The sequence below is a fragment of the Malaclemys terrapin genome, chromosome 12, assembly GCF_027887155.1.
Source record: "Malaclemys terrapin pileata isolate rMalTer1 chromosome 12, rMalTer1.hap1, whole genome shotgun sequence".
NCBI classification, from domain to species: Eukaryota; Metazoa; Chordata; order Testudines; family Emydidae; genus Malaclemys; species Malaclemys terrapin.
In genome coordinates, this window is record NC_071516.1 from 14,648,647 (window position 1) to 14,720,735 (window position 72,089).

The 72,089-nt window shown below is 39.1% G+C and overlaps 1 protein-coding gene and 1 long non-coding RNA gene across 6 annotated transcripts in view; both read left to right on the plus strand.

The window, feature by feature from the left end:
• The first annotated feature begins 11,224 nt into the window (after positions 1-11,224).
• ZNF217 (zinc finger protein 217) lies at positions 11,225-49,816 on the plus strand. Of its 4 annotated transcripts, none has more exons than XM_054045285.1 (6): positions 11,225-11,322; positions 29,778-31,570; positions 36,704-36,829; positions 37,771-39,369; positions 44,761-44,889; positions 46,710-49,816. In XM_054045285.1, exons 2-5 carry the CDS (start codon positions 30,160-30,162, stop codon positions 44,868-44,870), a joined length of 3,246 nt encoding a protein of 1,081 aa, XP_053901260.1. In that variant the 5' UTR covers positions 11,225-11,322; positions 29,778-30,159; the 3' UTR covers positions 44,871-44,889; positions 46,710-49,816. The 4 variants fall into 4 exon arrangements, with proteins under 4 accessions (XP_053901260.1, XP_053901261.1, XP_053901262.1 ...); XM_054045286.1 differs by lacking the exon at positions 11,225-11,322 and adding an exon at positions 11,720-11,827; XM_054045287.1 differs by lacking the exon at positions 11,225-11,322 and adding an exon at positions 12,012-12,068.
• Positions 49,817-69,576: 19,760 nt separating this feature from the next.
• LOC128846297 (uncharacterized) overlaps positions 69,577-72,089 on the plus strand; it is a 57,438-nt gene continuing 54,925 nt past the window's right edge. For both annotated transcript variants that reach the window (XR_008446755.1, XR_008446756.1), the window contains exon 1: positions 69,577-72,089. This exon is cut by the window's right edge and continues 649 nt beyond it. This is a non-coding gene — a long non-coding RNA (uncharacterized LOC128846297).

Consider the following 72,089-nt stretch of genomic DNA (forward strand, 5'->3'; position numbering starts at 1 on the left):
ATGGCGTGGCCTTGATTGCCCATCATGAATCTTCCCTGCAAAATCTCTTGGGTAGATTTTCTACATCATGCAAGAGATTCAGATTTACTATTACTTTCAAGAAGACTATGATCATGTACCAAGGAGTGGAAAAACCAGTGCCCGATGTCACTCTGGAGGGTAAATCTCTTGGTGTTGTTGACAGCTTTTGCTACTTGGGTTATACGATCAGCAGGAATCTTACCCTTCACACTGAACTGACTAATAGAATTGGAAAAGCAGCTAAGAATGTTAGGCTATTACAGAACCGGGCATGGAGTAACAGCAAACTATAGACAAAGGTTAAGATGTGAATCTACGAGACGTGTTCTGTCATCCCTGCTTTATGATTCAGAAACAATGACTACATATCATTGCCACATTAGCAGATTGAACAGCTTCTACATGAAATAGCTGTGTAAGATTCTGAAAATAAAGTGAGAAGACAAAATACCAAACACAGAGTGCTGGAGCGCACAAGACTGACACACTTAGAAACCACTATCAAGAAGAGGAGGTTGCGATGGCTCATTCATGTCAGGAGAATGGGAGGAGATGTCTATCCCCAAGAATATTTTGTACAGCGAGATTCAGGATGGCTCTAGAAAGCAGGGTTGCCCTTTATGGCAGTACTACGACATGTAAAAATGATATGAAGTCATTCAACATCAATATAGAAAGCTGTGAGGAGTGCACAGAATCCCATCCAATTTGGAGTGAATAAGTGGCACTGGGTGTAGCTCAACATGAAGTGGCTTTGTTCCAGAGGATGGAAGCAAAGTGAGAAAGAAGAAAGCAGTGTTCTGTAATCTTGGACTCTAACTCAGATAACACATGGAGCTGTGAAATTTGTAACACGCTTGTCACTCTTGAATTGTCAACCATAAGCAGATTCATCAGGCACCTGATTAGATCTCTTATGCATATACCGTGATCCAGTTTGGATTGATGGTGCCAATGACTATGATAGTGGAGGGATAAATTTGATATCAAAACCTCAAAGGAACATTTGTAGGCTAAAAAAAATCCCATTTAGAAACATTTAAAATCCCAAGGTAAGCTATGACTAACAATATTTTAGATGAATAAACTGAAATAGGTTTGCATTTTAAATGTATTTTTCTCCATATATACTGTATGCAGTGCTGTCCCTAGGATATTAAAGAGACAAGGTGGGTGCGGTGATATCTTTTATTGCACCAACTTCTGTTGGTGAGAGAGACAAGCTTACACAGAGCTCTTCAGACAAGAAGGTTCAGACAAGATCTTCATAAGTTGGTTCAATAAAATATATTATCTCACTCACCGTACATGCTGTTTATTTATTTATTTTCATTTATCACCAGTTAGACAGGAAAATGTGTCACCTTCATCTTTGTATATAGTCAAAAATATATAATCCCTAGGATAAATTTCAATTTTGTGGCTCTCATGTATTAGTGTAACACCTCAAGGTCTTGTTTGAAAACATTTCTTTCTTTTTCCTTCCTTTTTTTTTTTTTTTTTGAAATCATGGAACTATTTCCAATGTTGGTAGGTTTTCTCCAAAACTTATCTTAAGAAAAACCTAAATCTGGGACAATACTTGACATTGGGTGTCCATTTAACATATGTTCATTTAACAGAAAAGGCTAAATGAAGGCAAATTTTGCCCATGGATTGTTCTGAAAAACAGCCTAACACGAGTAGGCTGAGGGCAGCATGTAGTCCTATTCAATATACTTGCCATATTGGCAGCAAAACCCTATGGGCCCAATCCTGAAGCATTATTTACGTGAATGGAGATCACCCTTGTTGAACCATGCTAAGCCTCAGTCCCGGAATGAACTCCCCGGGGGAGGATCTCTGCAGTTGCGCGTAGTCCGGGGTCCATGCAATGGGAGTCTGCCCAACATTGCAGAATTGGGGCTCCTGACAACAGACACAGGTTTATGTTCACGAGAAAAAAAAAATCTCTCTAAGCATGCTAGAACCCTGAGTTAGACTCACAGCTGCTATAAATTAGTGTAGCTCCACTGAAGTCAATGGCACTGCGCTGATTTGCAAAAGCTGAAAATCTGGTCCATGCATATATGTATACAGCTTCTTGCTGGCACCACTGCAACCATGTTTACACTAACGTTTCCCTGCAAATTTCCCAGCCTTGTTCTCATGCTGACGCCACTGCTGATAGCAATAGTGAGAACAGATAAGTGTAGACAAGTTTCTGGTGGCCTCTAGAGTTTTAATGCCAGCAGCCAATCTACACTATTGTTCCTACTGTTTGTCTATACTAGAGCTCCTACTGTTGACACTACTGGTTGTCTTCTGCCAGTGGTAGTGTAAGGGTGAGAAGTTTGAAGACAAATACTAGCAAAGACCTAGCTATTGTGTAAACAGGACCTAGTATTATGCTACACTTACTGTAATTTGGCAAGATTTTCCTATGCTATCTTTCTCTCATAAGTATCTGCATATGAGCTGGGGTAATAGAAATCAGCTGGGACCATTGACAACATCTGTGCAGATTTTGCCTCAAATCTGTACAATTGTGTGGGAGATTTGGGCCCATATCAGTGAGATTTTGTCAGGGATTATGGCTAAAATCTGCAATTTCGGCCAAGAGACTGAACCTAATCTTTCATGTTGCTGAGAGCTTCCCGGAGCAGCTAAGTGAGGTCAGAGCCCAAATAAAGTAATTTGACCTAAATGGCATTGCCGATGCTCAGCACTACTCAAGGTCAGGATCTTTATTGAAGATCTCTGGCTGTACAGGATTGCACATGCATGCCAGAGCATTATTACTGCAACTACAGGGAAGGTGGGAAAAATCAAGTAAACACAACAAAAGTACAGGAAAAGGTTCAGGTCACTAGTCAATCACCAAAGAAAACAACCAAAAATGTTCTGAAGCAAAAGGTATATGAACATATGTACAATGTTTTCAAAATGTGAAATACATCCAATGTCTATGTGAAGAATATTTGAGGCAACTATCTCTGACTCTGATCAAGGAATACTTGTTCTCATTAACAAGCATTAGAAACCAGTGGGATCCAACAATATACCAAGGCTTTGTCAACTGTCATGCTAATGCCCCATTTTAAACAGTCACTCATCTCTTTATATCCTTTCAAATGCACATTTTTGTCATACCAACTGCAAGGCATTCAAAATGTTCAGAAGCACCAGGAATTTTGCTGCATTGGAGATCTGAGACAGAGGTGCTGATGAAGGGACAGCAGCGACTGTAAGAAGAAAAAAAATAATAATTAAAGATAGAGCCCAGGGAATTCTTTCTGCTATGAGACTACAGGGAGAAAGAATGTTGAGGGCTTATGAGAATTGTAATGCCTCTTCAGGATTGAGCAATACCATCTTACATTTATATAATACCTTTCATTTTGTGGGATCTCAGAGCAGTTTACAAATTAACACGATAGCCACTTCTAGTTTATGAAAGACAGATGATTAATTTTTTTATATTGTGAAAGTTATTATTATTTTGGGGTTTTTTTTGGTAAAAGTGCCTCTTGCATCCCATCCTCTTTGACCTAGAATCCTATCAATAAATACTGCAGTGGCATTTCAATTGAGCAAGAGGGCAGCTTCTAAGGTAAATATTTTTCTAGAGTAAAACTAAAAACCTCACCACATTGAGTCTAACTCTAGGGATTGCATCTCATATAGCCTTGTGTAATCTTACACCTAAAGAACCTTTACAAAATGAATACTTTCTTAACTCTAAATTAATATGCACACATAATCTTAAATCTCTCCCTTATTGCTATTTTAAAGTAGATATATATTTGTTGCTTGTTTTAATTGGTGTCCTTGGTCCAGTTCCTAAATATCTCAGCCCATATCACAAAAATACAATCAGAATTAGCACTAATTGTTGCTTTTTTTGGCATTTTCAGCCTTTGAATGTAGAATGAATGTACCATGAAATATAACTACAGCACTTTTTTTCCATTTTCAGAGGTGGTTCTTCCAGAACTGGGGAGTTTTGTGAAATTTTGTGTGACTATTTCCATCATTTCTTCTTTTATGTTGTACATATTCTTGTAGATGTAAATGAAATTTTGACCACAAAAAGAGTCTCTTTATGCAAACAAAGCAAATTTCCACATTTGCAGTGTAAGCCGTCAGTGCCCCAAAGAGAATCCAGTTTAACAAAAGTTTAACTCAACAGTTCTTTTTGATGGAAACAAATCCATTTTCCAGTACATAATAAGAGAGGAAAAAAGAACTGATTTTAAGTAGTTTTATATTTCACTTAGAGAATGATATGAGCTGCAAAATTCAGATGTGGATCCAGATGCAAACCTCCCCATTATTCAGGGTTGTTCAGATCTGGAATTTTGGTATGGACTTTTTCACTTCTACTTTTGTTATGAATGTTACACATATATTGGTGGGATGTCATGAAGAAATCTGCACTGTGCTTTCTCTGTTCTGCAGAAAAATAAAGAACTTCAATGTACAGGCCCATGAAACCAGTAACGTGTTAGGCCCTGATCCCATAACTACTTACACATGTGCTTACCTTTACACATGTGAGTAGTCCCATAGTTAAGCATGTGTTTTCAGAAATTGGGCCTTAATATTACATTTTTTTTTAAAGAAATGGAGGTATGTAATTGTAAACATGTTTATGTTCTTGCTTTTCTACAGACAAAAGAAAGATTTTATAAACAAAGAGGATTGTAAACCCCAAACTAATCAGACAAAAAGGAAGAGCCGGGATTAATAGTTTGTTCCCAGATCTGACTCTTGATATCCAGAGTAAAGGCCATGTGATACTAGAAAAGAAAAATTGGAATCTGACCAATAACAAAAGTTATCAGTGTCTCGGGTACTGATAGCTGAATGCATTCTGGGCAATAGCTGTGGTTTTATAATCTCCATTTAGCATATTTCCTCAGGCAGCCTTTTTTGCATAATTTACATTTTACCAATTTATTTGTATTAATTGCACAGGTACCCTGTGATGAATAAATAACAGACTCCTGGCCCCAAATATCTTACAGTTTAAAAACACAAATCAGCAGAAAACAGAACATATGCAGACACAGTGGAGTGCTGCCATTGCAGAAAGAAAGCTTTGGGGGATAGGTGGGTGGTCAAAAGCTTGAGTTTGCTAGAATAGCAAATATTTTAAGAAATATGATAGCTTGTAACCATCGCAAAGTAAACATGTTTAGCAAACCTTTGCTTGCATTTGCTATATCATAGGTCTTGTACATTGTGATAAGTAAACAAGGAAGTTAGAGGACACTGAATATTTCAAATCTGTTAAATTAAGTTCATGCTTAACCAGAAAAAAAAAATCAAAGACAAATGTAAAGCTTCAAATATACAGAAAAGGTATTATAAACATACCTGCCTATACTTGAAATTATGCATTTTCATTCACAGCATGTGTATTTCACTGAAAGAAACAAACTAACGTTTATTTTGCATGATAAAAATAAGATGATTCATGTTAAATTCACTACACAATGTAACTGAACCTACACATTCTGGACAAGTATTAAAATACCTACAAAGTGCATTTTGAACGACTGCAGTCCTTTTAGTCTACTAGAATGCAAAAAAAAAAAAAAAAAAAAAAAAAAAAAAAAAAGCTGCTGCTGATTATAGAGGGAGACTGGTAACTGAATATGCGTTGAAGAGATAGTTACTAATGCAGCAGGGAGGCACATTCTTGGTGGGGGAGGGGACGTGTAACCTCATGCATGGCTACCGATCAGTAAGGAGGTACAGCATAAAATCGCTTCTTGGATTAATTGATGTTGCAAAAACCTGATTGCTTGCAAGTCTCTCATCACTGTGTCATCTGTATCTTCACTTAGTAAACCTAATCATGTGAGCATGTTAGTCAAATCTGACACTACGTCTAGCTACAAAACTGTCTCTGTAGCAGGCATTTCCTGTAAACATACTACTGTGTGAGGCAAAAACATAAAAGTCAGCTGACACATGATTGGCTTTTCTTTTACTCCTTGCTGAAATAAAAAAGTAATTTATATAAGAGAGAGGTAAAAAAACAAGTACATAAAACATTGCAAAAGCCTTAATCACAAGAGTCTATGTATTTATAGAGTTCCAATCATCATAGTATCTATCTGAACACCTCACAAACATGAGTAAATTTCAATACCCCTGGGAGGTAAGGAAGTATTATTATCCAATTTTACAAATGGGAAACTGGTGCACAGAGATTAAGAGCAGTCTTGCCAACCCCAAGTGATCAAAAACATGAATCAGGCCCCTAAAATCATGAGATGTTTTTAAAAAATACATGTCTTATTTTTTATTTCCTTCAGATGTTTGAGCCTTTAAATTACATATTGGTCATGTCTTTAAGCTTTTCTCCACACCCATGAGAGCTAGAAACAATACGCTTTTTTAAAAAATGAAAGCTGAGATTCTCCCCACTTGCCTCCAAGAGCAGGGGCTTTAAGAAAACCACTAAATTGTGTGAGACTCACATTAACATTGTAAGAAATGGCAACACTAACAAGACATGTCCAATGTTATACAGGAAGTCTGTGGCAGCCAGGGCCAGCTCCAGCTTTTTTGCTGCCCGAAGCGGCGAAAAAAAAAAAAAAGAAAGAGAGAAAAGAGAAAAACCTGATCGAGCTGCTGCCAAAGTGCCGCCGAAGACTGAAGCGGAGCAAGATTGAGCTGCCGCCGAATTGCCACCGAAGACTGAGGCGGAGTGATTGAGTTGCCGCGGAAGTGCCGCCGAAGAGGAAGAGAGGGACTGAAGGCCCTCCCGCCGAAATGCCGCCGCAGACCCGGACGTGCCGCCCCAATAACGGACAGAGTGCTGCCCCTTTCTATTGGCCGCCCCAGGCACCTGCTTCCTTCACTGGTGCCTGCAGCCGGCCCTGGTGGCAGAGTTGGGACTAAACTCAGATCTCCTAAATCCATTCCACTTTCTCAGCCACAAGATGGTACAGCTGCCTAAATATGAATCTAAAGTAAGGGAGTTCCCATCCAAAAGAGTGATCAGGCAGGTTTCCTACTCTAAGATACAGACTGGATAATTTAATTAACCTGAGATGGACTTAAGTTTGGGTAAAGGCTTCCTGTTGCTCGAGAACCTCTGATGTCAAGTGTCTCTCGGACAGGGTTTTCCCTTTGATGCACACACCCAGCTCTTTACCAAAAGCTTTAAAAAGTGTTGCAATGCATTTTTTAAAATAAATATAAATAATTTTTATAGGGATGGGAAGTGGAAGGTTGAGGGAGGGAAAACAACATTATTTTATTTCTCTGTTGGTAGGAAGGGGATTATAACTCTTCTGGTTTGCTGCAGTTTTTCTAGTTTCTGACTAAACTGAATGTTGTGAGCCTATGTATCAACAAATAGCATGACACTACAAAGATCAGTCTTCCCTGTGCACTAGACTGAAGTTTTCACTTCATACATAACACATAAATGGTTGCAGTGATTGCAGAAAGACAGCAAATATCGTCAACATAAGGCAAAAGGAAGGGAAGAAAATAAGATATTCACAAGTAGCCCCTTGCCTCATATCAAACATTTCCAGCGCCACGAATAAAAATCACAGAGGCCATAGTGGCTAATCTGTAAAAACAAATAATATTTTCATTTCAGACTTCTAATGTAATATTATATGATACATTTAACAAAACAAGTGTTAACTTGTTCTGGGCTTCTTGATTTTCTTGAAACAATCTTTCTGTTTTCTTACTCATCACTATATGCTGATGACCTGATCTCTCTGACCTACATTTATTTCTATTTATAATATTGATTAGAATGCTACAGTTTAGCCAGTCTCAAAAAAAAACCAAACCAAAACAAACCAAATAAAAAACAGGCCAAGCTGTGCCAGAAGATACATGGACCCAAATCCACTGATTTGGCACTTATTTGTATTTACATTGACGTCATATCTCAAGGGCATAAATTGACCGTACATTTTCATTTTGTGGTGCTCTTCCACACATGTAGCAACATTTGTTTCTTCAGCCTCTGGTTCTTTTGACATCAACAGGAAGTGCATCTGCTTTACTGGACAGCTGAATATGGTCCATAGTGGTATTCAAAACGTTAGGCCCCAATCCTACAAACACATATATACAACTGCACAACTCATGTGAGTAGTAGTATTCATTTACAGACGACAACTCATATCAACAAGTTATGCATAGAGCCCAGGTCTGAAATTTATGTAGAAACAAACATTGCACGGCAATAACACAATCTTTTTCCCAATTATCACATATCATAATGAACACAAATATATGCAGCTTCTATATTTCTTCTTAAGTCATATTTACAGTCACTATACGTGAAATCCTGATCCCAGTGAAGTCAATGGCAACACCCCCCTTCACTTCAATAAGGCAAGATTTCATCCCAAAAGAGTTAAGGCTTAAAGAAAAAGAAAAAATCCAACACGTGTTCATATGCCTCTAGTGCAAGCAATGTTGCCAACTTTCGCAATTTTATTGTGTCTCATGATATATGGTGTTTTCCTGAAACTTGCAAATATTAATGCTAAAAGCTCTAAAACATTTGGAGTTGGCAGCACTGACATGTCACACACACAGCTTAAGGCTACAGTATGCCACTTAATGCTTTGCCATCCTACTGCCATTTTGAAGTACAAGCAACATGCTACAAAATTCTACAAAGATGCACAAACACCTACCTCAGGCACATCACAAAATAAATAACAGAGTTAAAAAAAACCCTAACGTGCTGATCCTGCAATTAAGTCTGTATGGGTCAACCACTGCACCCACACAGAACTTTCAGTGAGACTCCTCACAAAGTCAATATGAAGCCTAACGTTGCAAAAAAAAACACATAAACAAAACCCTGAATTAACAACCCAAAGGACCTAATCCTGTAAATAGATACACATGGGGATATTTTGACTTCAAGGGGCTCCATGTGGGCACATGGGGTCCACCTATCTGATCAGTTTACAGGGCCAGGCTATAGGAATATAAATAAACGTTTAAAGTTAGCCCTTGTTATCAAGTTATTGCCTTGGCTATACTAGAGGTCCCCCCCAGCTAGTGGCTAATGGAATATAGAACACAAGTAAGGAAAGTATGGTTAAGGACCATTCAGTTGTATAGCTCTCTGTTTGCCAGGGACCACCATTCCCTTTGCTCAGAGACACGTATGAGGTAAAAATCTGGGTAGGTGAGACAGCGTATACAACTTTGAAAAAGGGTTTTGCTTGAGCCTATGTCCGTTTAATTTGCACAATTGTCAACTTTCATTTCCAGTTGAATATTGGGGCCCAGTTTAGACTAGGAAAACAAATTGTGGTTTAAAAACTGTTAGCTAACACATCAGTTTAAGTGCCTCTACATTAGGGATTTCCTCTGTTTAAACCAGAATCATTTTAAAATTGATTTAATTTAAAATGATGCAGACAGGCCCTATTAGTATCATGGGTCTGATCCAAAGCCCACTAAAGTGTGGGACTGATTTCAATGAGCTGCAACTCAAGTCTCTTAAACTGTCTCCAGGAAAACAAGAAAAGCAACACAACTGGCAACTCACTCCTCCCTCACACCATTCACTTCAATAAGGTGTTAACTTCAGGGTCTAGCTGAGACAGCTAACTTCTTTGCTAACAGTATTATGCATTCTATTTAATTATAGCATCTAAACCACTTAGTTGGAGCTGAGATACTTAAAAATATTATTTTAACTCCCCATTACTTGCTACTTTGCTGAGTTCATTCCACTTTGGCATACATGCGAAAATCTTTTTAAAGAAACATAACAACCCACCAACTTCAGCAACTGAGCAAATATGTGAGCAACCATCACAACATGTTGCAAGAGTGTGGCATAAGCTCATGTTCTCCCTCCCTCTTTCTCTCTCTAAGTGTTACCATTTCTTTCCACTAAGTATGTTCCAAAATCCTCTTTCAGTAATTTTTCACTAATTTTCCTAAGTTGCTATGACTGGCAACACATTGTCTATCTGCTGCGTTTTTTATGTATGTGTGTTTCTCTATTGTGGAAAATGTGAATCTGTTCTAAACTTTTATTTATGTAAACTACTCTGCAGTAGCTAGTGGTCAACTGGAGTACTAGCAAGACAGAAAAAATAACTCTAGCTGTTTTCCCAGAATGATCACAACAGGAAACTAATGAAAAATACTCACATGTATGTTATTTACATTTGCTAACTTCCATTAAAATATACCATAGTAATAGTCCAAAACAATATGCCGTTATAATACTGCTATTGTGGACTATTAGTCTAGAATATTGTGTGTGCATAATATATATAAAGCCTTACAGTATTCTAGAATAATAGTTCCTTTATATGTTTTGTTATTCAGGAAGATAGCTATCTATCTTCCTGAATGACAAAACACATAAAAGAATGAAAACTAATTTGCCCTTGATTTCTTAGCTGTTTAAGAGAAATATAAAAGCAAGTAATCCCATCCTTACACAGCTCCTTCAAAATGGAGTTACTTGGTAGCACAAAGGAAACAACTCAAATGGTGTTAATGGTCCCCATTCATAGCAACATTAAAGACAATTGGTCTGATTTTTCAGAGGTGCTGAGCAGCACCCGTTGAAGTCAACAAGACCTGTAGCTCCTCAGCATCTCTGGGAATCTGGCCAAAAAGGAGCAATTAGATAATTCCTTAGCACTTTAATGGTCTCAGGTCTGTTTCCATTGCCCCCATCCCCAATTATTCAGTGTATTTAGAATTAAAAAAAACATTCCACTCTGCATCTGCTCCCCCCTGCTCTCCCCCTTCCCCTTCCTCCCTGTTCTGTGCCCCTGCATCCCTACTGCTCCCCCTTTTGCCCCCTCCATTTCCCCTGCTCCCTCCCCATTCTGCCCCTGCACCCCCTTCATCTCCCCTGCTCCCTCTTCTATACCCTCCATCTCCCCTACCCCTTCCCTCTTCTGCCCCCTACTTCTCCTTCTGCCCCCTCCTGCTCACTCCCTGTTCTCCCCCCATTCCATCACATAGTCCCTTGGTTTTGGCCCCGCCCACTTGTCCCGCACGTTTCCCTAGCTCCGCCCCTGTTCGAGCGCTGCAAGGCGGCTGAAGAAGGAATGGCAAGGGGAGGGTTCGGGGCCTCTGAAGGGCGTGGCTATCGGGAGGGGGCGTGGCTCGAGGGGGGGCACGGCACAACAGCTGCGGACGGAGGGGAGTAATTTATTACAAACAGTGGCCCGAGCGCGCTGGCGCAGCGGAGTCCGGGCTCCTTTCAGCAGCACCACAGCGGGGTGGCTAGACCCCCTCCCCCTCAGGATGCCGGCTGGGGAGGCGGCTCGCTCCCAGGTGAGGGCGGGAGTTCAGCTGAGGGCACCCCCAGAGGGGTCAGAGTTGCTCGGTTGCCTTGAGGAGACACAGTTCCCCCCCCCCCCGAGGACAAGGGGGGGGGGCGAGCGTTTTGGAGGGGGACTAACCGCCTCGTGAGACGGGGCCATAGCCCCCACCGTGAGAAGAGACAGGCGCGCGGGGGGGGGTGTTTTGCATCTTAAATCAGCAAGGTGGCCCATCACCGTGGTATCTTGGCGCCTTCTTACCCCTATCCCACCTCCATGGGAATTGGCCCCTCCCCAGGTGGGGGGGCAGGTATGTCGGGGGGGGACATTAACCCCCTCCCCCCGACATGACGCCTGAGCTGAGGCGTAAAGAGGGTCAGGTGTGTGGAAGTAAAGCACAACAGCCCCCAATCCTCCCTGCCTCCCTCCCCTTCTTTCTTTCCCAGTCAAGCCCCAACTCTTGTGTGTGTGTCCGTTTCATCCTCTGCCAGGCAATGGAAGAGAAGGAGCAGCAGCAGGTAAAGCAACCTCTTTCCCCCTTGCCCCTCCCAGTACCCTCTCCAGGGTCTGATCTTCATCCCAGAACCCCCTGGGAGGGAGGGAGGAAGAGGAGAAAAAAGAAAAGGCAGATGAAGAATGAACATATCTTCTCTTGTCTCTTCCCTCCCACCTATAAAGTTGTGGCTCTCTCTGATTTCCCTCTCTGCTGCCTGGGATCACCTCTTCCCCGCCCCCCGTTCTCCCTCTCCCTCTGTTTAAGTAGGTGCTTCAAACTTCCATTATATACCTAGGTATTTGTTTTAAATATTCAAAATGTCGACCTTTTTAATCGGGAGGAGGGGGGGGGGGGAGAGAACATTTCTTTGTGAGTCAGGGATGTTCCTGGAAGAAGGGTTTGGTTTGTAATGTGTGTGGCTTATCGGGGGGCGGAGGAGAAGAGATTTGGTAATGAAAAGTTTATTGATCAGTCTTGTCAGTTTCTTTTTGTTTCATCTTACTGCCTGATATGTGAAGTCTAAGAGCCTCCAGATCATTTATTTGGTATTGTTTCTTTTCTCTTTCTTTAAACTAGGGGAAATAGGAAGTTTTAAAAATAAATAAATAAACCCCAACTGGTTTCTACAACAACAAAAGACGTTACCAAACGAGGACAATACAATTCCTTAAGTATTTGGAGATTTGATTTCACTCCCGATTTTTAATATCTGTTGGGAGGTATTGGATTTTTTTAAAAAAAGATTATATACTGTTCTATTCCTGGGCATGTGTGGTTTTTGTTTGTTTGTTTCACATATAGAAATTCTAAAGCCAAAGCAAGCTCTTCTGTATGCGCTCTAGTGAGCCATCCCATAAAATATGGTGTGTGACTTCTTGTAAGTGTTTGAACTGAAGTGTAATAGTTTTGAAGTGGTAGCCAACAAAATCTCTATGTTGGGTTATTGATCTACTGATGAAAGGTGTTTGGATTTGAAAAGGCTTTAGTGTGTTTTGAAGTTTATTAATTATTATTATTATTTATTATTAATGTATCGGTAGTTTTTTTTTTTTTATTTCTAAAGTGACCTTGAAGGTTTTAAAGCTACATCAGTTTCTACTGGATGAGTTTGAGGGGAGGCAGCGCTTAGAAGGATCTAGTGCAAAGCGAAAATAGAAATAGGAACTAAAGTAGATGCAGAGAAATGTTTTCTCATAGAAGTATGTGAAAAGGGAAGTTTCTGTAAGACTGTATGAGAAAGAACGGGGAAATAACACAGTTTCAAATGCAATGAGAGAGGATATCATTCTTCACATTTTATTAGGCCTTGAATGCAGGACTGATATGATCTGGGAGACACTGAAATAAAACGCCTAACTACAAGTTGAATAGCAAGCATTGACTTGCTGACCAATGCTTACATTGTTGGGGGCTGGTTTTGTGTCTGCAAAGGTATCAGAGCATAGGGCTATGACAATAGCTTGCAAATGCTTTCACGCCATGTTTTATTACTCTTATGAGCTCTTTTATTAACTGTACTTTGATTCCCAAACCTAATACTCTAATTTGTGATCTATTTAAACATTTTATCTGATAATGTGAAGGGGCAGTTCCAAATAAGTAAGATAAACTGCATTCTTCAGCAAAGGGGGAGGGAAGGGTGAAGTGGTGTGTGGTTTTTTTATTTTTTCCCCCCTACTAGTTTTGTGAACTGATGAGTCAATATTTAATATCTGTGGTAGCAATGCTAGTTCGTGATGGATCATTAATGATTTAGTTAATCTAATATTAACGGTTCTTACTAGATCTCTGATTTAATGTTTGAAATTCATTAAATCTTTTGGCCTTTTCTTTAAATCACTGAAATTTCAGGTTGTGTTATAAGTTTTAATAGTTATAAGGAGGAATAGCAAATGACTTCAGAAACATGGCTATTACAGTAATTGACTTGATTTACAGCCAGGCAAACTTCTGCACATGTTGGAGTTGCTGATTTTTTTTTTATATATATATATTTATAATTTTTTTTGAGTGTGTGGAAGTTGGGTTGTTTAGAATCATTAAAATGTACATAACTTAAAATCAGATCTACTGTTTTTAAATAGCTAAGGTTGATTCAGTTATGTCTTCATCGCTTTGGAGTTGGTTGAATGACTTGATGTGAGATTAAGCACAACAAAAGAAAAGGGAGGGTAACAACAGCTGCCTTCCAGTCCTGGAGCACTAGTGTTCTTAGCAGGAAGGCATTTTACCTTTTAGTATTGTGTGGTGTCAAGTAAGTTTAAATGTTAATGTTTATATTTATGATGTATCATATGAACATTCTAACAATACATCTCATACTTAAGTCCTGTGTGTTCATGTTGATTTTTGTCTTTTTAAAAACACAATCTTTTAAGATCTGATATTAACTACTGGATCTATCTCATTAACTTTTCAGACAAAAAGTAGCAAACGTTCACCACTAGTTTGTACTTGCTTAGTTACTGTGTGGTAAGAACTTTAAGGTGTGTCCTTAATGGCAGCTGACGATTCTTGCAGAGAAGTCTTGTTTATTTTAGGTAGATGTTTTATACAGAATTTCCAGTGAGACAAATATTACTACATTGACTGGACTCATTCTTTCTGAAAATTGACTGTAAGGCCTAGAAGAATAATTTTACCATGCTGTAATCAGAGTTTATTTTTAAATAAGTCATTAAGGCTCCCTGCATATTTTGAGAGCTTTTTCACTTCCTTTATTAAACACATTCTCAGGTATTACATATCATATTTGCTTTTTTTAATGAATATAGACAGGGTTAATATAAATAAACATGTTCTTGACCTACATTCTTATTCGTCAAAATGAAAAGACATTTTTGTTCTAAATAAGTGGGTGTGAAATTGTTTTCTGGGTTTGTTTACATTAAGTGGTCTATATTTGTTTCTTGTAAACAAGGCTACTATAACAGGCTTTATAGAATAGCTTCTAGGTTTCAGAAGTTTGGGTCGGGAATACTTGTTTTAGATAGCTCTGGGGTTTTTGCTTTGTTTTGGTAGGGAAGAAGGGTGGGGGGAGGGAAGATGGGGGCAAGGACAAATAGAAAGAGGAAGCTAATAAACTTCAGCACCTTTATCAGACCATCTGACAAAAGGTTACTTCATTTTGGCTTCTAGATTCCTTTAAACCCCATAATTACCTTCTGAACACTTCTTACTAATCTTCAAAATATTTGACTAGAGTATCTTATTCATAATGTTGTGAATTTAGAGTTGCATTGATAGAACATTAATTGCTTGGTTTTTATTTTACATGAGCAAAATGAAGTGCTAAGTTATCACTGTTTTGCAGAGAAAGTGGTTTAAAAGAAAACTGTGAATTTCACTTGACTTTCAAAATGGTGATTACTGTAAACTTTGAGTTACAAGAATCTGAGGCTTTGTAATTAAGAAGCTCTGGGGGAATGTTAAGTAAGATTTAACTTTTTTTTTATGTTTCTAGTCTTTCCTGTCCTGATTTTTTGATGCAGTGAGTAATATCTTAGTACAAGACTTTCATAGAAGATATAGAACACTCGATACTTTAAAAAAAAAAAAAAATTAACCCTATTGCTAATGTGTGGGAAGAACAGCTTTTTCTCCCTACCCTTTAGAGGTAAAGTTCCTTTCTTTAGGGGAATCTGGAAGAGGAGTGACCTTTGAACTCACATGCACACTTGCACATTGCTTTTGGGATGATGAAATAACTAAGGATATTTGCCAGTGTCTTACACTTATCTTGTTTCATCTTTTTTAATACCTAACTGTTCAGTTGTTTTTAAATATAGTAAAAGTAGCACATTTCTGCCACAGCGGGGCTGCCATTAGCCGGGCTTACTACCCTGTTTTTATTTTTGAGACTCCGGATTATAACATGAGACGTCCAATAAGATACTTGTTTCTGCTTCTATAATTGCATTTGTTACTCCAAATTGTCTCAAACATGCTATTTACTTGTAATGAACCCCTCAGTATTTCTAAGGACTCTCTCACTTTGTCACTGAAGTTACCTTTAAAAAGTTCAAGAGTTCTTTATTTCTATTGCACTAGCAGGATTAGGGCCCCATTGTGCTTGGTACTGTACAAATACTTAGAAGGACATGGTTCGTGCCCCAAGAGCTTTACAACCTAAGATACAATGTAAGGAAGAAGATATAATCAAACTACTGTATGTATAAGTCTAAAATATAAAAAAAAATCACATCAACTATACTCAACTGCTTCTCATCCTGTTCTTAGTTGTGTAATTTCTTGTAGATGTCCTAGAAGGAAGTGACTCTTGACGGGTTTGGAATCAACAAAACAAACTGCTTTAATTTTATTTTTGAAGTGAAACAAAATATTTAAATGTTCATTGCTGATCAAAACACAGTCACATGCCAAGTTTGATACCCGTTAAATGGATAGCTGCAGTCTTTCTTGGAAAATTTTCATTGTGGTCATATGACTTGATTGAGGCCAAAGTTACTAATCTATTATGCATTCCTATCATCTTGTTTTATTCCTTGTTGGTATATTTGTTGGTGAGCCTAGGAGGTGACGTGAAGTACCTTTTTTGATTTGAAATTAAGCTGGTAGTAAGGTGTTTGCAGTGTATGTGTTGGGTGAGGAATCCAATAAGAATGAATACAGGTGAGAAACAGGCTAAAAAGATAATGTATTAACTCATTCTACTTAGTTAAATCCTTTAAGTGGGTATTTCAAGAGAAAGCATAAGAGGAAATATCACAATTAGATACAATATGTAGAATATTTGGGGAAAGCCTATTTTGATAGGTCATGCTTAGTGACTTGTGTGGATTTCTAAATATGAGGTGTAAGTGAATAAATGACTGGATAACTGTTTTCCTAATAGGTACTGTAGATTTTGTGCAACTAAAAGTATTAAAGTCTGATTTTTGTTTATGCACAATGGGCACTCAAACATTTTTCTGTGTAATAAAATGTTAAAATGCAATTTCATCACTTATCACACAATATATCACATCATATAAACTGCATATGGAAAACTGAAGACTCATCATTGTCCTTGTATCCCAACTTTATTTTATATATAGTCATATTATTTGCCTAAAACAGGTGTTGGGGAAATTCCTGATGTATGCCAAAGTCTTTTTGAGAGGTGTGGTGGTTGGTTGGGGGTGGGGAAGGAGAGAAGGGGATAAGAGTGTTGGCAAACTAGATGTACTAAAATCCACAATTTTTATTTTGAGTATGGTGCCGGGGTGTGTGCGTGTGGTGGTGGGGGAGAATAGTATAAGCTAGACCTGACGAATCCAGTTTTTAACTGGTGGTTGCGATATTCATGTGGTGTTCTCTCCCCACCCCCCCTTCCATTAAAATAGAACTTTAAATCTTAAGTTGTTTAATGTTTTTAAAGGTTGACGTTTTGGGGGCCTTTCTTTAAAATCCTGCTCTTGGAAAATAGTAGACAATGCAGTTTAGTTTTGTAAGTTTGACTTCACAATATAAAACTGAGAACTGCTACTATTCTTTTATTGCATATACACATCAATTTGATACTAGTAAATTGATGCCTCTGATATGAGGGGTAGTTCAGAATTGTCACATCGATATCTCTGTAGAGCAAGGACAATCCATGAGCTTCTGCTAGAAGATCTCCTTCCCGGGTAGAAAAAGAAGGCAACTAGATCCTTGGGTCTTCTCGCTATATTTCTAGTTTCTGTTTTTCTTAGCATCATCAGTCTCTCACCCTGTGGCTGATTTGTGTAGGAGAAAGTGTCTCTCTTAGAGACCATGCACTTTTTTTATGGTGTAGACAGAACACAATTTTGTATAAGCCTTGAAATCCATAGGTCCAAATTCAGGTGGTGAATGAAAAATGATGCCCACTTAAAGCTTCTTGCTTGAGTGCATATTCTACCTCTTCTGCTCAGATATCTGTTGAGGGAGGGATCTGAGTTTGTCAGATGGCAGCACTGGGAGGAGATTAGTGTCTGCCAACACTGTTTCCTCAAAGGAGCCCTTATTCCACAGGCAAAAAAGTTGCCTAGTTTCCCAAGGCAAAGAGTAACTTTGGATATTCCTATGACCTCTTTAGTTGTACAATCTAAAGGGATAGAAGTTTCCCCATACTAGGAGCTCTGGAGAAGCTCTTGGATACGCAGGAAAGCAGTTGTCTCTCAATAGAGTAATAAGGCTTTGAGCCCAACTCAGGGATCTGCAGCTTACCAACTTTATCCACTGAGCGAGATTAAGCAGGGCTAACATCTTATGGTTAAGAAGCAGAGAAGCCCAATCCTGTTACATCCTTGTAAAGAATATTTCTCCAATTGAATAAGGAAAACTAAATATAATACACCCTATGAAAGATCAGATTTAAATTCTCTTGCTTCACCAAGGCTGCCTTGTGTGGAGAGAACAATATAGCTATTTTGAAAGGTAAAGGCTTGGTGCTGGTTTAAATGCATGACATGTTGTGACTTAATGGAATTGTATCTCATGCCAGCAGTGAAATATATCATAGGACTTATAAACAGAGTGATCAGTATAGTGCTTTCTGATGATTCTTAGTACACGTGTTCGCCTTTTCATAATGCCTAAAGTATACTTTTGTTTCATGGACTATAAGAAATCCTGCCATCAGTCTGCCCAAATCTGAGAGAAGGAAAAGTTGGCAGTCAGAACAACACTTGTGAACTTTAAAAACAAATTCTTGTATAATTTTAGCCAAAATACCAAGAATTGGACACTGACATTCAGTATTGCTCAGTGGATACTTGGATGCAAAAGGGAAGTTTGTGCAAAATTGTGCAAGCCTGTCACTTCTCATCTTCAGCAAGGGAAAACTTCTGATCTTCCTGGTTAAGAGTCATTTCATCCACTGAGATGCAGAAGTTCTGATGTCTCTCAAAACATTAGAGAGACTGCACACAGATCTCTGTTGGGAATACCTTCAAAGATCAAATATTTGTTTCTATAGTATAGACCCCAAAATGGGTAGGGGAACTCATTCTCTGCTTGGAGGACATGGCTGCGTAGAGGAAAATGTCATTGACTTGCATTTATGCAGTCTGGTATACCCATGAACTTTATGTAAAACTATAGTATAAAAAAAAGTGGAGAAGTTCACTAACTGTATTCACCAGTATTAAGAGATGTTTGAATATTCTTCTTTATCCCCCCTCACCCTCAGGTGCATAGGGTATCCACCAGTTTCCACCATTTATTTCTGTCTTTGCTGGTGTTGTTCAGGCTTTTGAGTGTCGGTGAAAACTTGTGTGGATTGGTTTCTGCTGCCTCATATCCATATTAGGGCTTGTCTACACTGGCAATGCTAAAGCGCTGCCACAGCAGCGCTTTAATGTGGCTTATGTGGTCGTGGCGGAGCGCTGGGAGAGAGCTAGAAGGCCTAGTTGCCTTCTTTTTCTACCCAGGAAGGAGATCTTCTAGCAGAAGCTCATGGATTGTCCTTGCTCTACAGAGATATCGATGTGACAATTCTTAACTGCCCCTCATATCAGAGACATCAATTTACTAGTGTCAAAATGATGGGTATATGCAATAAAAGAATAGCAGCAGTTCTCAGTTTTATATTGTGAAGTCGAGCTCTCCCAGTGCTCTTAAAAAAACCTCTATGAGGGGCGTAGCTACCAGCGCTGGTGCACTGTCTACACTGGTGCTTTACAGCACTGAAACTTGCTGCGCTCAGGGTGGTGGTTTTTCATACCCCTGAGCGAGGAAGTTGCAGCGCTGTAAATTGCCAGTGTAGACAAACCCGTAGTATCATTGCAGCAACCCAATGGTGTCAGACTGGACAATCTAATCAGTTTATTTTCTAACAGTTCTTGCATATAAGAAAAAACTTGAACCATTCTTAAGGGGGTTAGTATAGTTAACAGGCTTTTAAATTTTGTTTCTAGCTAAACTTACACATGGAGGATTAATTGTAAAACCAATAAATGCAATTTCTCTTCAACTGTCCACGAAGCTTAATTGTATAGTTTATTAGGGTTATGTCTACACGACACAGCTTTTAGTGACATGGCTGCCATGCCGCTAAAAGTTGCATAGTGTAGCCACTGTTTGTCAGCTCTCCTGCCAACAAAAAACTTCTACCCCCAACGAGCGGCATTTGCATTGTTGGCAGGAGAGGGCTCCTGCCGACAACACGCTGTTCGAGCATTAAATTAGGGGTCATATGTTGTAACTTTTTTAGGTTGAAAAGAGAACCTCTTTTATTGTGCTGTCTTCTGCAGCTGACCCCACCCCCCATCCCCAAATACCCTCTTTCCTCTACAAGTGCTCATATTGTGCTTTATCATACAAACTGATTTGTAAAGAGCTTGTTATTTAAAAGGATGTTTGTGGAATTAAACACTTGGCATATTTGAAAATCACCTTATGTAGGTGAGAAGAATGTCAGAAATTAATGAATGAATTCATCACACAAAGATGGGGTTGGAGTGTGAGCAATACTGTTACCATGAAAAGAGAGCCTACATTTACATCAAGTATATATTTCTTTCATTCTGCAAAGTCAGTTTTTTAAATATACTGATCTCCTGAGTCTAACTTTTAAGCCATTTGCTTAAGTCATGCTGCTGGTGTCAAGTTGACTGTTTGTTGCATGGGTTATGACCTTTGTCCTTGATGCAATAAGTGTATGCCATTTTAGAGATTTGTACTGCTCCTGTTAATGCTTCCATGCATTTGGGATTGAATGTTATCCTTTCTTCATCTTGAAGTTTTTTTTTTTTTAATGTTTTGTGGCATGGGAGATGTTTGATTTCTGTTTATCTGGAGTTTTACTGTAGAAAGCAGGCTGTGGATTTGCCATCAGGATCCAAAGTGTGAAAAGACAAACTTGGAATTAAGTGCCAGATAGACATTTAGTTAATGTTCTGCTTGACAGTGTGATTACTTTCTAAATGTAGAATGCCAAAATCATCTGGCTAACTCCTTGGACTATAAATGAAATGCCTATGAGCATTCAATATGATATGCTTACAGTCCCTTGAACAATAGACTCTTGATAACTGATTGGGACCTCCTGGCACTACACAATACAGATAATATACCCTTTTTTTTCCCTCTTGCCCATTTTGAATTCTTTAAATATTAGTTTTGGCTAATATTTGGGGATATTTTCTAAACCTAATGATCCTTTCATAATAAAAATTAGTAGTACTGTGGCACAACTGGCTTTATAACAATCATGTACAAGTGGGGTAAACAATATGCTCTGAGGTACTCTAGAAATGTAGGATCAAACTGAGCCTTGTCCTAATCAGGTACAGTTCCATTGATGTCAGTGGAGTTGCATTTACTCATGTTTGGGCTGTATTTGGTCCATTTGTACCTGAATACCTATGTAGCACAAAGCAGAATTTAAGGGTGGCTAGTATTGAAGAGGAGACCACTTTTTTTTTTTTTTTTTTTTTTTTAAAGTATGTATGGAGAAAAGGTGGGTGAGGTAATATCTTGTATTGGACCAACATCTGTTGGTGAGAGAGACCAGCTTTCAAGCTTATGCAGAGCTCTTCAGGTCTGGGATACTTGCTCAGGCCAGATCTACTCTACAGACAAAGCCATATAACTATGCCTCTCAGAGGTGAGAGAAATCAATACCCTTGAGTGACATAATTATACCGACCTAATCATCCCGTTTAGCCAGCGCCATGTCAACAGGAGAGCTTAGACATTGCTACTGCCTCTAGAACAGTGGTCTCCAACCTTTTTACACCCAAGATCACTTTTTGAATTTAAGGTCAACCTAGGATCTACCCTGCCCATTTCCCAAAGCCCCGCCCTGCTCACTCCATGCACCCCTCTCTGTCGTTCGCTCTTCCCCACCCTCACTCACTTTCACCTGGTTGGGGTTCAGGAGGGGGTGCGGGCTCTGGGCTGGGGCCAAGGGGTTTGCAGTGTGGGAGGGGGCTCTGGGCTGAGCCTGGGGGAGGGGGTTGGAGTGCAGGAGGGGGCTCCAGGCTAGGGCGGAGTGTTGGGGTGCAGGAGGGGATACAGGGTGCTGGCTCTGGGAGGGGGCTCAGAGCTGGGTGTCGGGGTGCAGGAGGGAGCTCAGGGTGCTGGCTCCAGGAGGGGGCTCAAGGCTTGTGCTTACCTCTGGCAGGTCCCAGTTGGTGGTACAGCTTGGCTGCTGCTAAGGCAGGCTCCCTGCCTATTCCAGCTCCACGCAGCTCCTGGAATGGGCCAATGCACCCCGGCGGGGGACACATGGCTCTGCATGCTGCCCCTCTCTGTAAGCACTGCCCCTGCAGTTCCCATTGGCCACAGCAGTTCCCATTGGCCATAGCTCCCTGTTCCTGACCAATGGGAACTGTGGGGGGCGATGCTTGCAGACAGGAGCAGCCTGTGGAGGGAGACCCCTGCCCCCCCAGCCCTGGGGCTGCGGTGGCCGCTTCCGGGAGTGGTCTGTAGCTGGGGCAGGCAGGGAACCTGCCTTAGTGGCAGCCCCGCTGCGCTGCCGGTGGATCCGGTTGGTGACCATTGCTCTAGAAGGTGGATTAATGACAGGAGAAGCTTTCCTTAAGTGCAACAACAGGCACTGATGCACCCTTTTAAATATAGACCTATTGTGAGTGTCACAGCTAAATACAAGATAGAACAGAATGTTTAGCATAAATAGCTAACGCATTTCAAGTGACCGTTTAAGGTGAAGTTACCCGTTAACCCCCTGATGAGAGTATTAGGCTGTTTAGGCTCTCCAAGTTATATCCAATAAACAACTACCGTATATACTTGTTCATGTGCCCGTTTGTTGATAAGCTGACCCACCCCCCAAGATGTTTAAGTAAAAATAGCAAAAACCTTTCATAAGCAGACGCTATATTTCAGGGATTGGCAAACTTTGGCTCCCAGCAGCTCCGTTTGCTGGGAACGGCAAAATGCAGCCACAGGTTCCATGCCTTCAGACGCTCCAGGTAAACAAAATGACAATATTTTAGATATTCAGTGATTCCATAGAGTTCTAAAATCATTCGATTTTGGTGGAGACTCGTTTATAAGCCGACCCCCGTTCTTTGATGCATCCTTTTTTTTTTTTTTTTTTTTTTACCAAAAATATTCAGCTTATGAACGAGTATATATGGTAACTGTAATAAAATAGAGCTCGGAGATAAAATCAGGTGATATCAGTAGTTTATCTGTGGATTGTTATTAGTAGCCAGCAACATAAATGGTACTGTTTCAGCAGTTCCAAAAACATTAGTTGCTTCAGATGATTACTAACAGGTTTTTTGTTCAATGCTGGCATTATAGAGGACTTTCAAAGTCCTCTAGGTCCCTAGTAAGATAGCAAAACAAGTTCTGCATATCAAAGAAATGTAAGACATAATAGCTTTGAATCCAGCTCTTGGATTTAAGGGTCTGTTAATTTTAACTGTTTTTGAGGCAATCTCCTGTATCTCCTCTGGGAAAACTAGAAGTGCTGGTATGTTTTTGGTTTTTAAACAGCTGTTGCGGTGTTTGTGGGATAAATAAAACTTTAATGGGCCTATTGTTCCTGCTTTAACTTATTATAATGTTGAACAATACATAACTTTACTAGTAGCATAGTATAACAAAAATGTGCTAGTAACTGCTTTAGTACTAGGCACATAATCATGCCTCCTTTTCTTCAGCTAATCTCTTGTGTGTGTTAAACTAGAACAGGAAACTCAAAGGATGGTCTTATTTGACACGTGTCTTGGGGTAAGGGGGAAAGCATGTTGACTTATAGATAGAGAATTTTGAAGCAGAAAGGAGTAACAAGTGAAATAAAATTAGTCCCAGTAGGTCATCTCTAAAAGAACCTTTTTGAATACAGTATAAAATAATTTGTGTAATTTTAATAAAAGAAAATCAAGCCTCTTCATTAGTCTTTCATGAATGCTTTGAATGTCTTTTTAATTAATGCATTTTTATGCAGCAGCCTTTGTTGTTGTTTCTAGGTTAGGTAACAACAACTAAAGTGAAAACACAATGGTCTTGGCCATTCATAAGTATCATCCTAGAATATTCATCACCATAGAATCTGGGCATCACTATAAACCTGTAGACCTGATTTGTTTGTCTAAGGGTGACATAAGCAAATATGTGTTGTGCACTAAAGTTTGCTAAACTCAGGCTCTGGTGGACTTTTGAAGGGATCAAGTTCAAGAGGGAGCATCCTTCAGGTGAGAGTAACTTGCTGCTGCTTTTGGACAGTAAAAATGTTTTCACTGACCATTCCAAGAATCTTGCTTATCTTCTGGGATGGATGGGTGATGGAGGAGGTATCAGTCTATAAGGCATTTGAGCTCTGACCAGATCTTGAGAAACTTACCAGGGTTTACAAGCTGATGGGAAGGGATGTCAAGAAGCCCAGATTCCCTTTGCCGCTCTGTTGTGAAGGTAGGAAAATACATATTTATCAGCTTTCAAACTTGTAACTTTTCTCCCCCAGCTATTAAAAGTAAAAGCTTCCATTTCCCCACTCCAGAGACTTCTTCTGCTGTGAGGCTGCTGGGTCATTATCACTTCTCCCCCAGCCTCTTGGCTGCAGTGAGGAACAGAAATAGTGAAAAGAACTTAGCTACTGTATCCTTTCCTTAGGGCAAGTCTAAACTACCGCTTATGTCGATATAACTTACGTTACTCAGGGGTGTGAAAAAGCCACCCACTGAGTGATGCAAGTTACAGCAACCTAAGCACTGAAGTGATTTATCCTGACAGGAGCGCTCTCTCCCCTAGGCATAGAGCGTCTTCACCAGACGTCCTACAGCTGCATGTAGCGCATCTAGTGTAGACTTCTAGTGTAGTCTGCATTTTGGCATTCTAGTCAAGAGCAACCCCTGTGCATATCTAAACTGCAGCTTATAGCTTTCCCAGGTAGCACCAGTTTTAAACTGATGTGAATCTTGACAGTTTAACTGCTGCCCAAAGGATTCTGAAGAGCTGCAATGCAGTGAAACAACATTTTTGGTCCTTGACTCTAAGACCTTATCTTCACTAGGAAAAATACTTTTTTTTTAAATCACACATTAGCTCACAAGTGGTAAAATCCTACCATGGCCAAGGCAGTTTGTAATTTTCACCTGTGTTCGCTGGGCATGGTAAACTCTTGTCTGCTGTAACCTGCTAACACAACAACAAACTGCTTTGGCTACGGTAGGATTTTACCACTTGTGAGCTAACTTGTGGTAAATTCTTTTTCTTGGTGCTTCCACTGGTGGAGTCAGCCATTTGGGGTTTCCTCCTCAGGAATGGTTGTGCTATTGGCACTTTTGTGATCAATGTTCTGTTGTATCAGTGTAGTCTTAATCTGAAAGTAAGTACTTGGAATCTGTTTACATGATTGTCCCTCACTGACTTCCCAATTTACTTTGTTCAGTTTAGAAGTAAAAATGTTTTCCTAACTGCTAGTTCTATTAAACTCAAACTGTATTCTTTGTTTTCTGTCTCATCCATCATCACAAGTATTAATGTTATTGCAGACCAGATTCTACTTTGGGTTAACCTTGTTTCCAATGGAATTGCCCAGTTGTAGCTGCAGGATTGGCCTTGCATTTGGAGTTCATATAATTTTGTTGATTGAACCAAAATGGATCCCAACTCGTCTCTGCAGTGTTCACAGGAGTAAAAAGTAGTAATTGTATAACTAAATTAGATGGACAGTATTCTGAATGTGTCATGGACCATGAGTTGTGTGCCAATTCTAGATAGAGTAAAACAATGTTTTAATTCTCATTTTAAAAGTACATTTTTATTTAATAATTGAATAATTTTATATTCTGATTCCTTTGGGAAAGGATTTCCTTCATTTCAGTAGGAAATTGGAGCTGCTATTTATCTGAATTAATCTCTTGTCTAGTATTGATTTATTAATACTTGATTTCCAAACATAAAACATGCCCTACTCTTAGGATCTTTCTGACTGATGGAGGAAGTCTGAAATGTATCAGCCAGAAAACTCAGTCTTGTTGTTTTAAAGCTCACTTTTCAATTTTTTTTGACCTTTACTGTTCACTTCACTTGGGTAGTTTGAATCTAATTCAATCTACCTGGAAGAGTCCACATTTTTGGTGGAAAACAGAATATGCTCTATAACTAGATTTCATGATCTAAAATTACAGGTGAGAGACTCTCTTTACTAAAAGTAGCTCTTGTCCTATTGAACCACATCTCTTTTTTGACAGCAATAATTGCCCTACTGGTAGAGTATGCTGTGTCTGAAATATTTATCTATCTTACTATTTTTGTATTTCCTCAGAATGATGTGTTGAGGGTTAGTAATGACCAGATTTTCAGAAGTGCTCACATGGAAGCGCCCATTAAGAAAAATGGAAGCTACTAGGTGCTAAGAACTTCTACAAATCTGGCCTAAATGTGTAAATTACTTCGAAAATCACATCTTAAATCTTCAAAGGAACCAGGTTTCATGGCAGTGAGTCTGAGCCTATAGATCTGGGCTTGCACTACTGGAGCTTGACTCTGAAGAGTGAATTATTAAACTTGTGTTCGTGAAACTTCAAAAATTCAGTCAACTATTTCCCAACACATCCAGAGAATTCATTGACTCTAAATGGTTCCAGTCTGCAAGGAGTTCGTGGTTATCTTGTTGCATGAGAGTTAGGACAAAACTTGCCCTGGAATTTGGTATGGAGGCCTTCACTTTCTACAAGAAAGTATTTTTCACAATTGGCAGTTGCTGAAAGCAGGTTTTGGTCTGCTACTAGCTTCATGGTGGTATTTCTCAGTTAAGTAGTATACTGCAAGAAGGATCAAAGGAAAGATGGAAGAAACACCCTCTTCTTCCGAATATTTGCTAAACTGACATGTAGATGAAACTACATGGAAAAGATTCTTTCCCTGTAACTGAGTGCTTCTAGAGAATTTCATTGCCACACAACAAATTGAGATTGTCTAGGTGAAGTAGGTTCTTAACCCATCTCTGGCACTGACAGATTGACCTAGAACACATGTCAGTGTGTGGCAGTTGCTGTTTAGAATGACTCTCTCATACACTTCAGAGGAACTATGTGCACATGTTGCTATTAATGAATAGCAACTGTTTCTAAAATGGGCCAGTTTCTATATCTTGCCTGAATATTCACTAAAGAGTTAGAGTTAAACAGATTAAAAAAAAAAAAAAATTCACACCTGGATGATAGGTAAGAGGGCTAAGTGGCTTGCTGATACTGTGCCATTAGCTGCTCAGATTTTCAAAGCTGCCTGTTCATCTGTCTTACAAATAAAATACCCTTCATTTAGGTAGCTTCCATTATACAACAAAGATCACATCTGAGCTCTGCCACAGAATACCATCCTGTCCTATATCTAATAACATTCCAGGAATGTTGATCTGTGTGTCACTCCAAAGCCTAAAATGTCTGAGTCCCGTGTGAAGTGGTGGAAGCTACAAGCATGGTTGAGAGCTTTTTTGCGTGTGTTCAGAATATCACCAGGTTGAATCATCACTGAATTTCATAGTCTGTTACCACCCAATTTTCAAGTTCTTGACCATTTTATCTTATGAATTACACTTGTGTGGCGTACAGTTGCAGTAAGGCCTGTACCAGGTAACTTTAATATGCAAAGCATCCTGGACCACTGTGATAGCGGTTAACCCCATGAAAGGCCGTTATTCTACAGCTAATTTGCATGCAACAGTCTCATTGGTTGTCAGAAGGAGACTGCATAAATGGTGAATTACTTTGCCCAACTGCCACACCCATGCACTCAGTTGCCACCTGCGCAAATCACCTAGATACAAATCAACACAACCACTTGCACAACACCACAAACAGCATACAAGATTGCCCCTTTCAACAGCACACACCCCTCATTCACCACCCCCACAGATCTACACAACACAACCAATGCACACAATTACCCCAAACACACAGCCCCTCACTGCAGCAGGCACTCCTCACTTGACATCCACACAACTCAATGCCTCTCCCATCACAACATACACATTCACCCTACTCATACTTACCATAAAACGATAAACTTGAACGGCAAAACCATGGATCCATCACCAGTAATTTTATAATTTGTATTTATGTACTAAAGACACTGAACAAAGCAACAAGTGGGAATATGAAATAAAAAATTAACTAGTGAGTTCACATGTTAGTAATATACTTCAGTATTTTAGCTCCATGGAGAAATTTTGCATACAGCACCAAAATGTTCTAAAAACAAAGCCAGTCTTATATCACTATTGTTGGTCAACCTGACATTTAATTAGTCAAAATTAATAAATGAAATCTTTATGGCTGAAGTTCACTCGCAGAAAAGAAAGAGAATTTAAAATTTAAGTTGACCATGTCATAGGTTCAACCTGCTTAGTTATTACAAGAATTCCGAGACTGTATTTAGACAGGAAGAGTTGCCTCGTGGCAGTGATGGACTGAGAATTGGGACCTCTGAATTCTACGGGCAAATAACTTAATCTTTCTACCTCAATTTCACAGTCTATAAAAAGGGTATAATAATTAATTTACAGGAGTATGTTAAGGCTCATTGTTTATGAAAGTGTTTTGAGGTTTTCAGTTGAATAATGGCACAGTAAAGAATGATACAGTAAAGCATGTGCTAAAACACTGAAGGGGTCAAGTACATTCAGGGAAAAAATTATTACATCCAGGGTAAATTTAGGTTGGATTTAGTTAGCGTGTTAGCTAAGCCCAACCTAAATTTGACCACTTCTTCTCATCAAAATAAACTCAAAGAACTATTTTCAGGATACCATAATGAGAACTGATATTATGTGGGGCATAATAATGTGCCATGCGCAAACTGACTGACTGCTTTGAAGCATAGTAATTCAAGTTGTATTTTCTGAATCTCTTGCGGGAAATTCTTGATAAATAGTGGTAACTTGGGAAACTTCAAGGTTTAAGGCAAACAAATAAAATAAGTCCAGAACTCCACACATCTGAAAATCTGAAGAAAGCAGTGCATTCAAAATAAGCAGATGGTGTGTATTATTTCCTTTAATAATAAATAAACAAATAAAAAAAAGACAGAGTCCTTTGGACTCTGCTTTATCATTTTTATTTTGACTGTCCAAAGAAGATGACTTATTGCCGTGAATAGATTTAATTTGGTATGTAATGATGTTTACAAATGTACAGTAAGTATAACTGGTTACATCAACATTTTTCAATATTATTTAAATGGTAAATGAGATTAAAAACACTTAATAATTGTATAATAATGTATAATTCTAAATTGGAAGCATTTGCGTTTACATTTAGAAGTGGGGGGGGTTGTGTGTATAATCTAAAATAGATATGTAAAATGGGATTCAAAATGAAGTGTCTGCAGTTTATGCACTTAAACACTAATACCTAGTTTTTGTATCCAATCTAATTCTTTAAGATTTTTTCAACAGAGTGACAGATTTTTAAATAGTGGCATTAGTGAGGCTGTTATATTTATACTGACATTTTACTAACTTGTACTATCTGCCACTAATGTGAAAATAATTTCAAGCTGATTTAAGCTTGGAAAAGTTTAGAATTCTCCTCTTTCCTTTTCATAGGCCATAAGGATAAAATCCAAAATCCTACAGTATATCTCTCTAAAAGGCAGTTTTCACAGCACTAATGTGTAACTACCTCAGCTTGTTGCATCACTTAAAAATGCATTAATATACGCACTGATATATGGATTCAGCAGACTTGTAATCTGAAATATGGGTCCTGATGAGTTTTTAATGTAGCTGGGTGAAATGCTTTTTATATCATAAATTAGTATAGAAATTAGCAGGAAAAAGATGAGTTGGTGTTCAAGATTATGCTGCTTATTCCCAGTAGGTCAGGGAAGAGATGTAATCTAACCCTTCTTTATGGCATATTGGAAACGTAGCTTGTATTTTGAATGAGTGCTAAAGGCTTCTTCAATATAAAACTTATCTGTGTATTTGAGATATGATTAATAGCGCTTTAAAAAGTCTTACTGGTTTCATTTTTTGATATTTTTTTAAATTTTAAAAGCTAGTTGTGGTTCTGTTTCTCTAGGTGCCGGAGTTCTCTGTTCTACTGAGCCTCTTCTTGACTCTGTCCTGCACAATAGAAGTATTTGAAATATTACAAAGGGAGAAATAAGTGCAACTGATGACTTCTACAGACTCTCTTTAATGTTAAGTGAACTTAAACAGCAGAAAAAGTAGCTCAAGAAAACAAACCAATGGGTATATTTTGATTTTTATCTGTATTCATATACCATTAAATCTCCTTCGACATCTGTGGCAAGAACTTCCATGCAGTAGTCTTCTAGCCTAGCATATCTGCATGCATATGTGAGGAGAACCTTACAAGTGTCCTTATTGTGACCAGAGAACGTCCCAGGAAGAATTGAGACGTCACATTAATACATGATAGGGAACGAAACCCAGGAAATATGCCAACTCAACCCCTTTTAGTATATATGGAGGGACCAGATGGGATAGCCAGTACTGTTGGTGCACAGATGGAGAATAATGATGCCTCGATGCCGATAAAAGGGACCAACACAATTTCTTACAAAAATGTGCAAGAAAAGTTCTTGATGCAAGCGGAGGGGTGTATGTCTTTGGATTGCATGTTTTGTGATCAGACTTTTAAACATCCTGAAGAACTTGGTAAGCATGTCCTAACTCAACATAGACCAACGCTTTGTGAACCAGCAGTTCTGCGTGTCGAAGCAGAATATCTTAGTCCTCTTGATAAATGTCAAGTTAGAACGGACTTGCCATCACCAGAAAATAATGAAAAGGACAATGAAGAATTTAGCTGTGAAGTTTGTGGGCAAACGTTTGATGAAGCTTTTGATGTTGAGACTCACATGAAAAAGCATAAGGACTCTTTCACATATTGGTGTAATGTATGTGGAAGAAGATTTAAAGAGCCTTGGTTCCTCAAAAATCACATGAGAACGCATACTGGTAAACCTGGTTCAAGAAATAAGCTTCAACAAGGTTCTGAAAGCCCAGTAACAATTAATGAGGTGGTACAGGAGCATGTAACTGAAAATGTAACATCACCTTACAAAATCTGCATGGTTTGTGGTTTCCTATTTCTCAATAAAGAGAACTTAATTGAGCACAGTAAAGTGCACACCAAAGAGTCAGCATCCAATGGTGATAGCCCACAAGTCACTGATGGAGCCAATAAAGGAGGAGTGGCTCAGAGAGAAGAATTTCTGCAATTTTTGAACTTAAGACCAAATGTGACTCCAGAAAAGAGTAAATCAGAAAAACCTGTGAAATGGATAGCTGAACTGGATCCATTCAATACATATCAAGCATGGCAGCTCGCAACCAAAGGTAAAGTTGCTATTGGCCATGGACAGATTAAAGAACCAGGGCAAGAAGGGAGTACAGACAATGATGATTCATCATCTGATAAAGAAGAACTTGGTGAAATTTGGAATACAAATAAAGGTAGCCAGGTTAGTCAGACTGAAAATGCTGGGAAGTCAAAGGTAAATAAAAGTAGCAGTTGTCCAGGAAATGGTACCCTGTCCCAAGACAAACTGAAACATCCCAGTGGTGAAGTGCCTTCTATAGAGATGGAGCCTAAATTGTCACAAAACAAAGAGAAACCAACACACTGCTCAGAGTGTGGCAAAGCCTTTAGAACATACCACCAGCTAGTTCTTCATTCAAGAGTACATAAGAGAGATAGGAGGACTGATGTAGAGACTTCAGCCACTTCTAGAACATGCTGTGCAGACTTAATTGTAACCCTACATGAAAATGGAGTAGTAGACCGAACAGAGGGAGGCTCTGAAGATGGATCTGAAGATGGACTACCAGACACACTGCATTTGGGTAAGAAGTATATATGAACATTTTAGATTAAAATAGCATAGATATCTGTAATTTTTTTTTCTTGTACGAAGCAAGGAAATGTTAAATTATCTGCCTAATTTGTCCATCATAAACGATGACAAGAGACGACAAAATGTTAGGGGGTTGGTATCTCCACTTTGAGATCATCTCATTAATGTACATAAACACAAGGACATTAAATATTTTATGCTTTGGGTTTAGGAAATTATGGTGGTAAATTAATTTACCAAACTAAATAGCAAGTGCAGGCAATGGTTAGGGGGAAAAAATCACTAAAATAACTGGTTAAAAAAGTAGACTTTTAAATAGTTTATTGCCACAGAAAAAGAATTAGTTGTCACTGCATGTTTAAAATGAAATGCAGTGTAATGTACAAGCTTAAGTTAGCGCCCCCTGCCCCCCCAAAGAACTATATATGAAGAGAACTAAAATTGTATAATCATTCTTCTTATCCCCATTTCCAAGAATCCTTAATAGTATTGGGTACCATTCTTGAGAAACTGCTTGGCAACTGTAGTCCAAATATAGTGACTTTCTTTTGAAAAATAATCATAGAAATATAGGGCTAGAAGGGACCTCAAGGCCATCTAGATCATCCCTGAGAAGTCTGTCCAGTTTTTAAGATCATGCAATGATGGGATTCCACAACCTCCCTTTGTAACTTATTCCAGTGTTTATCTATCCCTATAGTTAGAATGTCTTTTTCAATATCAAACCTAAATCAGCCTATTTTACAGATTGAGCCAATTACTTGTTTTACTTTCAGTGGACATGGAGAACAGTTGATTGCTATCCTGTTTATAACTGCCATTAACATATTTGAAAACAATTATCAGGACCCCCTGTCCCCAGTCGTCTTGTCTCAAGACTAAAACTACCCACTCTTTTAACTGTTAATCATAGGTCAGGTTTTCTAAACTTCTCATTTTTGTTGCTCTCATCTGGATTGTCTCTCCAATTTCTTCAAAGTGTGATGCCCAGAACTGGATGCAGTATTCTAGCTGAGGCCTCACCTCTACTGAATTGAGAGGGACAATTACCTCCTGTGTCTTACTTACAACACTCCTGTTAATACACCCCAGAATATTAGCCTTTTTTGCAACTACATCACATAGTTGGCTTAAAGTCAATTTGTGATGCTCTGTAATGCCCAAATTCTTTTCAGCAGTACTACTGCTACTACTAGATGGTTAAACCCTATTTTATAGTTGTGCATTTGCTTTTTCCTTTCTAAGTGTAGCACTTTGCGCTTGTATTTGCTGAATTTCATATTGTTGATTTCAGACCACTTTTCCAATTTGTCAAAGCTGTTCTGAATTCTAATCCAGTCCCCCAAAGTGCTTGCAACCTCTCCCACCATGGTGTCATTCTCAAATTTATTAAGTATACTTTCCACTCCTTTATCCATGTCATTAAAGAAAATATTGAATAGTGCTAGGCCCAAGACAGACCCCTATGGGACTCTACTTGATATATTTCCCCTGTTTGACAGCGAACCATTGACAACTACTCTTTGAGTATGGCCTTTCGCCCACCTTATAGTAACTTCATCTAGACCACATTTCTCTTGTTTATGAGAATGTCACGCTGGACTACCAAAAGCCTCGCTAAACTCAAGATATATCACATCTACAACTTCCTTAATCTACTAGGCCGGTAACCCTATCAAAGAAGGAAACTAGATTGGCTTGGCATGATTTATTCTTGATAAATCCATATTGGCCATTCCTTATAACTCTGTTATCCCTTAGGTGCTTACAAATTGATTGTTTAATCATTTGTTCCAGTATCTTTTCAAGTATTGAAGATAGGCTTGGCTGATCTACAATTCCCAAGTTCTCTTTGTTACCCATTTTAAAGATGGGTACTATGTTTGCCCTTCTTTAGTCTTATGGGACGTCACCTGTGCTCCATGAGTTCTGAAAGATGATCGCTTATGGTTCCAGTATTCCTTCAGGTAGTTCCTGACGTACTCTAGGGTGCATTCAGTCAGGCCCTGTCAACTTGAGTGCATCTAACTTAGGAAAACAGGTTAAAGAATACTATTTTAGTTTGTTCCTTCCCCCTTGTTAATATTAATTGTGTTAAGTGTCTGATCACAAGTTACCCTTTTAGTGAAGACTGAAGCAAAATAGGAACACTTCAGCCATCTCAATGTCATCTGTTATTCCCTCTCCTTCCCTGCTAAGTATAGGACCTACACTTTCCTTCGTCCTCTTGTTAGGTAGGGGTGTGTGTGTGTGTGTGTGTGTGTCATTTCTTATTGCTTGTTGTGTCCCTTGCTACGTGTAACTTATGTTGTGCTTTAATCTTTCAGATTTTGTCCCTACCTCCTTGTACTATTCTTTTGTACACACCCTTAACAATGTGCCCATGTTTCCACTTTTTGTGGGATTCCTTTATTTTTTTTTCTCCTCCCCATGTTGTTAAAAAGCTCTTAATGGAGTCCTGTTGGCCTCTTTCCTCCATGTGGGAATAGTTTGCTTGTGTGTGTCTGTCTCTTTGAGAGCTGGCAGTTTCTCCTGAATTTCTTTTCCCCTTAGATTTTCTTCCCATGGGACCTTAACGACCAGTTCTCTGGGCTTGTTAGTTTTGTTTAAGTTTGTTGTCCTTATTTTGCTGCTCTCACTCCTTCCTTTCCTTAGAATCAATAATTTCATGATCACTTTCACTCAAATTGCCTTCCACCTTCAGCTTTACAACCAATTCTTCCTTGTTAGTCAGAATTAAATCTACTTAATTACTACTTCCACCTTTTTGAAACAAAAAATTGTCCAAGAATGTCCTGGGCCTTTTGTATTTTGACATATTACTTTTCCAAAAGATATCTGGGCAATTTATCCTCCCTTACTATCAGGTCTAGTGTTTTTTGGATATTTCTGTTGATTGCTCTAGAAATGTCTCCTATACCACCTCCTCCTCCTGATTTAGTGGTCTATACTAGACTCTGACCATGACATATCCCCTCTTTTTGTGTTTTTCTTTGTTTTTTCTCCTTTTATCTTCCTCAGACTTTCAAATGGTCTGCCTCTAATCTCCTTCTGAACCACGGAACAAGTGTGTATTTCTGATGTCTAATGTAACACCTTCTTCCTTTTTCCCCTGCCCGTCCTTTCTGAACAACCTATACCCCTCTGTCAATATTCCAGCCATGAGATTTATCTCACCCAGTCTCTGTGATGCCAGTTAAGTAGTAATTTAGCTTATGGACTAATATTTCCAGTTTTTCTTCCCTATATGGCCTTGCATAATCTGGAGAAATATTGTAAAATGAAAGTTATTCTTCATTTTCTCCCTTTATTGTGGCAGCAGGCAGAACAGTCTAGTGTTTAGTATCTGCAGATATTAGAACTTTAAAAACTGAAGAACTAACTCTAAACAATTTGGTTGATGCTCTTGTATGTAGCATATTCCCTTGAATGATGTGAAGTTAGAAAAACTCAATGTTAGGGACTAACAGCCTTAAATTACCAGAAAGAGGAAAGGTAGGCAAGTTATTCGCATGTGATTGACTAAGAGACCGGTATGCTTAAATACATTACTTGGAAGAAAAGTGCTAACACAGTTTCCTTGGCCAGAGCAGTCAGGATCAAACCGTGTGTTACTGCTGAGATTCAAAGTTCTAATCCTGTGTAGGACAGGAATATCTGGCCCATTAAAACTTTAACAATTACTTTAGAGTTAACATTTATTGTACTCTATAGGGGATTAGGGTTTATATTAAAAAAAAAAAAAAAAAAAAGTAGCAAAGATGGTATTTTAATTGTTTAGCATTTCTAACTATAGTCTTGCACCTTCTTCTTGTGACCTACTTTGTGTCCGCATTTAAAGAAAGGATACTTGCATAACCTCAAGATACAACGTACAGAATGTCCTGGCACACACTATTGCATTTTTTCCAATTTTAGCAATGCACAACCCTTACTTTGGCTGCTGTGATACTGATTGAATTAAGAAATGCTAAATGTACTTCTTGTTGTTGATCCTTCTCAGTTGCTGTTATCTTCCTGCATTAAAACAGTTATCATGAGATGCTGAGTCATAGTTCCAATGCATATATCAGTTTGTATGGGTGTGTTTAAAACTGCTATCACAATTTTCTACTAAAAGTAAATTTAAAAAACAAAATACTTTTCCAGCACAAGTTTGAGCCATTTTAAGCCACTTCAGTATTTGAGAAACAATAAGTGATTAACCAAATAAAAGGATGAATTTACTTAAAAAAAAATAATTTAAAACAAAATAATTTCTAGTCCATTTTCACCTGAGTAATGACAGTAGGTGTCCTCAACAGTATTCTCAGTGCAGCCTGCTTTAAAAAAAAAAAAAAAAAAAAAAAAAAGTTGTTGACTTTGACTTTTATAGTATTCATGAATAAAACTTTCTCCTCTTCCTTCTTAGACATTATGCTGCACTTGCTACCCTCTAGTGGTAACTATTTGTGCTTACACTTACAAAAAGAGACCAAGTTTCTCTGTGAACTAGAAAAAAATGTTAAATTCTGTGAAACACTAGTCACGTCACTTCCTTACCCCAGTATGTTTGCCACATCTCAACTTAAATATTGATAGTTCCCAGGGACAAAAATGAAGACCATTTTACCAAGACCTGTTGATACTAAAATGGTCTCTCACAGGCACGATATTCCATTGATTAGTGCAAACTAATTTCTGCAGCAGTGTACTATAAGTCTGTATCTTATCTTTTCTAGCTTAAATTCCTGTCTTAAAGAAAACATTTGGTCTGTTTGTGGCCCATAAAGGATTTATAAGATATGGCATACACAATGGAGAGAGGCATAAGTGATTAAAGTTTAATTAAATGTATTTGTTCAACTCTAGCCTAGCTTTGCGTTTTGTTTCAATCCCAATGGATCTTTCATCAGTCACAAACCACAATACTATCTGACGCACAACTGGAAGTCTCTTAACTCTCTTGACAGTCAGATAGCAGTAGATCAGAGATCTATATTTGGAGTTAGCATCCCCTAATTAAATGGGGGGGAACGTGATTTCTAGCAGACACTTGTGCTTTTTGAGGTTGAAACACATGGAGCCCAAATCTGTATTTACTCGTAATATAGGTTTGCATGTTTTGTTTTTTCTTGCAAAGATAAAAATGAAGATGGCTTGGAAAGAGCAAGAGTTAAAAACCTTGGGGCCTCCAGAGAATGCAGCTATTGTGGGAAATATTTCCGCTCAAATTATTACCTCAATATTCATCTCCGAACTCATACAGGTAAAGGATTTTAAATTCTTCAGGAGAAGGTCTGCTTAATCCAGATCAGAGGGAACTTTAGATTCCTGTTAAGAACAAATTAAGATTTTAAATCTTAATTTCAGCCATTTTATAATCTCCATTGTTGCAATTGAACAGTATATGAAACATAGCTTTAAACAGCTATGCATATTTATTTTAATTTCCTAAACTCAAATCTACTGTAAACTAGACAAATATTACACTAGACTCTTGTTATGTCTGCTACACTTTGATTTGTGACATATATCCTGCTTTTTACCCTTTTTAATTATCACACTGCTTTTAAAAATCCAGAATACAACTCCCAAGTATGAGTGTGTGCCACTGCTGCAGTGTCAAGAGACTGGTGTCTCTGTTTTCAGTAAAGCTTCTTTTCCATACCCCACACGTACTCCCCCCTCCAAAGAAATTGTCAGTCAGTGTATTTTAATGAACGTAAATATCCCTATTTTTCTTCTCAAAGGACTGTTTATACATTTGGCTAATATTATTCCCGTTTGTTGACCAGCCCTTGTTGTCTTCGTCGTTGTCGTCTTTGGCCGTGCCCACACATGGCTGCAATTGATCAACTGGGGTCCCTTTTATTATCCTTATTTCTTTTTATCTGTGCTCAACAGATTGCTAACTACCATCCTTACACCTTCTGAACATGTAGGAAAAACTCTTATCCTAGCCAGAAGATGTCACTGTAGCTAACCCACCCCCACCCCCCCACACACAAAAACCACTAGGTATAGTTCTTAGGGGTCATGGATCAATTTGGAGTCTGCATAAGTGTGTATGTTTTGAGCAGGGGGAGGAGAAAAGAACACCTATATCATCTTAGTCTTGTGAATTCTAAAACCCACGGAATAATTTAATTATGTTGAAGATTTTGAATCAATATGCATCAAATTTATTCTTTGATGAAACTGTTTCAGGTGAAAAACCATACAAATGTGAATTTTGTGAGTATGCAGCAGCCCAGAAAACTTCATTGAGGTATCACTTAGAGAGGCATCACAAGGAGAAGCAGGCCGATGTTGCAACAGATGTGAAAAGTGACAGCAAAGTTTTGTTACAAAGTCAGGAGATGAACCTCCTGTCAGCCACTGATGGTGCTCAAGAAACCAAAAACTTAAAAAGGTTTATTGATGGTGCCAAAGATGCAAAGGGCTGCCCACCTGTAAAGCAACAAAAAGAGATATTTTCTTCCTTTCAGAGCATATTGAGTGGTCCAGTCATCTTGACCATGAATAATGATACTCAGGACTCAAAGAAGGGTGCAGTTGGTAATAGCTCAAATCAAATGAATGAGAACTCAGACGCTTCTTACCTGGAAAAGCTAAAAGCAGAGGAAGAATTAATGGAATCGCAGGCAAATGATCCCAATGATAAAAAAGAGAGAGATGCTTTAGTGACAGTGGAAGGAGATGATATCCAGTTGATTCGTGCCTTAAAGGACAAAAATAATATGGAAGAAATGAGAGAGAGCGCCGAAAAATGCGCAAACAAGCATATAGTGGGCTCTCAAGAAAAGCCGTTAAATTTATCTACTGGGACAGTGCAAGAATGTTCAGTGATCGCAACTGCTAGAGGCTTGTTAGCAACCAGCACCTGCCCGTTTTGTACTTATAGAACATTTTATCCAGAAGTCCTAATGATACACCAGAGGTTGATGCATAAATACAATCCTGACACTGTTAACAAAAATGGTTACAGAAACAAAGCTTTGGCTAAAGCCAGGCGTACTGGATGCCCACCAGCTCTTCTTGGTAAAGATGTGCTTCCCCTGTCTCTTAACCCTAATAAAAGCAAGGCTTCCCTATCTATGCAACCAAAACAGTTGCATACAGAGAAGACTAAACAGTGTCCCCTTCTACAGAGCAAAGTCCCTGTTTTTCCAATGGCCGATTCCAGCAGTTCAACACCAAGTAACTTGAAGTCTTACAAACCACAAAGCATTGGAGCTCAGGCGAGTAGCTGTCGGCAACCACAGCAAGATTTGCACTCAAATCCTAGTATTTCTTCAGTAATGGATAGAGTAAAAAAAGGTGAAGCTAAAGCAAAAACTCTAAATATATCAGCTTCTCAACCTGGTGTAGTTAGTAGCAGTATCAATAGCTCCTATGATTCTCCCCTTAATGAATCTGCCTGGTTCAGTAATCGAGGAAGAGAATATCTCTGCAATAGATCTGTGGGTCACATAAACTTAGAATTTGGTGAACCGTCTTCTAAAAGAGTGAAACCTAATCTGTTAGCTCTTGAACACATTGACTCTGCAAGGGTTAATTACAGAAGATATGACATGAGCAGATCTCGTGTTGCAAACAGATATGCAAATCTGTTACCTCAGGAATGTTCACATGCCAAACCTGCATCCTCTGTTTTGCCAACCAAACAAGGGCTTCTGAATTCAGATGAAGTTGATTCTCGAAATGTACTGACTATTCTGAAAACCTATGAGCCGTATAGCCCTGGACCACTTTATGGTTCTTTTGGACCTAGCAATGGCCAAGCAACCAGCTCTCCAATAGAAGGTACTGTATTTTCTCTGTATATACTCAACTATAACTGTGCTAAAACTTACATTTTTGCTCTAATTTTAAGGTAAATGATTCAAAATCAGATATTTAAATGCACAAAACTATTTCCGCACCAGTAGATGCTAGTGATGCAAATGATGGTTTGTCAGCATTTTATTTTCTTATTCAATGGCTTATGATAAATTTGAGGTCACAGAAAGTATTCAGATTTTAAATTCAATTATTGTAACTTGTTGCTTCATATACACAGTAACAAACATCAGTTGCAGGAAGTAGAAGTTTTCTAAAAGGTTAATTTTTAAGTGTTCCTAGGACTGCTATTCTGATTCTTTGATGTCAAATATGTACTACTGTTAGTACTCCCAGTGGGTCAGTTAATGTTTCTAAAGTATATTAAAGAATGATAATGCTAGATGTTAAACATCTTGCAAAGAAACCTTGGACCCCATGGAATGTTAATAGAAATTCTTCCAAAGAGAGCATTTTAAAAAAAAGCCCAACCTCCAAAATATATTAAATCCTGTAAAACTTATTTCAGGTCTGCCTTAAACCTATATATTATACATCTGAACTAAAAACTTCAGTGGGTTACATTAATGTGTAATTCATTTTAATAGAAGCTGAACACTTCATTAGAAATGTGTTGTCTGTTTAATATTCAAATTGAAAAGTCCCATCACTAATCAATAGTATTAACATTTTACTATAGGAACTTCATTTGGTGTATATCACTCTAGTCTTAGCCAAGACTTTCAAAACCAGAAGCCTAAAGCTAAATACATGAATCCATTTTTAAGCACCTGCCTAATTTTAGAAAATGTTGACCATCTGAGAGCTCCCATTGAGGTCAATGTGGACTTGAGACTAAATTTAGTTATGGGCGGGAAACTTGAACTTGGGATCTTGCTATTCCTATCTTCACCTATTTTTATTTGTACTCTTGTACTGCAGTCTAACACAGCCACTAAAGTTGAAATGCTGTACTATGTAGAACTCAGTCTATAACTAGAAAGCCAAACATATGATTTGTAAGATGTCTTTGCAGCTTATCTATATCAATTGCATTTTACTAAAACTGTCTTAAAATGTTAAACATCTAAAGAATTTCTTAACTTTAATTATGCCTCATAACCCATTGAGTTCCATTGAGGCATGCATGCTAAGTACTTTTCAAACTTTGTCAGCAACTTGGCCTCTGTGAAAATAAGGCAATATATTGTGGTGGGTAATCAATAGTGCTAAACCAGTTTGGGTCATGGAAGATTTGTTGATGGCAACATATTAAGCCTGCATTTGGAAGTTCAAAGGTATAGTTAGTATTGGTGTTTTGGGTGGAGATGTGTAAACCTAGTCTCCACTAGTATGAATATTGGAGGAAGAGTGACAGCTTTATTTCTCATCTGATGAATGAGGTGGAATGAAATATCTGATTCATTTCTGAGTGTTTGAAATTATATTTGTGGTTCCTAGTTACATGGGCAATGTCCTCAGCAATGTGTAGGCCACAGCAGAACAGCTAAGGTGTTGGATATGTCTACACTACATCGATGGAAGTGGATTAGCTACGTTGATGGAAAAATCCCATCTCTGAGAGGCTGTAGCCATGTTGAAAAAGGATTCTTCAATTAAATTGACCTAACTATGGTGCTCAGGGAATGAGATTTTTCATAGCCCTGAGCAACTTAGCTAGGTTGATCTAATTTTTAAGCATAGCCCAGGACTTAAATGTATTAACATTGGGCTGGTAGGGTATGTGACTTGCTTTGGAGACATATGAAATAGATGGTGAGTTGGGTATGGGTTGTCTCTGGATTGGGAGGGTGTATGTTTTCATTCTTGTATAAATAACAATGAAGGGAGTAAAAGGGGAGAAATTATCTGATGGATTGGCTTTTTGAAACGATAAATGTATCAAAATATCTTAAGTAACTTGGCTCTTGGCAGAAGTTACTGATAAAATCTTATTGTTAGCTGAGTACTGAAGTTTTTTAATGTGGGAGTTTGCTTTTAGAAAGTATTTAAGTCTTCATTTGATGTGGACATTATCTGTCTGTAAACATTACTTTGCTACCATTGTGCATTTTTGGTGAAACACAAGACAGCACTGGCTGCAGTGATAGAGCCTGTAACTTCTTTGACTATGTGACAGCTAGACACAGAAACAGCCATCCACTAGTCAAATTTATAAACTTTGAAACGGTCTCGGCCTTTCATCTTTCGTTAAACTGCTTATTGTGAGTAATGTGCAGTTTACATGTTCAGAAGAAACTGATGGTCTGTCCTTCAGCTCAAAGGAGGGCCTTCTGTAGATCTTGAAGCCATTATTGGCCATGCAAAAGAAGGTCCTGCATGCAATAATCCCAGAATTTCAAGAAATGCTCTAGGCATTAGTGAGTAGAACCCTATTGATTTTTAATGAAAACCAGGAGGAGGAAATTGATGGGGGAAACACCTCGAGCCCCTTGCTTGCATTTACTTAGTGTGCACGCGCACACGCGCACACACACACATATATCTATATCTGTCTTGGGTCTGCCAATCCTCTCAGTAGAGTTTAAAATATTGACAACCTGAATGGCGCTCTTTCTGTCAGAGATTAATAAGAATGGTGACACGGAGTGGAGGATGGAAAGGGAGGCCACATGGCAGAATGGAGTACAATGGTATGGCAGTAGGAGTTATGGAGGGGAGAGAGACACAACCAGAGCCAAAGGGAAATGAGGGAATTGCAGGGAGTCCCTGAAATAAAGGGATGGGAGCTTGCGGGTGTGGGAATGCAACAAACCCCTTTTGTGTGAATGAGTTCAACCTACAGAAGCAACAAAGCATGACAGGTTTCAGAGTAGCAGCCGTGTTAGTCTGTATCCGCAAAAAGAAGAACAGGAGTACTTGTGGCACCTTAGAGACTAACAAATTTATTGGAGCATAAGCTTTTGTGGACTACAGCCCACTTCTTCGGATGCGAAAGCTTATGCTCTAATAAATTTGTTAGTCTCTAAGGTGCCATAAGTGCTCCTAACAAAGCATGAGACACTCTCTCTAATGCCTACATTGTTGTTCACCTGGATTTTCTCCTTCCTTTATGCTTCTTAAAAACATCTGCAAACCTAGACCTCTTCCTATGCTAAAACCTTTATGGCATCTGAAGAAAATTCTACTTCTGAAATCTGAGCTTGTAGACAACATAATACACACATTGCAACATGTGGCAATTGTAATGTCTGTAGGAACAGTCCTACAGGTGCCGATGTCTGCACCTGTAGGCAGTGAGGTCTGTAGCTTGCAGGTGAGAATTTAAACTTCATCAAATAAGTTCTGCAGTTTCCACTTCTTAGTCATCTAAACCACCATTTTTTCCCATAGATGGTCAAAAGGCCTCAATTAGATATTACATTGAAGAAGGCCTTAGAAGTAGATAGAAACCAAGTAGATAGACTTTCTAGGCCAATACATTTTTGAGATGACATTCAAAAATAATAATTAAAAAACCTCTTGCAAACTGTCATCTCATTGACTTGTCCCATTATCCTCCAACTCTCAGATAATCCTCTTGATGTTGCCCCATGCATGAGTAAATTCAGATGGATCTGTTTTATGTGAGAGGGAAGGCGGGGGGAGTTGGGAATAGGAGACAGGCAAATTGTGCTTAGTATTATACACTTAAGGGGAGGCGGGGTGGAGATTGAAAATAAGTCTTTTTTTCTTCTGTGGTATAAGTTACAGAGAAACTTTCTTGCCCATTATAAGTACATAGGTAGTATGTAGTAAAGTAAAAAGTAGTAATAACTCGCAACTCTTAAGGGATATGTTTTATAAGACAGCGTATGCAAATAGTTGCAGGTGTATAGCTGCAAGTTCTGGTACCCTTATTTCTCCCTGATGATATTCTAAAATATGATGATAAACCCCTTTTTATGGCCTGTGTTGTCTTGTGGAAACCTTATTTAGGTCCTATGAACATGTTATATCACGTTAAATGCTGGATCAAATTGTCATGAGAATATGTTCCACTTGGCAAACTTGATTAAACCATGTTTATTGCTCGTAAACTGTGCCAGTTTGCATTGCCCTGAAGAGACAGAAACATTCTGAAACCACTCAGTTTGTGTTACTCTCAAATTAGTCATCCTTTGCAGTGGCAACACTCTATCAAGGGTAACCTGTTGGCTGATTGATCTGGCCGAGACTGGAAATTGAAGATAATTGCTCAGGCATATTCCAGCAATTTTGTAGATTATGTTGAAATATTAATTTATCTTTGCCATTTTAATTTAATTAAAATTAATTACTGTTTTTTTTCACAGTGCATTTAAGGCTTTCATGGAATATAGACAGTAGTTTAGCTTTTGTATCCTAATGGAGTATTGGTTCTTGAAACAGATATGACCTTTTTCTAAGTTTTATGCAATGTTTTTGACATAAGCTAATAAAATTTAATATGACCAAGCATTGATTTTAAACCTGTATTTAGAAATCTTAAGTGATACTTTTAGTAATTAAATCGATAAGCACAATACTGCCTTGGTAACAGCATTACAAGGTCTGTCCATTGTAAATACATACAAAGATTAAAAAAAAAAAAAAAAACTAAACTTTCTGTACACTATCACATTGAAAAGAAACTTAAACTTGAAATGCAACCTGTTACCATGGCATATTAAATTATCAAAAACTTCTGTTTGAAAGTGATGCATATGACGCATGTAGAGGAGGTAGAAATCATGTACCTAATACCACTGCATTTAGATAGATGACTTGTTCAGTTTTAAAATAAATTAAATTGAATGTGTCTGTAAAATAGTTTACAATGCAAGCCCAATAAAAATTATTGTGATGGACATAAGGCAATGTGGATTCTAGATCATTGGAAGTATTCACTTTTAGACTGGTACACTGATATTTTACTAAATAATAAAAGTGTTTTGAAAAAACGTGTACAGGCTGCATTACATTGTGCTTACATGTTGCTGATCTGTGTAAGAGTAAAACTTTAAAGGTTCCATCAGCCTTTCATTCTACTTACTGTATATGGGAGTGATGTTTCATATAAGGCCCTAATATTTAAAGTTTTTATTTTTTTCTTAGATGCCTAAAATTCCATACCACTTTTTTTAGGATTGTTCTTCTGCAATATGTCTTTATTGTACCTCTAAAATTGTTGTGCTGTGCATTGGTTTGATTGCTGTCTTCCACTCCATAGCTGTCTGCACTTCAGTGGCAAAGCATACGTACATAAGTAGTTTGTGTAAAGCACTTTTAAATCATTGGGTGAAAGGCACTGTAAAATCACTTCACTCGCAAATGAAAAGGGTTTTGAGTAAATTGTATGATGAGCCTTGTTTTCCAACTAATCTTGTTAATGCCTCTTAAAATTTACTTTATCAGGAAAAAGGCCGGTGTCATACCAACACTTATCTAACAGCATGCTACAAAAGCGAAGTTATGAGAGTTTTATTGGCAATGCACGTTTTCGACCAAATGACAAGAAAACTTGATTATTTACTTCAAGAAATGGTAAACAATCCTGTTAATTAAATGGTTTTACTTTTGATATTTGTTAAATCTGGCATCAAATATATTGGTACATGGAGTTATTAGAAAAGTTATGAAAAAAATGTGTGAATTATGTCAGTGAGAAGAATGAAAGTCCCCTTTACTATGAAAAATGAACTAAATATCACTGTCAGTGTTTAGGATTGTATTTTGAAAAGTCCAAATGACTTGGTTTAGAACCTTCACCTTTGATAGTAAATGTGGAGGAGCTTGTTTTCCAAAACAAAGGGGAGCATTAGCAATATTTAAATGAAATCTATTAAATTTAGATTAAAGGGTTATAATATCAGACTATTAAGTGTTCAAGGGAAGGATCTACTCAAAGTTAAAATGTAAGTTTAAAAAAACTGCAAGGAGAATTGACCGTTACAAATGAGGAGGCAGCTGGTATTAGCTAGGATTCATGCACTTATGAAAACTTGATCCCTAAACTTGGTATCTAAGCTATCATGTCAGACAAACGTCCCTGCCAGTATGGGATTGTGCATTGCACTGCATTTTTGAATATTCACAAGATGGTGTGAAATAACTAAATTTCCACTGCTTGAGTCAAACTTTAACTATTTTTCTGGGTAGAGATTGCATGGCATCCTGTGTATCATTCTTCAGGAGGGATAGCTCAGTGGTTTGAGCATTGGCCTGTTAAACCCAGGGTTGTGAGCTCAATCCTTGAGTGGCCCATTTAGGGGTCTGGGGATTGGTCCTGCTTTGAGCAGGGGGTTGGACTAGATGACCTCTTGAGTTCCCTTCCAACCATGATATTCTATGACACTGACACTTCATGTATTATATGTGCTTGGAGTTATATAACCTTATCAGTTATTTGTTTCTCCAAGAGAGGCAGGAGGGAGTCTTATATTCAAGGCAGTTAGCTGTAACTCTGGAGTTGAGACTCTGTGTAACCTTGGTCAAGTCACACAATCCACTTTTGTCTCCAAATCACTATAATCCAGGGTAGTTCTTCCCTCTCGCTGTTTAGGATAAAGTAACTGTTTTTGATGTGTTCAGATGCTCAGCTGATGAACATTTAGAAAAGACTATACATAAACCGTTCTGTATCCAGTTTTTACTCCTGCTTTATATATTCTCTCTAGTCTCTAACTGCTTTTGTTCCTCTTTCTGGAATTCCTTCCAGTTCAGGTAGATGCTGCTTGAATGCTGCAGTGTCCAGACCTACGCAATAATTTACATATAGTTCTACATGCTCTACAGATCTTAACTATCACCTTTCTAGTCCATAAAGCAAAGCTTTTATATCTGCAGCATGTTAGATTGCTTGTTAGATTGTTTTGCTACAGCACTGTTCCTTGGGTCTCGTCTAGGGTGACCAGACAGCAAATGTGAAAAATTGGGATGGGGGCGGAGAGTTAATAGGAGCCTATATAAGAAAAAGACCCAAATATCAGGACTGTCCCTATAAAATCGGGACATCTGGTCACCCTAGTCTCGTCTGACTTTTTTTTTTTTTTTTTCCCCCTAAATGCCTCCCAGTCAAGTTTCCCTACCTCCCCCACAGCTTAGATATCTGTCTCTAACTTTAGTTCCTCCTTATTTCTATTCATGGTTTGAATGTCTTGAAAAGCTGATTTAATTGACTATTTTTAATCTACCAAATAGATGCCACACTTCATGTGAAAACATTGTCTAAATATGCCTATTAAAGTGTGTGTGTGTGTGTATATGTATAAAAATTTTCAATTTTAATATTTAAAGATCTTTCTCTAGCTGTATTTGAATTTTATTACAGTTTATAGCACAAAACTATTTTTGGTTTGTTCTAGGTCTGAGGACGCAAATGCATATTTTGTGGCGTTATTACTTGCAGTTCATCCCTTGAGAGAAATGAATGGTGAAAGCTACTGAACTAAGCTGTGATTGTACTGTATATAAAAACACACTACAGTTTTATAATATTGGTTCTGTTAACATTTGTACCAAATAGCCATAAAAAATTGTAGTCTGAACAGTTGGGTTATAAAGGTGTGGCGAATGTGTATCTCAAAGTAGGTCTTGAATAATATTTTTCTTTAGAATTAATTGACCAAATATTAGCTAGGAATTATATTTTTACATACTTGAGCGCTGCTGAAAAGAGATCCTGTTTGAAATAGTATATAATCCTTGCACCTCAGGTAAACTCTCTGTAAATATCTAAGCATGTTGGTTTAAATACTGTTCCTTTTTCATAGAGGTGGCAGTTTCTCATATTGTGTTTTTCTGCTATAACTGTTAGTTCATTTGAAAAAGTTATTTAAAAACTACGACATTAAATTGTTCAGTTTAGAAGTATTGTGATCATCCTAGCTAAGGTGCAACTCTTTGCTGTTCAATCTTGCACATACTAGGACCATAATTTGTTGAAGCAAACTTTCCTTCTGTTGAATTGATGTTTCCAGCATCTTATCTTAAAAAGCAAGAGAGAGAAGCAGTTCTTGTCACATCCTGTGCAGAATCTTCCATAGTGTTCCTGGAACAGTCGGAATTCTCTCCTTATGTTAAGTTCATAGTCTCTTAGATGAACATCACCATCACCAACAGTTAAACTCTAATAGCAGAATGTACAGAGGACTCACAGGACAAACAGGAAATATTTGAATACTTCAAGTGTTTAGGTTTTTACCAAATGTAATACTCTTTCACTTATGAACAACATAGTATCTTTATTTCTGCATCATTTTGTCCAGACTCAAAAATAACAAATATGTAACAGGCTTACAATAAAAACCTAAAGAACTACAAAGTTTTCTTAAGGGGATGTGGCTTATCATGGTTTGCCCTACTTGACTGTGCTCAGAAGCATCTTGATATCCCTCTAGCATCTTAATTACAAACTGGAGTGTTGGAAGTATACTAAGGAACAGTCTGCTATGGGAGAACTTTGTTCCTTGTATTTTTATGAAGACAGCAAGAGTTTTTTCTAATGCACATGCAATTAAACTTAAAGGAGGATGGCCAGATAGCAGCCAGTTGAGCTGTTGCATATTTTGACTTTTGTTTCTACATAAAGCCTGTAATTGAGACTTGATTCGTCTGTACCTAGTTTTGACTTCCATATAATTTAGTTTAAAAAAAAAAAAATTTTTTTTTTTGCACTGTTCATTTTGCTCTTTGCCCCTCATATAGCAATTGTAAAATAGCCAAGCATAGAAATTCTTGTTTTCATTATGCAACTTGAGACATTCTAGTTGTATGGCTTAGTTCCTGTAATTTAAATGGAATCTAATTTTAATGTCTCTGTAAACTGGCAATGTAATGAAGTGCTGTGTATCAGGAAATTGTACACTATTTACTTTTTTTCCTGTTCATAAGCTGAGCCATATGTACATAATCTAGATTGTTTTTCTAGTTTTGCACTTTTATAGCTTATTTTTTTTTGAAGATGAATTCACTTGGAAGATGGCTAATCTATTTTTTCTGATCTTTCAATGAGTCTTATAGAATGCATGCTGTAACTGTCCTTATGCATCTTAAGGGGATATGTAATTAAAAATTCCAGAGGGCTGCATTAAAAAAAAATCTGAATTGCCAAATCTGTCTTTAAAAGAATCTCTTTCATGCTGGTACACTTTTTTTTTTCCAAGTTTTATTTTTTGGCCTCTTCCCAAATCTCTTGGGAATGGATTACAGAACAATGTACCCAAAGATTTGCCCATTTCATGGAATTACAACCCTGTACTTCAAAGTACACTTTTGCCCATCAGTATTAACTATTGGGATACTACTGGTTTTTATATGTTTCTTTGGAGAGAACAGTGCATGTATAGAGGTACAAGTTGTTGATTTTGTTTTGTTATATTTATTTCATTCCATTTTGTCTGATTTTTTTAAATTGTTGAAACCTTAAGTTGTCAAGCAGTAGACACACATTACTCATTTTAATTTATAATGTATTTCACTTTAGTTGAGTATGTTGTTACATGTGGATGTAAATATATCTTTGGTGTTTTGCAAATTTGCCTTTTTGTCTTTTTTTGTTTTAAAAACTTAAGTGATGCTGGAGAGTTAAATGATCAAAGGTCAGTTGAATACAAGATTCCAGACAACTAATTTGAAGAACGTCTATTTAGCTGTCTTTCTAGAAAGATTGCAAAAGAAGCCCATGCTTCCCCTTCAGTTACCTCCACTTGATGACCTCTCCTAGATTTATACTCTATGCAATGCATTCTTAACAGTGGATGGAAGAGATCAGGAACTCTTCATAGATAATTCAGATAAGGAGTGATCTTTAAAGCTTCAGACTTGCCATGGACTTAGTGGTCACTGAGGACAAATGCCTTCTGAAACAACTTGGGACCTGTGTGGTGGTGGTATTTTTGTTGTTGAAGCGCTGAGCACTCTCAACTCCAATTGAAGTAAAGGGGTGCTGCTTGTGCTTAGCACCCTTGAAAACTGGATTTGGGTGTATGGGGGGGGGAGAAGAGTTGGAAAGCTGATGTATTATAAAGGTATTTAAGTGCCTAACTCCCTCTGAAATCAATGATCAGAGGGGTAGCTGTGTTAGTCTGGATATGTAAAAAGCAGCAGAGAGTCCTGTGGCATCTTATAGACTAACAGACGTATTGGAACATAAGCTTTCGTGGGTGAATATGAAGTGGGTCTGTTAGCCTATAAGGTGCCATAGGACTCTGTCGCTTTTTTTCTGAAATTAATGTGAATTAAGTGCCTAAACACATTTGAGGATCTTGGCTTTAATCCTCAATGAAGGGGAAGTCCATGGAAAGCCTTGAGCTTAAAAATAAACATGGGAATCAGAGCAAAAATGACTTTCTTTAAAGTAGTATGTGTAGGGGCTAGGATGGTTTCTCACTCATAACTAAAATAAATTGTTTTGAAAATGAGAACCTCAGCTGTGTGGTTAAGGCTTGTCTACACTGGTGAGACCTATGTTTTTAAGGTGTCTGTGTCATCATTCACTTTAGCAAAGGAGGTCTGCAGTAGATCCTGTAGTCTTCTACTGAAGCACGAAGGGGATCTTTAATAAGCCCTGCTGTACAATCATTAAGATGTAATTACTATCCTCCTCTGATATCAACAGCAAAATAAACCCACCCTGGTGTATGGAGGGTGGATAATATATATGAAATGACTAAAATGCTCAATAATTTAGGGTCTCCTGCTGCTTCTAAAGTTGGAGATTTTTGCAAGTCTATGGTGTTGGTATTATTCCATTCTCTCTCTCCTCCCTCAGCCCACATTGCTAACTGGAGCGAGAGATCCTCTCCAGGTTTTAGTTCCACATACGGATACACTAACTTTCTTTGAAATAGTACATATGAACTAAGACCCTAATTCAGGTCAGGTGTAATTCCAATGCCTGGGCACAACATGCCCAATGTATTTCTAAGATCTCCATTTTAACTGATCCTGAGCTGGAATACAGCGGAAGATTTAAATTTCCCAGGAAGGGAAGCACATATGGAGATTCTGCAGTCTGATGATGTGCAGCCTGTGGTCCAGGAGTCACTTGTGCTTCCTTGGGGATCTAAATTGTTGCCCTCAAAGGCATCTGATTTTTTTTGGAAGAATGTGAGTTTAATTATGATGTAAGGGACCAGACACCAGCTATGGGTGAAGTGACTAAAACGTGCCCCAACCATTTCTTCTTCCTGACCTTAAACTTGCCTCTTTGCTGGGAATTGTGGGGAAGGAGGTACAAGAAATAGCTATGCTTGCTGGGAATCAAAGCATGGGAATTTCTGTGGCTGGTTTCTGTTCCCTTGAACAAAGGCAGTGGACCAAGGCTGAGAATCTGCCCCTAAATGATGATTGTAGTCTTCTGACCTTTTGATGTACTCATTCCTCAAGTTGAAATGACTGGACTGCTATGGTGCTACTTATTGTTTAGGTGCTTGTCACTGGCAGCTGTATGGGGTGATACCTCTTGCTTTTAGATGTTGATAAAATCCTTACAAGACATACCAGAAAAGTATAATAGATTTAAACTGGTCAAATTCAGGGGACTAATTTCCAGTGAAGGGCTGGAGCTCTTTGGTCACATACAGGTACTCGCAGTGGGGAGGGATGTTGATGCATTCTCATCTGCACCTGGCTGGACAAATCAGAAATTTGCTCTTATATGCAGGTTCACTGCTTTAATGGTTTATTTGCTTTCTGGACTGAGAGGACCTGCTGCCATCAAATAAGTATAAACTCTTTTATTAATAGGGCTGGCCAGACAAGAATTTCCTTTTGTGAAAAATTGAAATTTTTTATGTTTGGCAACACAACAAAAGAGATCTTTCAAATTTTTGCTTGAGAAAACACTGGACACCAATCAATTGCTCTCTTCTCAATCTTTCCTGTTGGCAATGCTCCACTTCATATAAATAAATATTTATGGGACTGAAAAGATGACAGACTTTGGTAGACTAGTGATTAGGGTACTTGCCTGTTCTTTTCCCCACCTCAGAAATTCCCTGTTGCGCCTGAAACCTTCCAAACACACGTTGTCAAATTGTTTCCACAAAACGTTTTAGTTATGACAAAATACTATTTTTCAAGGCAGCTGTACTTATTAATTTTATGTATATACACCACTGCTTGCTTATGTATTTGTATCACTAGAGCACATTGAGATCTGGAGCTCCTTCAGGTAGGCACTGTGAAAATACATAACAAGCAGTGCTTGTCCCAAGGATTTGTCTAATAAACGGGGAAATTGAAGTATCAACCCCATTTTTCAGACAGAACTGAGGTAGAGATTAAATGGTTTACCCTTTGGGTAGGTCTTCACTACCGGCTGGATCAGCGGGCAGCGATCGATCCAGCGGGGATTGATTTATCATGTCTAGTCTAGATGCGGTAAATCAATCCCCAAGTGCTCTCCCATCGACTCCTGTACTCCAGCTTGGCGAGAGGCACAGGCAGAGTCAACAGGGGAGTGGCAGCAGTGGACTCACCGCGGTGAAGACACCATGGTAAGTCCATCTAAGTACGTCGACTTCAGCTACGTTATTCACGTAGCTGAAGTTGCGTAACTTTGATTTCCCCCGCAGTGTAGACCAGGCCTAAGTCATACGCATCAACTCCATGCCATAGCTGGGATTAGAACTCTGCATCTCAGTTCAGTGCATCTCTCCCGGTAAGAACTTTTTCAGTTGTCATTTTCAGCCTTTAAATATCGCTTCCACCATTATTGAAAATTGTGATCCTGAGACTAGTCACTGTGGTGATAATGGAAGTAGGCTAGGGAAGTGTGTGAGATTGTGCCAGCTGATATAAAATGTATACTAGATACAATTTTGGTTAGAAAGTACCATATGCAAGAGGACAAAAATGTCAATGCAATTTTCAGGTCTATTATAAACAGTCCTTTTAAAAAGAACAGGAGTACTTGTGGCACCTTAGAGACTAACAAATTTATTAGAGCATAAGCTTTCGTGGACTACAGCCCACTTCTTCGGATGCATATAGAATGGAACATATATTGAGGAGATATATATACACACATACAGAAAGCATGAACAGGTGGGAGTTGTCTTACCAACTCTGAGAGGCTTTTTTTCTCTTACTTAATTGGCCTCTCAGAGTTGGTAAGACAACTCCCACCTGTTCATGCTCTCTGTATGTGTGTATATATATCTCCTCAATATATGTTCCATTCTATATGCATCCGAAGAAGTGGGCTGTAGTCCACGAAAGCTTATGCTCTAATAAATTTGTTAGTCTCTAAGGTGCCACAAGTACTCCTAGTCTGTATCCGCAAAAAGAACAACACGGCTTCTACTCTGAAACAAGTCCTTTTAAAATGACTTTGTTAATCACTGATGTATAATACAAAAAGCTTAAGGTAAACAGTATGAAATGTGCTGAATTGGGGGGAAAAAAATTTCAAACTATTTTTCTAGACTATTGTATAGTAGGCATCCATATTAGCACTTAAATACTGCATGTGCTCTGTTTTAGTCCTTAGTGCATTTCATGGACACAATAAATGCCTTAACATATAGATAAAGCTAGCCTGGACTCTTCTGACACAAACTGAAATTTGTAGGGGAGGAAAAGGTTTGTTTTGACAAATTCCTTATTTTGTGTCTCCTCTCTCATTTTTGAAATGAAATTCCACTTTGGCATTTGACAACTTTATTTTCAAATTTAATAAAACTTGAATAAAAATGTAAAAGTCCCATTGAGATGAAACATTTTAACTGACCCACTCTGAAATATTTTGATATTTAGTTCATGAAAGCTTTTCAGATTTTTGACTCAGTGCAGCACAGGAAGTTTTTTGAAGTCTGTCTCATGATACAGGTAAACCATTTCTCACCCAGCTCTCTACATACAGACACTGAATTAGGCCACATCAGTGTATGCAGCCTGTAGTTTCAAACCACTGATACATACCAAAGTCAACTCATTTAGCAAATTGTTTCTGAAATATGGAACATTCAAATGAGGGATTATATTAAAGGATGCAGTGGAACATACAGTCCAGAAGAGAATGTGGAGTGTTTGAAATATTAACTCCAAAACACCAAAGAACTGGCTTTGATTTACTGTAATTATATCAGTGTAAGCTCTTCAGTTTTAACTGTGGTGAGTTAATATATTTTTACATCGTATTAACTGTTACTTGATAACCTCCAAGGTCTTTTATCAATATTTAAGTCTTTCCACTGTCCTGTGAGAAGTGAGCATTATCCCCAGGTAAGAACTGAGGAAACAAAGGAGTAAAGAGGTTAGAGGTCTTGAACAGGGTCACTAACTTAGGGTAGGTCTACACTTACTTCCGGGTCCGGCGGTAAGCAATCGATCTTCTGGGATCGATCCCAGAAGTGCTCGCTGTCGACGCCGGTACTCCAGCTCGGCGAGAGGAGTACGCGGCATCGACTGGGGAGCCTGCCTGCTGTGTCTGGACCCGCGGTAAATTCGAACTAAGGTACTTCGAATTCAGTTACGTTATTAATGTAGCTGAATTTGCGTACCTTAGTTCAAAATGGGGGGTTAGTGTGGACCAGGCCTTAGGGCAGGGCTAAAGTAGAGAGTTTACAGTGTACAGAGAGCTCTCCCGGTGGCTTAAATACTTTAGCCCCCATGAGCCGCAGTAGCTATGTTGGCAGAAGAAGCTCTCCCCCTGACATACCACTGTCCACACCAGAGCTTATGTCGGTGTAACTTTGTATCACTCAGGGAGGTGGTTTATTCACATTCCTGAGCAACATAAGTTATGCAGACATAAGCTGTATGTAGATATAGCGTTAGTCAGGAGCAAAAATAGAACAGATTTGTTCACCATGCTCCATTTCTGTTATATCAAGATAAATCTGGAATGGCTTTATTGCCTGCTATGAAGTTCTTCTGGATCTATGGAGAATGGGAACTAGATTCAGGACTTCCTGCTTTAGCTACTAAACTAGCCACAGTGCAAACTAAGAATTTATATGTAAACATTTCTCGTAGTAACTGTTTTTCATTTTATGCAAAGTACTATGTTCCATTCCACCTTCAAGCAAAGTATCATTACAGGGCTTTGAGTAATGTCTAAAATGCTGAAATATATAACCAAAATGTATGATTTCACTACTGTAATTATAACTGTCAGATCATTTGGGTGATAGCATTAATTGTAATATTTGTTTGGAGAAATTCATCCCTGTGCTTTTAATAAAATTGTAGTCGGCTACATAACCAAAGAAAATGTTCTATTCTTTGCTTTTAAAATTGTAAGGAAGCAACATTCATTTTCTCTGACTAGGAGGGTTTAGTACTGACTTACAAAGCTTAACACCCTCACCCCCTCTCTTTTTAACAGTAAAAGAAAACATGGGGAAAATTGGCAATACAGTATACTACAGTTCAATCTTTCCAAGGTATAAAAGTATTTCTTCACTAATTTGTGCACACTTAAACATACTATTTAATTAGGATTAACAATTTTTTTTAATTGTAGGTGATTCATGGGGAAAAAGTCACTTAGTTCTGAATGCATTCATGCATAATGACATTAAAATATTAAACTAAAATAGGTTAAAAACTAGTGAACTTCATTCATACTTCATTGCACCTGGGAAAAATTAGCTTAGAAAGTGGATCATATTTTCCCCAACAAAAGGATTTTACTATATATGGTCCACATTTTCAAACAGGAGTGCCACTGCAAATGTATAATTTGTACACCCAATTATGCAAATTGAGTGCATAATAATCACGCATGCTCATTTGCATATGCACTTTTGGGCTCTGTAATGTACTGCAATCACAGCAGTGATGTAGGTGACTTAAGTGTGAAATTGTTTATACATTTTTTTTTGTATGTGTGCAAGTCTTTCTCACTGCGAAGAAACAAATATATATATATATATATATATATATATATATATATATATATATATATATATATATATATATATATATATATATATATATATATATAATATAATTTTTTTTTTTTTTTAAATGAGGCCAGGCAATGCAAAAGATAAAATGGGGGAATATTTTTTTTTTTATTCACTAGTTGTGGATCCCTCTAGTGTAGTGTCATGTCCATTCTCCCCACAGTCTACTAAACTGAGCACAGGACTGGGAGTTAGCCCCTAGTATGTTGTCACCTTGGTCTCGATTTGAAAACACTGCCCCCGAATTAGAATATATTAAAGTACTGTAAAAAGGAGTTAAAGGTAGGTAAAAATAATGGCATAGCTCATAATTACGGATTAACCTGTGTTCTTCCCCATCACCATCCATTCATGTCATTGGTGTCATGCTTTGCTGTTGAGTCTAATTTACAGTTAGCTCTTGGGAATAGGGAGCTGCCAGCTTTATGTATCTGTGCATCTATGTACAAATTGTCTCTTTGCAGGAAAAATCCCTATATTGGTCCAGGAAACTCCATTAGCTTCCTCCACAGTCTTCATTAGTGTTTCTCTCCCTGCTTCCCCCAGCCCGCCCTTCATGGATGAGGCAGGGCAAAGCTGCAGGTCCCTTACAATCTCCAGAGGCCAGGCCCTCGACTCAGAGTGCTTGTGCTTCATGAACCTATCTTGATCTATCCCTGAGTGTGGCTTCAGTGGAGCCAGACTGACTGGCCTTCCTCTAAAGAGCAACCTCTGGGAGGTGGTCCTGGTTAAGAGTTAATACAGCCTCCAGATTCAACATCTAGTTCAGGGGCGGGGAGGGGTAATGGTGCACAGTTCAGCTCCCCTCAGTCTGGCAGTCACTAGCCCTGAAGAGAGCCACCCGGGCAGAAATGGAATGACAATAGATGTTCAGTCCACCTGTAAATAGGCTTCCACTTTTGTGAGCACAAATAACTGCAGATGTAATTTTGCTCTGGCAATTATTTGTACCCCTACTTTAGGTTCCTTGGACTTTAAGTACCTTATTTGTAGGTGATGCCTCAGAGTATTTATGGGTATGATTTTTCAGAAGTGCTCAGCATCAGTCTAACTGCTGCAAAAGAAGTTAATGGCAAAATCCTTAATTTCAATGGGATCTGTTAGATGACCACTCAGCATATTTGCAAATCCCGCTTTAGATGCCCAACTGGCTTAAATGGTGTGTACAAATACATAGGACAGAAAAATTGGAGGCCTTCTCCTGATAATCCAGTCCTAACCGATTTGGCTGACTGTCAAAGGAAGTCTGTCAAAACCCATGTTAGTTCCTGGGGTCCTTGCTAATACATAAACCATTAGATTAAGTGCTAAACATAGTAGTCTGCTACCTTGTGCCATTACCACCTGTTTCTTGATCCACCTTAAATGATACAATCTTTGGGACAGGGCCCATCTTTCCATTCTATATGTGTATACTACCTCACACAATGGGGCCCTAATCTTTGACGGTGGCCTCTAGAACATACAATATAATATAAATAATATCACATGAGAATGGGAAAGAACTCAAGTGTTCTTGGTTCCTAGTTCTGAACTCAGTTTTCTTAACTGTTTGATGTCTTAGGGCTCTGTCTTACAGTGTGGAAATTTCCTAAAAATTATCTGCCATTAATTCAGCAGTTCACCAGTGTTAGCAATGGTGGAAGCACGAGAGGAGACAAACTGATGATTGCTAATATTTCAGTCACTGGGTCAAGTAGATAGGGCCCAAGGGGAAGTCTCCCTTTCATTTAATTCAGGTGACATTGTATCATAACTACCACAAGTAACAGGCAGTGGGATTTCCTATTTTTCAGTAGAAGCTGAGAATGTGTTTGAGCATTAGGTGGCAGTGCTAGCATGCTGTAATCATCTGGAACAGATGCTAAATGAAGAAAGAGAGAGACTAAAAATGTCAAAGGTACTATATATCTGAAGGCTAAGTTTGTGCTATGTTCCTAAATTAAGTGGGAGCTGCATGAGTGGTGGTAAAAAAACAAATAAACATAAAGCCAACCCAGAACATACCATGCACACACACATTTTGATCTATTTGACTTACTTGTATTAAAGGAATCACAGTATATAACCAGAAACCTTCACTGACAAGTGAGATGAACCAAAGAGGAAGCCCGCAGAGACAGTAATGTTATCTGATTTAATCTCTTCAGCTTTTCAATATTTACTGAAATGTGCTGCTGCAGAACACACTTAGTGCACAGTTTAGCTCCTGGCTACCATTATTTTTGACTGTTCAAGACGTTTAAGATTAATTAAAAGTTGTACTACATAACAATACATATCACTTTGTGACAGACAGCCCTCTGACTGGATTTTAATGAAAGCTCTCCCTGTTCATCAGCAAAGCTGGTCAAATTAATTGCAAGTAATAATTGTGGTGTACTCGGACTTTAAAAAAATCAAATAATTATTCACAAATGTTTTCATTCGTAAGCCAGCTGTTGAGATTGTCTAATAACATTCTGCAAATAACATGCAATGCATTTTTTCCTTCATTGAATGAATTTTGCAAATACACTTTTCATGATTCCAGCTCTTCTCTTGCCACTTCCAGATTATTGGAGTGTGAGAAGAAAAGGTGGAGTGGGGAGGAGTGAAGAGGAGGAGTGGACTATTCAGGGCCGGCTCCAGGCACCAGCCTGGCAAGCAGGTGCTTGGGGCGGCCACTCCGGAGGGGGGTGGCAAGTCCAGCTATCTGGCGGCAATTCGGTGGACGGTCCCTCACTCCCGCTCAGAGCAAAGGACCTCCCGCCGAATTGCCGCCGCAGAGCGCGATCATGATCGCGGCTTTTTTTCGGCTGCTTGGGGCGGCCCAAACCCTGGAGCCGGCCCTGGGACTATTGATGCATGTTTGTAAATCTGTGTGCTATTTTCAGGGCTCTGTTAAGGAGAAGTAGCCATGCACTTAGATTCATAGATTCATAGATTATAGGACTGGAAGGGACCTCGAGAGGTCATCGAGTCCAGTCCCCTGCCCGCATGGCAGGACCAAATACTGTCTAGACCATCCCTGATAGACATTTATCTAACCTACTCTTAAATATCTCCAGAGACGGAGATTCCACAACCTCCCTAGGCAATTTGTTCCAGTGTTTAATCACCCTGACAGTTAGGAACTTTTTCCTAATGTCCAACCTAGACCTCCCTTGCTGCAGTTTAAACCCATTGTTTCTGGTTCTATCCTTAGAGGCTAAGGTGAACAAGTTCTATCCCTCCTCCTTATGACACCCTTTTAGATACCTGAAAACTGCTATCATGTCCCCTCTTAGTCTTCTCTTTTCCAAACTAAACAAACCCAGTTCTTTCAGCCTTCCTTCATAGGCCATGTTCTCAAGACCTTTAATCATTCTTGTTGCTCTTCTTTGGACCCTTTCCAATTTCTCCACATCTTTTTTAAAATGCGGCGCCCAGAACTGGACACAATACTCCAGCTGAGGCCTAACCAGAGCAGAGTAGAGCGGAAGAATGACTTCTCGTGTCTTGCTCACAACACACCTGTTAATGCATCCCAGAATCATGTTTGCTTTTTTTGCAACAGCATCACACTGTTGACTCATATTTAGCTTGTGGTCCACTATAACCCCTAGGTCCCTTTCTGCCGTACTCCTTCCTAGACAGTCTTTTCCCATTCTGTATGTGTGAAATTGATTTTTCCTTCCTAAGTGGAGCACTTTGCATTTGTCTTTGTTAAACTTCATCCTGTTTAACTCAGACCATTTCTCCAATTTGTCCAGATCATTTTGAATTATCACCCTGTCCTCCAAAGTAGTTGCAATCCCTCCCAGTTTGGTATCATCCGCAAACTTAATAAGCGTACTTTCTATGCCAATATCTAAGTCGTTGATGAAGATATTGAACAGAGCCAGTCCCAAAACAGACCCCTGCGGTATCCCACTCGTTACGCCTTTCCAGCAGGATTGGGAACCATCAATAACAACTCTCTGAGTACGGTTATCCAGCCAGTTATGCACCCACCTTATAGTAGCCCCATCTAATTTGTATTTGCCTAGTTTATTGATAAGAATATCATGCGAGACCGTATCAAATGCCTTACTAAAGTCTAGGTATACCACATCCACCGCTTCACCCTTATCCACAAGGCTCGTTATCCTATCAAAGAAAGCTATCAAATTGGTTTGACATGATTTGTTCTTCACAAATCCATGCTGGCTGTTCCCTATCACCTTACCACCTTCCAAGTGTTTGCAGATGATTTCCTTAATTACTTGCTCCATTATCTTCCCTGGCACAGAAGTTAAACTAACTGGTCTGTAGTTTCCTGGGTTGTTTTTATTTCCCTTTTTATAGATGGGCACTATATTTGCCCTATTCCAGTCTTCTGGAATCTCTCCCGTCTCCCATGACTTTCCAAAGATAATAGCTAGAGGCTCAGATACCTCCTCTATTAGCTCCTTGAGTATTCTAGGATGCATTTCATCAGGCCCGGGTGACTTGCACTTTGTTTGAAGATGAAGAAATGAAGATGAAGAAAAACAAACATTGTTACCTGTGCTGAAAATGCCACCTTAAATGACTAGAAATGCAACAATTTTACAACTGTGCTTTGTTTTTCACTATTAATACTGTTTGTTTTATTCTCTGCATTTCACGCTGCATGGATGGAGAAATTAGGCTGGCCAGTCTTGTGTTTCCCTTGCATTAATTCAAAACTGTTGTGTTTGGGTTCAAATCCTCCGCCAGAAAGTATTTAATTGAAAATTTAAAAAGTAACTGAACAAAACATTCCTATTCAAATGAAGTCATGTAAGAATCCTTTTAACCAATTCTAAATTTCAGTATTTGACAAGATCCTGCCTCAAGTTTGTTTCTTCCTTGGTAAGAATTTGTGGTATTTACCTGGCTGATTCCAAAGACCTGGGTTGATTACCTTTAAAGCACCAATTGTTTAAAGAAAGATTTTTGTCATGTAAAAGGTCTGACTTTTCCCTCGGGCAGCTAATCAGTATTGCAGTTCTTCTAAAAGCTGTTGCTTTTCTAATTTGATTTAACCAAAATGCATCCAGGACCACACAGATAGTGTTCACACCCAAGCCTATTGATATCAACTTAGCTGCATCAGTTAAGCAAACAAACAACTTGTTATGCCGCTCGGCTATTGTTAATAGGAATTTTAAAATCACTCATTACAAATATGGACCTACAATTAATTTCAAAACTGATCGGTGATTTTCAGTGCCTCAGTTTTGAGTTCCCAACTTGACACCTGAAAGAAGCCTGTTCTTCAGAGAGTGTGCAGCACATGCCCTTTTAATATGTCTGAGCTGGGCACTCAAAATATTAAGTCTGATGATTTCAGCCCATGTATTTATTCTGAGAATATATTTTGTGAATGTTATAAAATACAGATCAATGATACTTTGATGGTAATAAATATGTAGGTGTTACTTTAAAACAAGCATCTATTAAAAAATGATTTGTGTATGTATGAGTTTGTCTGGACAATACTGTTTTGTCTAATTATTTTTGATTATCGCAGCGCTCCTAAAGACTCTAAGCACGCTAATTATGTAGGAGATATTCCTTGCACCAAAGAGTTTACAGTCTAAATACTAATACTTACCTTTTTTATAACACCTTTTGGATTAAAAAAAAATCAGTGCAACTAAGGCCAGTTACACTGGTTAAGGACTGCCAGTTTAGCTATAATAGTGCAGCTGACAAACTGACAAACACTCTTAGCATAGACACAGCTTCTACAGACAAAAAAGGGTTTTTCTTGATATAACTTTTGCCATTTCCGTGAATTAAATAAGCTATGCTGCCCAAAGCAATTTTTTTTAGATGGTATAACTGCATCTACACTAGAGGTTGTTTGTTTGTTTGTTTGTTTTTTTTGGTATAGAAATGTGATAAAAAAATCACACCCCACCAGCTATTATCATAATGGCAAAAATTTCTAGTGTAGACCTGGCATCAGGCTTCTAAGTCACTTAGTTGCTTTTGAAAATATTGCCCCTCATCTGTAAATATCAAGGAGCTTCACAAAGGAGGTAAGTATTGTCCATTTTACAGATGGGTAAATTGAGGCACATAGGGATGAAGTCACTTGCCTGAAGTCACCCAGCAGGCCCGTGGAAGAGCTGGCAATTGAACCCAGTTCAGTTAGACAAGATAGATATATTTTCAGAAGAAAGGAAGTATTATCTCCGTTTTATGATGCAGAACTAAGATACAGAGAGAGTATGAGGGTAAAAGTCACAAAGGGACTTGGGCATTGCAACTCTGAGCTTCATAGCACCTAACGTTTAGGCGCCTAGAAAATCACAGGAACATCACTGCGATCCACAAAGCCGAGTTAGGTGCCTAGGAACCCTATACAATGAATGGGGGGAGAGAGGCATCTAGGTCCAGGTTGCAGAGAGGCACCTAGCTCTGCTTAATGATCCGCAAATCCTGCTGCCTGGAATCTGGTGACTTAAGCACTTCTTGTGGGGCTGCATTAGCTGTTCCACACAAGCAGTGGCTAGAGGTAGTGCTGCTAATCTTATAACTTGTAGTCCAGTAGTTAGAGCACTTGGCAGGGCTACCGCGATGCAGGTTCAATCCCCCCATCTGCCAGAGGAGGAGAGAGGATTTGAGCAGGGGTCTCCTACTTCTCTAAATAGTGCTTCAATTATGAACATATAGGGTATTCTGACATGGGGGTTCCCTTCAACCTCTCCCATTGAAGCTGTTGCACTCTGGATAAATAATGATAGAGTGATTGGAGCATGGTGATGATTGGACCCAAGTTCTTCCACCTCCTATATAGATGCTCTAACCACTGGACTACAGAGTCTTTTTTTCTGTTGATCTCTTCCACTGACTAGTTAAGTGGATATCTGGATAAATGGCACAGAGGCCGCCCAGCAGATTGGGCCCCTCATGTGGCTTATGCACTAAATATGCTTTATTTCCCTGCAAAGTCAATCACTCGGGCTTAGGTATAAGATAGGTATCTAGAGGCTTACAGTGAGGCAGCGGCAGTGTGCATGCCCTGAGGTAGGTACCAACGGAACTTTTACTGTGAAAATTTAGGCGCTGAGTGAGTTTAGAGTTTTAGTGGATTGCAGGGGAACCAAAGCTGGGACTTAGGCTTCTAGGTACCTTTGTGGATCCCACCCTAAGGTCACCGAGTCTGTAGCAGAAGTAGGAATTTAACCCAATTAATCTAAGATCTAGTTTAGTTCCTTAACCTCAAGATTATTATCCCACTCTAGTTTGGGATTAGCTTGTGCTTTTTAGGCATATCCCAGAGTCCGGTGTGATGTAGGCTTTCTTCAAACCTCTCCAGAGCACTGAGGGGAGCATACTTGGGACAATATCCCTTTATGGGGTCCAGCTTGCTCCCCTTGCCGAATCTCACGCTCTCCCTTTTGTGCCACTGCACTCCTCCAGATCAGAGCTCTTCAAGACAGGGATGTACCTAGCCCACAGGGCCGGCTCCAGGCACCAGCTTAACAAGCAGGTGCTTGGGGCGGCCAAGGGAGAGGGGCGGCACCTGTGGCAATTCGGGGACGGCAGGTCCCTCACTCCCTCTAGGAGCGAAGCACCTGCCGCTGAACTGCCACTGATCGCGGTTTTTTTTTTTTTTTTTTTTTGCTTGGGGCGGCAGAAATGCTGGAGCCGGCCCTGCTAGCCCAGTGTGGGCATTCCCTTCTCTCACATTATGCCCCCATGTTAGGGCCAGGCTTGTAAGTCCCTTGAAGCAGCGAGCACATTCCCTCCCTGTTTGGTACAGTGCTGAGTATACTGCGGAGGAGCAAATGTTTAATTGAAAAATCACTTAAGTTATTTGCACAGCCCCTCTGCTCAACCTTCAGGGACAGTTGGCCTAAATTTCCAAGCTTATTTGCTTTAGCTGAAGGTACTTACATCATGTTGAAAATCATGGCTCACTGAGTTGCTGAGGATATATAATGAGCCTCCTGTTTCATACATAATCTGGGTATCTATGAGGCAGCATGTGAAGCAGGAAGACAATGTGGGGAGGGCACCATGTGGCCTATAAAATCCCAGCCACTCCGCATTCTAAACGGGGAAATTCCAGAGTAGGAAGCCTGTCGCTAAAATTGGTCCTGCTGACAAGCAGGCCCAAAAGCAGAGTCCAAAGTGCTGAGTACCCGCAACTCTAGTTAAAACCCATAGGGTGCAAGGATGTGTAGCATCTCTGAAAATCAGGCCCTTGTGATTCATTCCCCAAATCTCTGTTCTGTCCACCAGGAGGAACCTCCCACAAATGGGCAAGAACAGGAAGCTCCACATTGCATTGAAAGACTGAAACTTGTGGTAATATTTTGTTCCAACATACAGCAGACTGTAACTTCCATACTTAACCTTGGATTTTTTTTCTTGCTCTGTTTGTTTGTTATTTATTCTTCTGTGGGGGTGAGCAGGAGGTGGAATCTAGTAAAACACACTGAAAATTGGTTGTATTAAAACTTCCTCTACTTAGGCAGTAAATGATCAGTACAGGATTCAATGTAGGACATAAATGGAATATTTGAGTGTAAGTGGAGTAGCATCCAGTATTCCTTTTTGGATTAGAGTTTATTTCCCAAATTTGTTTCTCCTAGGGTTACCATATTTAAAAAATAAAAAAAGAGGACACTCCATGGGGCCCTGGCCCTGCCCCTTTCCCACACGGCCCCGCCCCAACTCCGCCCCTTCCCCGCGCCAACTCCGCCCATTCCCCCACCCCTTCCCAAAGTCCCCGCCCTAACTCCGCCCCCTCCCCTGAACGACCCGCATTCTCCTTCTCCCTCCCAGCCAAGCAAAAAGGGCTGCCTGAGTGCTACCGGCTTCATGGTTTGCTGGGCAGCCTCCAGACCCTGCGTCTCTGGCCGGCGCTTCCCCAGCGCAGCTGGAGCCCGGGAGGGGAAGCGCCCAGCTGGGGACTGCCCGGCAAACCGTGAAGCCGGTAGCGCTCGGGCTTTGGGCAGTCCCCATGCCGCCGGACTCTGCGCCCCTGGCCCGGCACTTCCCCTCCTGGGCTCCGGCTGCTGTGCTCCTCCCCTGACTCTTCGGTTCTGTTTAAGAGCCGAGCTGCCCGAGTGTGACCGGCTTCGGGCAGCCCCCGTGCCTCTGGACCCTGCGCCCCCGGAGCCCGGGAGGGGAAGTGCCAGGCCGGCGGCTCAGGGTCCAGAGGCATGGGGGCTCGGGCAGCTTGGCTTGGCTCTTAAAAAGAGCCGAAGACTCAGGGGAGGAATACAGCAGCCGTGGGAGGGGAAGTGCCCAGCCGGCGGTATTTTTCCCGGACATGTTCGGCTTTTTGGCAATTCCCCCCGGACGGGGGGTTGATTACCAAAAAGCCGGACATGTCCGGGAAAAACCGGAGATATGGTAACCCTAGTTTCTCCAAACATAAATCTTTTCAATGAAGTAGTCTAGCTGCTTGACAGCAAAACACAAACCCTTTCAAGGCTGCAAGCTGTTTTTAAAGGTGTGGTTCACTCATCAGCTATGCACTGACACTGATTTTTTACCAGACCTTGATGCCTGTTCTATGTAATTCAGTTAAAATTTCAGAGTAACTGGAGAGAATGCTGGTTAATAGGGTGTGTGGAATGTCCCACACTCTTGAATCTAGTGAAGTTTTTAATTTGCACATGATCTAAAGATGATATAAACTATTGGAATTAGTGATGCAGTCTTCACCTCTTGTTGTGTTTAGATAGGGCAGGTCACACATGGTTCCTATAGAAATGTTTTTCCTGTTGGTCGTTACTGAAGTTAGTTCCAGATGCACATACTTGTTGTGTAGGCATCTGCTATGTTGTTGTTAGTTCGCAAAGAAGCAGAAAGACTTGTGGATCAGTGAGGCTCACCCAGTTGTTTGATTCAGTTTGCATATGTTAGCTTCTATATGTGCAGATGCTTATGTCAACTTCCCAATCTTTTGAGGTCTCATTCTCATTTTTGGAGGTTGGCAAAGGGCCTAACAAATGCTCTTCCTTCTGAGGTCCCATAGACTTTTCCATGGCCTCCCACCCACTGACCCACAGTCCCCTGATCTTGGAGACATTCCTGAGCTCTACAGTCTCTCAGCTATGCCTGGAGTTTGTTTAGCCATAAAAATCTGAAGCACAATTTATAAGCCCTTCAGTATAGATAGATATGAATTAAATGATCCCTAATCAGGGAGGGGACCTGCATGGAATAATAATACTGGTTTAATGTTAGTGTTGTGTATGGAAGAATCATAAAACACCAAGCTGGATTGCCTTAAGAAAATGGTTAATTTTTATTAAACAAAGACAATTTTAAGGAGTAACAGAAATCAAAACCAGCAATCAAACTCTTTCTCAGAAATTGCCCTTCAGCAGAACTGTTGTCCAAATGTCACGTTTCTCTTTTGCCTAGGTTTACCTCCAATACATTTCTTAAATACAGGGACAGATTAGAACATTATTTGCAACAGTGTATCACCTTTTTGCCTTTCCTAGGCTCTTTTTGTCAATAAGAACACAAGAACTTCACTGGATGCTGTATTAGATGAATGTGTGAAGCATACACATTTCTTCCTAAATACATGATCACAAGTACCTAAACAGAAAGCAGAAATAAAATTTCAACTTGATCAAGAGCCAAATTTTCAAGTATGGTCACAAAAGGTGCAAATACTTCAATGAGTAGACAGGCAGGCACAAATTGACTGTGGCTGGTTTGAGCCCACAACTGGCTGTTGGGTGAACATAATTTTTTTCAGGTATTCAATTTTCAAAAATTTGGCCCAGAATATATATTTAGGAAGTTTGGTTTTGACTACAGCCCTTGCAATAGTTGAGGTCAATTGGATCGCCGTTACTAACAATCTCTAGCTTTGTATATCTGGGTTGGGAATAAGTTGTTCCCAGTGGAAGCAACTTTGGAAATTGTTTTCCCCTCTAATCCAACACCCAGAACTTGTTGAACTTTATAGAATGGCTGCAAAGCCCAGGATCTATCCTCTCAGACTTCTGCCTCAGGAAGTGGGGAAGAGTAGATTACGAATATTGTTGGGACGAATCTATTTCTTCTGCTATTGCTCAATGTATTGGCATACACCATAATTTTTTTTTTTTAAATTCTCTGATAGTCAGTGCCTCAGTGTTTTGTATGCCTCGTGTGCTGCTCGATTTTCAGAAAGGCTGAGCACCACAACTCCCATTACTCAACATTGTGGAAATCAGGCCCTGGGTGGCTCAAATACAGCCTCTAATAATGAAGACACCCAGTATTACTGGATACTTGAAAATGTGACTCATGGTTTTCTTTTTAAATATATTCAGGGGCAAATCATGTAATATTTATAAATTAAGTGAGAAAGTATAATAATAGCTCCATTCAAGTTTCTAGCTTAAAGAAGCAAAAATGTTATTAAATGAAGATGTCAGATATTTTTGGTGTTACAAACTTTAGGCCATCTCCATTAAAAAAGAAGGGCACATGTGAATGGAAGATATAAAGCAAACCTTTCTTTTTTAATCTAATATTTTACACTTTTGGTGAAGGGAACTGGGAAATATACTATAAGGCCACCCTATACTAATGGCCACGAACTGAAACTATGAAAACTTGTCAGTTGTCACCTGAGGAAACTTTAATAGCATCTTCTAGAAATGATGGCCTGAAACATTTTATTTTGGAGCAATATTTTTGCCAACATATCTGAATTTCTTAACTACCTTTTTCTTTCTTTTTTATAGAAATAGGGAAAAAGAGATGCTGTCTGAGATGCCAGGAGGCACAGCCCAGAGGGAGGGGGTGCAAAGGTGGTTTTGAGACTCCTAACGTAGATTAGAGGAGCCCCCAGTCTGCTCTAATTTGTAGCAGGCTTCTAATGGCTGCTTATGGGCTGCTCTACAGTTTGGAGCAATCCAGACTTCATAGTGGTGTGTGCTATATAGACTCCTGCTGTCCCTGGGCTAACCCTGACATGCAGCCTTGCAGCAGGGTTCTTGTACTTACAATTGTGGTCACATGCTGAGGGAGTGGGGAACACAATCCATCTCTTGATCTCCAAGTGGAGAACATGGCAGTAGGTTAAGCCTGTAGGAGGTTCTTTCTTTTCATAGACATCATACAAAATATGTTGGGTCAAATCCTGTAGTGTAGTTTATATACTGGTGACACTCCCATTAACTTCAGTGGGAATTTCACCTGAATAACAGCTACAGGATTTAGCTCTGTATTTATAAACCATACCTAGACTCTGAAATAGTTTTCCAAGTTAAGTGACATAGAAGCCCCGCTGCTGGAGTTAAGGCTAGACAAAGCCATGGGGACCGTTCTATAGGGAACACTCCTGTATAGGCAGACAGCAAGATGAACGGATGATCGAATAGTCTTTTTCTAAGATGAACGGATGATCGAATAGTCTTTTTCTACCTCCAAGTTCAATGAGTCATTTGTTATTTTAAAATAATAATAATATATATATGACTATTTTACCCTAGAGCAGGGGTGGGCAAACTTTTTGGCCCAAGGGCCACATCAGGGAATAGAAATTGTATGGTGAGCCGTGAATGCTCACAAAATTGGAGTTGGGGTACGAGAAGGGTTGTGGGTTCTGGGGTGGGGCTGGGGATGAGGAGTTTGGGGTGCAGGAGATCTGGGATGGGACCAAGGGGTTCAGAGGGCAGGAGGGGGATCAGGGCTGAGGCAGGAGTGCAGGTTCCAGCTGGGGGTGCAGGCTCTGGGGTGGGGTTAGGGATGAGAGATTTGGGATGCAGGAGGGTGATCCAGGCTGGGATCGAGGGGTTTGGTGAGTGGGAGGGGGATCAGGGCTGGGGCAGGGGGTTGGGACATGGAGAGACGCTCAGGGGGGTGCAGGCTCCAAGCGGCGCTTACCTCAAGCGGCTCCTGGAAGCAGTGGCATGTCCCTTCTCTGCTCCTATGCGGAGGCATGGCCAGGCGGCTCTGCACGCTGCTCCATTCTCAGGCACCACCCCTGCAGCTCCCATTGGAACGCATAGGAGCCGGAGCAGGGCTGTTTTTGTGGCAGCACTTTACACTGCAGCACAAGAGAGGTTCCAGAGTAGCCTTGGGACCTTTTACTCCTTGAGATGGTATAGTTTTGTCATAGGAATGAGAAGTTTGGGCTCTAGGTAGGTATTAATATCTCCAGCACTCTAGATCACTAGAGCAATGCTGGCCACATCTGTCATCCTGGCTGGAAGATGATGTTACATGTGGTCTCATGGGCGGCAGGCATTCAGATTGAAGGATGAAGAAGGGAATTGTGGTAGGTCCCAGAATGAAGGCAAAAGAAGATTCCCCCATGGGATCCTAACCTGACTGGCATTTGATTTGGATCAGGCCTATCTGTAGGCCTGGCCTTATAAAATGAAAGGCTCCAACATGCCAGAGATGATGTGTAATGAGTTGCCTCTTCTGATTTCACTGCTGTCAGGGGAAATCATGTGGTGTCTTTCCACCCCTCTGGTCCCACTGCCAGGACAGCTGGAGTATGCAGTGCGTAGTCTCCCCTTTGTCCCTGTGAATGCAGGGAGAGATTATTACCTTAGTCTATTGGACCAAGTCTGTGCAGTGCCCCATGCAGTTACTTGCACTGTGTTTGTAAGACTGGCCCTGCGTTATCTCCCTCGGGACTTCTGCTTCCTGTTACCATCAAGAATACTGGGTTGGACCCTGCCTTTCTTCTTATATTTTATCACCCAGATGCAGAGCAGTGGCAATTAAATATAGCTAACAGGTGATACTGTATCCATCATAATTTAATGAGTATAAGGCTTGGGAATCTCTGCCACTGATAGCTTCAACTCATCTGCAGTAAATAACAAATCATTTTCTTGTGTGGTATCAGCTTCTGCTCCTGAACTCCAGAATGCGAAACATCACCCAATTCAGAGAGAACATTAAGGGAAACGAGGGAGTACTTAGGGAAACTAAGTGTTAAACAGAACCATCCGTCTGAGGTGGAGCACTTGAGAGCTGGGTATTTGGTATCTCAATCATGCCTGGTTTATGGCTAGCAATCCTTGAATTTGTGTGACAGCAGCCCAATGCCTTTCAGTAGATTACATCATAAATAACCCAAGCGTGAAGTGGTCAGAGAATCCAGATGAGAGAAAGCAAAAGATATGTAGAAACAAATGTGGGGTGGTGTAGTTTGATTTTTTTTTTTAAATTATTAAGAGAAGAGGGGATGCTGGGAATGGGTCACGGAGCTTACGCAAACAGGCACATTCCTGTGATTTTACTCCCACAATCTCTCCAGGTCAGACTTTTTCTCTCTCTGTTGAAAGAAAGGAGAAAAAAAAAAAAAAAAAGAAAGAAAGAAAAAAAAAAAGAACCCACACAGAAATCAATCCATCAAATGTCATTACAGATTTATTAAGCCTGATGTAGAAAGACTTTTAACAGTAACATCTTCAGAAAGCATAAAAAGAGCACTTCTGTTCAGTCTTGTGCTTTGAAAATCTAAATATATTTTTATCATATAAATAATTCTTTTCATGTTTTAAGTGCATCTGTTTTTTTTCCCTTTTCAAATTTCCATTTTACAATTGGCCAAAACTGAAGTCTGCATTGACTGAAATGAAGCCATTTGCAAAGCTAATGATGTTGTGAAGCATGTCTATGGTGAACCATATCAGCTAGATTTCAGAAAGGTAGTTCAATGAGTGCAGCATTAAAATGAGGGACAGCCTCCAGCAAAATCATAATTGAACACACCCAAGTCCTTAATGTCTGTAGTTCGGTTTCCTGATGCAAATTACGATAACGTTTCAGATGTGAACAGTTGCTTTCCAATAACTGCAGTGAGAAAGAGACATTTTCTGCCACAAAGGAAAGAATTACCATGTTTAAAAATGTAAATAATATATGTATAGAAACCTTTTTTATGGAAATGAGGCATTCAGGATTATATGAACGGTTTGGGATTTTTTTTCTTTTAAACACAACAGATAAAGATGCATCATCTATTATTTGGGACTTTAATTACAGTTCTAAAACTGGAGTGATTTTATTTGCAGTGATAAAAAATTATATCATTGGTGAAAGATTTCAATGCTGCAAAATCATACACAGAAATACATCTTAAGTGTACCAGTACACAGCCATTCTTTTGTAAATCAAACAAGGCCTTAGATAAACAGGTTTGACCTGATTTAAATTTAATGAGATACATAAGACCTTGATTGTTAATAATTGGTTTTGGGGACACCAAAACAATAAAAGCAGTAATCTCCTCTAGTATAAATTATATGAATTTATTTAGTAATCAACCAAAGAAAAAATGCCATTAACATTTTCAATTTGTTATTTAGTTTAAGTTAGTGATAATAGACAAATAATTTGAAGCAAAATTGCCACCTTTGAGAACCTTGGATTTGAGAAAGACAGAAAAATATTGGGAAGATGCATATCTGTGATGAATCTTTTTGACCACTAGGTGGTACAATCCTCCTAGGAGAAGGGATTTCTTTTTATTTTATTCATTTTTTTTTTCATTGTAAGGACCATTCATAATCATCAAAACCAAGTGAAACATGGTTTTGATTAAAACAGCCTGTTGGCTCAATAATCTTAGTAATTTTAAAAACATCCTTAATGTGGAAGAAGAACACTGGAATGTCAGAAATGGCCTTGGGGCCCATTATAACAGCAACAAAATAAATAAGGAGGAGAAATGAGAGGTCATGAAAACAAAATTAAGCTAATGTTTCAAATTTTGACAATTATGAATTGTTCCTCTAAGACGACATTTTTTAAAGCAAAAAATTCAGGCACTATTAGATACAATACAAAGGGAATAATTGTACATGTATGGGACTAGGCATGCCTTAAAAGCAAAATTTGGACTTAGATTTTTTCCCCCTCCCCTATAGCCAGCAATTGGGCAGGTCTCATGCAAACACAGACTTGGGTCTCATAGTTCCTCTGTAAACTCAACTCTAACTCCTTTATAAACCATAAAAAGATGACGACCAAGGAAAACAAAAACAAAAAAAATTACAAGCATATTTTTGATTAAAAAAATTATCCCCCGGAATGGACCAGTTTTGTAGGAAACAGAAACAAGCAAATATAACAAAATCTGTGTTCATAACATGGCAATATAGTTAATATATACAAATATGTACAGTATAAAAATGCATCAAAGGCTTAACTTTCCATCCAACCAAGCTGCTGTGCACAATGAGAAGCAGCTTGATGTGCCCCCCTCCCTCTTCCCCCTGCCCTAAGTATACAGGCAATATATTCTGTACAGCATGCACTTGTTACAAAATGAGTGCATAAGCACCGAAACATTCTACAGATAAAGTCACTGTGATTTCTCTTTGAAAGGAGTCCTGTTTGCTTTGTTAATATAAAAAAGTGTTTACTTTTCTTCTTGCGATTTGTAGTATATACATTGTTTTTTGTCTGACCGAAGAGAAGTGAGCTTTTGATAACGCATTTTAACCTTTAAAACAAAATTCTAGAACTAACCCTTATGGTCAAGAATGTAACCTGAAGATGCTGCCAATAGCAAACTTATTAAATATCACAAGCGTTTGTTCAGAGCCAGAAATAGCTGACTGTCAAATTTACTGGGGTGGCCAACTGTGCTCCATTATTTTAAATAGGGATGGATATTTATGATTCATGCTGACATATTCAAGACATTAGGAAAAAAACAAAGGGTAGGATTAATAAGTGATGGCTATGCACTAGACAAAAAGGTATATTGTACCAGAGATATATGACAGTTAGGTACCCTGAGCCAAATAAAAACTGTTTAGCTTGTCAGCTTTTGCAACCTGTATTGCACATTCCAGCATTTGCTGCATTATAAAGCCAAAATACTGCATTGTATGCCCTGAAGATTCCTGCTGT

Excerpts from the sequence above, each read along its gene's own strand:
- ZNF217 (XM_054045285.1), top strand. The coding sequence starts at position 30,160 with ATGCCAACTCAACCCCTTTTAGTATATATGGAGGGACCAGATGGGATA. Across the intron at positions 31,571-36,703 it reads ACCAGACACACTGCATTTGG|ATAAAAATGAAGATGGCTTG; the intron begins GTAAGAAGTATA and ends TTTCTTGCAAAG. Across the intron at positions 39,370-44,760 it reads AACCAGCTCTCCAATAGAAG|GAAAAAGGCCGGTGTCATAC; the intron begins GTACTGTATTTT and ends TTACTTTATCAG.